Source organism: Arachis stenosperma, chromosome 6, assembly GCF_014773155.1.
Source record: "Arachis stenosperma cultivar V10309 chromosome 6, arast.V10309.gnm1.PFL2, whole genome shotgun sequence".
NCBI classification, from domain to species: domain Eukaryota; kingdom Viridiplantae; phylum Streptophyta; class Magnoliopsida; order Fabales; family Fabaceae; genus Arachis; species Arachis stenosperma.
The window spans coordinates 137161688-137233776 of NC_080382.1; the positions used below are offsets into that span (position 1 = coordinate 137161688).

The window sequence follows — 72089 nt, forward strand, 5'->3', positions numbered from 1 at the left end:
CAAATTAAGTATTTGAGTCGCTTTTAGATCGACTGTTTCACTCATCTTTTGGTCGATTTCGACAAGTAGTATCGAAACGAGTTTGTATCAAGATCTTAGGTATTGAGGAGCACATACGACTTCTATAAAAAAGAGTGACCTCTACCTGGGATTTATTTGATTATGATGTCAAAGTAATTTTATGTCGAAATTACTAGTGACAGAATTATGAAAAAACAACAAAGGAATAAATAATTAAATAAAGAAGACAATAAAAGCGTAAAATATCGATCAAAGCAAAATAATAACAAAATTCAAAGAAAATAAACGAAAATGAATCAAATAAACAAAAGAAAACAAGTTAAAAATTGACTTCTAACACTCACATGCACTTATACTCTACGTTCTTTCGTTGCGTCGTAGAAACTGAGAATTTTATGAGTTTATGTGATGATCTAGTGTTCTTGATTGAAGTCCCTGAACTCTTCTGAGTTTTTACTATTTGACTTTTCATGGAGCATGTTATCCACCACCTTACTTCCTCCTTTTTCTCAGTCATGACCTTGTCTTGACCATGAAGAATCTTGACACCCGAGTTTTGACACCCACGTCTTCCTTGATCTTCAAGTCCAACGTTTTCTTCAGCTTGCTCCTCAAATTTCGCACTCATGTTCTCCATTCAGTTTGAAGGTCAAACAGCAAGCCTTGATGCTCAAGAAAAGGCAATAATTATCTTTTGTCTTCGACGCTTTCTACATCATCTCTCTTCAACTTTAGCCTGCATTTTTCTGTTTCTGTAGTCGAAATACTGCTTCTGTAGTCGAAACGCCCTCTTGTCGAGCAAAAATCACTTGTGTACCTACAAATTGTCCCTTTAAAACTTGTTATTTTGTTCCAAAAATACAAGTTTTAATACTTCTCGTGCCGAACATAAGCAACCTTTTCAAATTCTCAAAATTTGAAAAGACAATTACACATCATTTAAGACAACATACGCTTTTCTGGGAATGCATAACGTCTTGGGTTTTAATGGGCCTTTTCTTAAATAGAGTACTCCATCATTACTCCTCAAATCAAATCATCCCCAATTTCCAAGAACCATGCTGCTTGAAAACCATAATCCTTTTCTTTCTGAGTAACACACTTTCCACAGTTACCCAATCAATTTTCCATTTAAACTCTATGCCAATCATTATCGTTGCGTTCTTTTCTTCAGTAACCATGTCCGCTGCTTCTCATTCTCGGGAAGAAGGTGATACAACCCTTCCTTTTCCTCCATTAATGGCTGCACTGGCACGGTTTTACAATGAAGATGAAGCTTTAAGATCCCCAAATCTAAATGCAGAAACTTCTAATCCCTGGTGCCGTCAGATATTCCTGCCATTCTCAGTTAATAGAGTATTGTATTCTTTCTTAAGTCTTTTGGCCACCCAAAAACAACTTGATTATGTTTCTTCTTTCTTTCCATCACCACCAGAGCATTTATAACACCCTGAAATTTTAAAAAAATTAAATAATGATATATTATTTTATTTAAAAAAATATTATTTTTCTAAAAGATTAAATTAAATTTTATGATAATTTGAGTTTAAAATCTATTAAAAGTTTTAAATTATTTTTATTATTATAATAAGATATTTCAAAAATATATATATAAAAGAAATATTATTATTATTATTATTATTATTATTATTATTATATTAATGACCGAAGCCATTAAGAAAGTAAAGTTAAGAAAAGCCAACACATGGCTTATGCATGCATGCATCTATATTATAAAACCAATGATATTCCTTTCATGACACATATTTGTTTATATATGTATAATCTAACGACACCTAAGCTTCCTAATTTTCATTAATCATCATCTTCAGCATCTCATTTCTCCCTTTTAGCGTTAAGAAAGAAAAGGAAAGAAAGCACCGAGAGAGAAAGAAAACCATGAGAGAGAACGAGAGGAACCATGGCACCGTAAAACTTTTGGTTTCGATTTCTTGCGATCCGTAACTCCAATAAAAAATCTAATCCGATAAAAGTGTTCGTATTCTCCTCTTCTACGTATTGGCGTTACTTTTGATCGGTGGAAGTCGACGGTGACGTAGCTCTCCTGCCCCTTGAGTTCGGTCAACTGGAGTTCTAGGAGGCACAGATGATTTCTGACGCTTTCCTCTTCAGCAGCTCGGTCAGAAAGTTTTCCGGAACTTTCGTTGATTTTGATTTCATTACGGAGGTAGGGGATTTTGTTTTGAAATTAATTGTTTTTAAACGATGAATGCCATGGAAGTTTAGTGGGTATTTGTAAATAATTTATGATTGTTTGAAATGACTGAATGATGAGTTTGAGTTGTATTTGTGACTGAATTTGATGAATATGTATTTGATTTCTCGATTGAAAAGAGGTTGAAAATGGTTCAGTTGGGACCCGAAAAAGGGTGGCTAACCCCGAGTTTTAGGAGAAGTGCGGCCGAAATTTTATAAAAATCTGAGGTTTTATCTAAAAAGTTATTTTAAAAGATTTGGTTTTAGAAAATTAAATTATTTGAGATTTATTTAGTTGAGAAAAGGTGTATTATATTTTTTAAACTAGATTTATTAAGAAAAACATAATGTTTTAAATCCAATTTTGTAAGGAGAGATTTTGTTCTAAGTGTTGTTTTGAGTTTGTTTTTTTAAGAAAAGGAATCTCTGCCACAGGAGAGCAGAGAACAAAGATTAAAGGAATATATTAATTAATGAAGCGTCTGCCACAGGAGAGCAGATGTGACATTGTTTGGGCCTTAGTGGCAAATGTAAAGTGGGGACGCCCACACACTGAGAACTGTTTTCCAGATGTACGCTTATTGATTTGGAAAGTCACACTGATGCGGCCTAGCCGTACGACTTATAAGCACACTGATGCATCTGGAAAGCCATATCTGGAACTTGTGCCCGGGTAATGTCGGGAGTGGGTAGGCAACCGACACATGAGCTCATGGCCTGCGTTAGGGATAGACATGCATCATGTTGTTTGCACATTTGCATTTGATTGCGCTTGCTTGTTTTATTACTTTGTGATTGTATTGTTTGTCTTGTTGTGACTTGCTTGTACATTGAATTGAATCTCTTGCTTGCACTATTTGTTTGTGAGTGTATTAAAGTGATTACGAGTTGACATTTGACTGAGGATTAACTATGTGGCTGAGAGACAGAAAATGTGACTAGTTTTATATTTAAAATTTATTTTGAGTTTAGAAATTTAAAGAAAAGTAATTATTTATCTAAAGTAGAAATAAAAGTATTTCCAAAGGGTTAACAAAATAGTTTTACTAAGTAAGTTAATTATTTGCATTAAATTCATTACTTTTACGACATTCTCATTCCCTACTGAGAACGTGTGGTTTGTTCTCACCCCAAAATCTTCCACCCTTTCAGTGACACAGGTTCGAAGATTCAGTTAGAAGATGCAGACGACTAGTAGATTTACTTGTGATTCCTGTTATTTTTATAGAGTTCCCTCGCCCTTGTTGCTTTAAGTTTTATATTATCCAGAGGGATAGGTATTGTATTTGAGTTTTATATTGAATTCATCTGTATAGCATTTATTATTATTAATAATTGTGTGATTTGAATTACTACAAATAATTTTCTGATATTTTCTTATAAACTGAAACGCGATATCGATCTAAAGGCTCAATATTAAATAGTAAATAAGGAGAACAGGTTAGTAACTCCTTACTTTTGGTACGATCATGACGTGCTAAAGGTTAGGGTGTTACATTATGGTATCAGAGCAGTTCGTTCCCGTTAGAGCCTTGGGAATGGACTGACTATGCTTTACTGCATACTCTGAGTGTCTGTCATGCAGTAGGACTTGTCCCACTGACAAGAGTTTGAGTTTCAAATGCATGATTGTCTATTGATTAATGCTGTTAGTCGACCGTTGCATCTCTCATGGTATTAGGTCTGGCCAACTTAATACTAATGATTCATGTATATGAAAACACTAATGGATTATCATAGACGAGATAGAAGTAATAGGTAACGTGAATCGTGGGTTTTTTGGGAACGTTAGGAGTTAATTTCTTGATGTTACTCGGTTACGTATCTGTTCTTTCATGGTTTGCCTTGAGGTTCTAGTTCGAGATTTCTTTCCTGAAGAGAGCTAACCGATTATTCTCCAACCCTGTTTCCTCGTTCATATGTTTTCTCATTCGATCCTGATTGCATATGTCTTCTTAAATTTCTTGAGTATCTGCCTTGTATTGTTTAAACTCCTCTTCTTGACTTATATATTCTTTGATGTAATTTGGATTTGTTTAATGCATCAAAGTAAATCCTTGAAATCTTTGTGAACCTTGTCCAAGTTGCTTGTCCTTTCTCTGAGACCCTGTATCTTTTTGAGTGACTTGAGATTAGATTAGTGTGTGGACGTTAAGCACGTCGTTTTAACCCCATGCATGTTTTATAACCTTTCGTTATCTTGCCTTACCATCACATGATTAAACCATGTTATCTTTTGCATCGAATCTCCCTCGTTACTTTCGCTTGCAACCACACTTTTACCTTTGTATCTTTATGTCATATGACTATCAAAGTATTTGAAAATTGTATATATGTATGTATGTTGAGATATTTTTGCTTCTTCTTTAAATGGGTTTAAAGAAAAAAAATGATGAAGTGATATGAAATATTTTTTGTTTTGTATCAATTTTCGAGGACGAAAATTTTTATAAGGTGGATGGGATATAACACCCCGAATTTTTAAAAAAATTAAATAATGATATATTACTTTATTTAAAAAAATATTATTTTTCTAAAAGATTAAATTAAATTTTATGATAATTTGAGTTTAAAATCTATTAAAAGTTTTAAATTATTTTTATTATTATAATAAGATATTTCAAAAATATATATATATATATATATATATATAAAAGAAATATTATTATTATTATTATTATTATTATTATTATTATTATATTAATGACCGAAGCCATTAAGAAAGTAAAGTTAAGAAAAGTCAACAGGTGGCTTATGCATGCATGCATCTATATTATAAAACCAATGATATTCCTTTCATGACACATATTTGTTTATATATGTATAATCTAACGACACCTAAGCTTCCTAATTTTCATTAATCATCATCTTCAGAATCTCATTTCTCCCTTTTAGCGTTAAGAAAGAAAAGGAAAGAAAGCACCGAGAGAGAAAGAAAACCATGAGAGAGAACGAGAGGAACCATGGCACCGTAAAACTTTTGGTTTCGATTTCTTGCGATCCGTAACTCCAATAAAAAATCTAATCCGATAAAAGTGTTCGTATTCTCCTCTTCTACGTATTGGCGTTACTTTTGATCGGTGGAAGTCGACGGTGACGTAGCTCTCCTGCCCCTTGAGTTCGGTCAACTGGAGTTCTAGGAGGCACAGATGATTTCTGACGCTTTCCTCTTCAGCAGCTCGGTCAGAAAGTTTTCCGGAACTTTCGTTGATTTTGATTTCATTACGGAGGTAGGGGATTTTGTTTTGAAATTAATTGTTTTTAAACGATGAATGCCATGGAAGTTTAGTGGGTATTTGTAAATAATTTATGATTGTTTGAAATGACTGAATGATGAGTTTGAGTTGTATTTGTGACTGAATTTGATGAATATGTATTTGATTTCTCGATTGAAAAGAGGTTGAAAATGGTTCAGTTGGGACCCGAAAAAGGGTGGCTAACCCCGAGTTTTAGGGGAAGTGCGGCCGAAATTTTATAAAAATCTGAGGTTTTATCTAAAAAGTTATTTTAAAAGATTTGGTTTTAGAAAATTAAATTATTTGAGATTTATTTAGTTGAGAAAAGGTGTATTATATTTTTTAAACTAGATTTATTAAGAAAAACATAATGTTTTAAATCCAATTTTGTAAGGAGAGATTTTGTTCTAAGTGTTGTTTTGAGTTTGTTTTTTTAAGAAAAGGAATCTCTGCCACAAGAGAGCAGAGAACAAATATTAAAGGAATATATTAATTAATGAAGCGTCTGCCACAGGAGAGCAGATGTGACATTGTTTGGGCCTTAGTGGCAAATGTAAAGTGGGGACGCCCACACACTGAGAACTGTTTTCCAGATGTACGCTTATTGATTTGGAAAGTCACACTGATGCGGCCTAGCCGTACGACTTATAAGCACACTGATGCATCTGGAAAGCCATATCTGGAACTTGTGCCCGGGTAATGTCGGGAGCGGGTAGGCAACCGACACATGAGCTCGTGGCCTGCGTTAGGGATAGACATGCATCATGTTGTTTGCACATTTGCATTTGATTGCGCTTGCTTGTTTTATTACTTTGTGATTGTATTGTTTGTCTTGTTGTGACTTGCTTGTACATTGAATTGAATCTCTTGCTTGCACTATTTGTTTGTGAGTGTATTAAAGTGATTACGAGTTGACATTTTACTGAGGATTAACTATGTGGCTGAGAGACAGAAAATGTGACTAGTTTTATATTTAAAATTTGTTTTGAGTTTAGAAATTTAAAGAAAAGTAATTATTTATCTAAAGTAGAAATAAAAGTATTTCCAAAGGGTTAACAAAATAGTTTTACTAAGTAAGTTAATTATTTGCATTAAATTCATTACTTTTACGACATTCTCATTCCCTTCTGAGAACGTGTGGTTTGTTCTCACCCCAAAATCTTCCACCCTTTCAGTAACACAGGTTCGAAGATTCAGTTAGAAGATGCAGACGACTAGTAGATTTACTTGTGATTCCTGTTATTTTTATAGAGTTCCCTCGCCCTTGTTGCTTTAAGTTTTATATTATCCAGAGGGATAGGTATTGTATTTGAGTTTTATATTGAATTCATCTGTATAGCATATATTATTATTAATAATTGTGTGATTTGAATTACTATAAATAATTTTCTGGTATTTTCTTATAAACTGAAACACGATATCGACCTAAAGGCTCAATATTAAATAGTAAATAAGGAGAACAGGTTAGTAACTCCTTACTTTTGGTACGATCATGACGTGCTAAAGGTTAGGGTGTTACAGCATTTACCATTAATTTTTTGCAAAAATGTCAAAGCTTTATACTTTGCTGGTCGAGTCTTTAGAACTGCTCCCCTTAGGGATTTAAGTCCCCTTTTTCTGAGCTGGATGTCTTGACTTTCACCTACATATAAACTAATTTGGGAATTTCTAAATGTTGTGCGTGCCTTAGAATTAGCTACCTTTAATCTCTCTTATATTACTCCTTTACTAGGAGCCAGTTTGTACTTTTGGTGTCCTGTCACCAATTACTTTCATTTTTCTTATGGAATGATGGGTCCGACTCTGATGGACATTTTGGCCCTGATCGCTTTACCCGTTGATGGTGAATTCATATCACAGTTGTTTGATTATTCTGAGGATGATTTTGACATCAACTTCGAATTGAATTCCATATCGAACTTTATCCAAATTGACATGGGTTCGAAGGGAGACCCTGTTTCTGACAGCGAAAATGTAGCTTTCCTCTTGCTTTGGCTTAATTCTTTTGTTTTCTGCTCAAAGTCAGTCCAAATTCAAAAGAATAATTACTTACCCCTAGCCATCATGCTTCATCATAAAAAACTCATTGACCTTCCTGCCTTGATTATGAGTTAACTTTATGAAACACTTTCCTTGATTGTTGGCGAAATTCGTCAAGAGGATCCTTCGATTAACCTTTTCGGTCCCCTTAAGGTTGTAGATTTGTGGTTTAAAGCTATTCTTAAGCCTTGACTTACAGCTTCTGAGTCGGAAGTAATTAACACTCCAATCGATGACATTCGTCTATCCCAGCTTTCTTGGACGAAACCAAACCCCATGTCTCTTATTGGTGTCTTTCGACACTTTATCAAGATTCTATTCGATATCAATTAAGACAATAATTTCATATTTTCCAAACCCATTGTCATTTCGTCCCAGTTCTATTTCATGCCTCAACTCTTTTACCAGCTCTCAATCAGAAAATCAAGCACTAGTCGATGATATGTAAGATCTTAACTCCTCAAATCCTTCCTATCGGCTTACCACATGAATCGACATGGATCTCAAAAAGAAGCTAGTCGTTTATTCGTCCCAGTATGTAGATCAACAATTTGGCTTAACCCAAGTCTTACCTTCTCCTTTGTCTCTCGATCCTATGGCTCAAAAGATTCACTATGAGGTGTCGGAGACAACAGAATTTGACAAGACGTTAGAGATGAACTACTAGAGGATGTCGACTTAATACCAACATCTGAATATTACTCGTTGTTTTCTTTTAACTCCTAACTTTCATGAGTGGTGGTCAAAATAACTTTTTGCTCATTGTACATCTGTCAATCAAGCCCTCTCGAGTCTGTTCTTTTATCCTGCGTCAAAGAAAACCAAAAATGAGTAAAATAAGTCTTTTTCCCAAGTATTTTCTTAGGCATAATTCTGATACTCAACTCACTTTATCTTTTAATTTTTCTAGTTACTCGACAGACACCCATCAATCAGGTTGTTGCCCGACAACCAGTTGAAACTAAGATATACAAGGCAGAGGTCAGAGCTGAGGAAGATCAAGTGGCCCAATCTTTACCTCAAAAAAACGTGCACCTATTGATGTTCTGGCGAAAGCTGAAACACCATAGCCTCAAACAATTTGACTCGCAACCTCAAAAGTATACTCTTAATTAAGGGTGGCAAAGCGGGCCGCCCCGCCTCAACCCGCCCCACCCCGCCAACTAAAATGGGTTTAAAATGCTAGCCCGCCCCGTTTTATGGCGGATTGGCAAGTCGGCGGGCTATCCCGCTTGATTCTTTTTTTAAAAAAAAAATAAAATTCATTAAAATTAATAAAAAAATAATAATTAAAAAATCAAATACAAATAAAAAATAGTCAAATTATAATATAATTTTTTTATTTTTTATTTTTAACTTCAATAAAATTGTTCAAAATAATATTTGTCAATAAAATCATCTTTATTTTAAAAAATAAGTCACATAATTTGAGCATATATACGAAATTGTAAAATAAAATAAATAAAACTAATAACTAAAAGAAAAATTAAAACAATAAATGAAAAAAAAAGTGTTTAAAAATTCTATAATTATTAATTTTATAATAGTGATCACTCTTTTATTTAATTAAAAAAAAGAAAAATAAAATTTTCTGCCCGATGGACTGGCCCGCCCCGCCCCGCCAAAACCCGCCAATTTGGCGGTGCGGGTTTGGTGGGTCTTTTTAATATGGCGGGCTCTAAATCCTAGCCCGGCCCACCTTTTTTAGCGGGTTTAGCGGATCGACCCAACGGGTTCGACCCGTTTTGCCACCCCTACTCTTAATGATGTTTGACAATCTTAGAAATTTTACTTTATACTTGCCATTTTCTAATAGTCGAAGCAATCTACAGAAAATGACTTTTTCTCAAGTTGCTAATATCGACAATCCTTCTAATCAAGAAGTGGATCAACCAACTTATGCTAAAACAGAATTCCTTCAGCCTATTTAGACTACTTTGACTATTGGTCTGGATGCCCCTGTTCCAACTCATATTCAGAATTCCTCATCGACAATAGCATCTCATATTTTAATCTCTCATCCACTGGTAATTCTTTTATTTAGATTTTTAGTGTTAAATTCCTTTTGACTGCCACCTGATCCTTATGTTTTCGTTGGATATTCGACACAGAAATTTGTCAACGAAGACACTACTCCCACATTGTCGATACAAAAATTCGTTGATCAAGATATGGAACCACTACTTCATGTTCCTTCTCAAAAAGCTGGAGATTTGTATTTTGATGACATCGACTTCGACCTGAAAAATCTCTTGTCCGAAATTCGACAGGTTTATTCCTCTAAAGGAACTATAGTGATGTCTTCTAATCTAGGGTTAAGCACTATTATCCCTCAAACTGAGAAGTCGACTCAGGTAGCATCATCCAAAGAAGAAGAGGTTATAAAAAAAATTACTTCCTCTGTGTCCATGATCCTAAATCCTCAAGTCGTTGATAAAATCAATATTATTCTTGATTGCCTGAACCATTCCATTGAGGACGTTAATAATAACATTTTAAAGGCTCAACTCATTTATGTGCTTGCCTTTCTCAATCAACATATTTCCTCCGACATGTGTTCTGTTGTTGACTCATTTATTGAGGACGTCTCAAGCTGAACAGGTCACTTGAGACTTTAGCCGATTATGACACTTAGGTAACAAAATATGACACGGCTAAGTCTCAAGTCGCTGGTGTTTTTTATAGAGGGTCGAGCAAACGAATGACAAATGGTATCAAAGATTGCAACCTTAGAGAAAGAATTGGCTTATCTAAAATCAGGAAGAATCAAAGTTGCATCCACTAATGCTGCTACTGCTCTCTCTCTCTCTCTCTCTCTCTCTCTCTCTCTCTCTCTCTCTCTCTCTTCGGAAGATCAAAGTTGCTCCACTAATGCTGCTACTGCTCTCTCTCTCTCTCTCTCGACGCCCAGAAAGCAGCACAAGAATCCTCAAACCTGGACCAACGTCAACAGAATCTAAAATTTATGTTAAGGAGTTTACTCTAGTTGCACTTATTTTGTTTAGCATTTTCGACTTTCTTTATTTCATTGACAATGATATTTGTTAAGATATTTCACTTTTACATGTGTGGTTCGACCGTTACTTGTATCTCTCATTTCATACGCATTGCCATCCTCCGATTTCGAAGGGCATTAAAAACTTCTTCGATTTCAAAAGGTCCCAATATTTTCCTTTAAAACATTGTGTCAAAATAATTTTACTACATCAGGTGCTCCTCACGTGCTTCTTTTAAATATTCAATTTTTGAAAAATGATTACAAGAAAATGAAACGGTTCGTGCGTTTCTGGGATACTAACGTTCCTAATGGGATTTAATGGGCTTTTCATTGATTTAAACTTTCTTATATTCCCAAGTCCTCATCATTATTCCTTGATTGAACACTTCCCAGAAGTTCATTCTTCTCAAAACTTTCTCACTTTCTTTCAACCCCTTTACCCTTTAAAAATCTCATTTCCATGGCTACTCAATACGGCCTTCATTCTAGTAGCACTCCAATCGTACATCTACCTCATCTTCATCAACTACTATAGCTGCGACTAGCATCACCAACATCCCTGTTACTACTTCTACAGCAGGAACAACCATGGCATCTGCCTCTATCTTTGCTCCCAGAGCTGCTACTACTACTCCAGGTGGAGCCTTATTTGCTACTCCTACTTCTTCGTCCCAAGAAGGTGATGACGACGTTCACATCGTAGATCCTCCACCTCTGGTAACCAGCGTGTCACAATTTTATAATGATGATGAGACTTTAAGAGCTCCCAATCCAGATGTCAAGACTACTGCCTTATGGCGTAGCCAGGTACTACTTCCATTTCAAGTCTCTAATGTCACATATTCCTTCTTAGGTCCAATCTCCTCCCTAGAACAAATCGAGTTGATTGCTTCTTTCTTTCCATCTCCCCCGAACACCTTCCTTTAATTTTTTGTAAGAATGTCAAAGCCACATACTTTGCTAGTCGAGTCTTTAAGACTGCACCCCCAAAAGAGTCGAGTTCATTATTTTTTACTTGGATGTCGAGGCTTTTTCCCACTTACAAGTCCCTCTGGAAGTCTCTAGACATAGTATCTGCTCTTCGACTATCCACCTACGATCTCTTATATGCTGCTCCTATGCTTGGAGCTAGTTTATACTTTCGATGTCCGGCCACAAATAATTTTTATTTTCCTTTTGGGATGATGGGTCCAACCCTACTTGAGATTACCACTTTAACTGGTGTATCTCCTAATGAAGATATATGCTGAACAACAGCATCTTCTAAAGACGTTTTTGACATCAATTTAGACTCGACTTCTGTTTCGGGTTTTATTTAGAACAAGATGGATTCCAAAGGGGACCTTGTTACCGACAGCGAACATGTCACTTTTTTACTTTTATGACTCAATGCTTTTGTTTTTTGTCCAAAGTCAATCTAGACCCAAAAAAGCAACTATCGTCCATTAGCCATCATGCTTCACCATAAGAAGTATATTAATCTTTCTTCTCTTATTTTAGGTCAGTTGTGTGAAACACTGTCTTTGATGGTTAGCGAGATTTGATGAGGAAAATTGTTGATAAACCCTTTTGGTCATCTTTGGGTTGTTAATTTATGGCTGAAATCTATACTTGAACCTCAACTCACTGCCCCTTCTGAATTTTCTAAGTCTCCACTCAATGGTATTTGACTGTCTACTCTCACATGGTTGAAACTAAAAGGCATGTCAACCGTTGATGCTTTTGCCATTTTATATTTTCCTTAATGTCAAAAGCAACAACGATTCGAGCTATCTTCCTAATCCTCTAGCTTGTCGAAAAAGCAACATAAGATACCTTTACTCTCTCACAAGTCTCAAATAAAAAAATCAAAAGGCTCTTGATGAAATGTGGGCATAAGACCTTACTCCACAAATTTTCCCCATAGGGCTCCCTCACGAGTCGATTATGGCTCTTAAAAAGAAACTTATTACTTATTCCCCACAATATGTGTCGAGGCAATTTACTCTTGCATGGCATTACCTTCTCCTATCTCTCTCAAAATTGGAGCCTAAATGATTCACTATCCAGTGTCGAATTTGGAAGAATTCAACAAAGTTTTATATTTGAACCATCAGAGAGTTACCCGATACCAACGATGTGACCTCAAATTTTGCTTCCTCTCAACCCTCGATTTCCACAAATGATGGTCGAAGTATTATGAATCACATTGCCCCTCAGTCAAATAAGCACTTTCTAACCTAATTCTTCTTCCTGCACAGACTGCTACTGTGTCGAAGAAAACCAAAGGAGAGCACATCAATGAAATCACTGCCTTTGAAAAGTATTATAAGGTAAAATGACACTTCATGAATGTAAGGTACGTTTTCATCAAGACTTTAGAGGTGTGGAAAAAGAAAAAAGAAGCACATTTTCATGGATGTCTCGATCGTTATTTTAAAGCTTTATCCCGAGATCGTTTTGTTCAGAAGAAACATTTATGAAAACATTTAAATTTTCTCCTTTTTCCAATGCCCTTTTGGTCTCGCTGATCGACTACCCGACCCTCCTAAAGGAGCCTTGGGAGTAGATTATCAACTCCGAAAGAAGGATCCTCGTACTTCAGGCATAAACACAATTGGTGTCATCTATTACCCCGACACCAGGGATAAAATTCATGGTCGAATGAGGATTGCTGGATATCCTCCAGGTAACGTGTTTTCCCAAATGTTTAATCTTTTTCTATCCTTATTTTCCTTATAATTTTTTTATGTTCTAGCTACTCGACCAACGACCCTATTGGGCGTTGCTCTTGACCCTAAACAGGTCAAGAAAAACTGGGAATCAGATAAGGAAGCCGTCCCCAAGAAAGCAAAGTCCAAAAGGAGTCGAGGCAGAGGATGATCAGGTGAGGCTACTTTGCCTTCGAAAAAAGGGAGAGCTGTCAATATTCTCATGGAGGACAAACCTAAGAAAGTACACAAATTTGATCCAGCTCCTCCTACCAGAGTACTTTCTTCACTCTTCACCTTTAATAGTCAACTTACATTGTGCATATTTAATGATCTATTTCTTCCTTTAGTCGAAACCTACCAGGCGTAGCTCAAAGTCTCAAGCTGACACAAAAAGCTATTCCGAAGCAGGCGTCAACCCATCAAGCGTCAAAACTGAAGTTACCCAACCTCCAAAGGTTACTGTCTCTCTACCTTTCTTAAGTCCCATTCAGTCTACACCATCGACTGCAGCTTCCCAAGCTTCTACTGACTCCCCAATGGTAACTCTACTCGCCTTTTGTCTCCATTATTACAATCACTTTATTTTTTTTCAATGTAACATGGATACCTATATATTTTTAAAGCAAGTTACATGCCTCTACCGACAGATGCAGAGACCCAATAGGAATATGGTCCTGTTTTAACATCATCTGCAGCTACCTCGACTATTCTTCCTACCCAAAATCCAATTAAGGTTGAACAAGATGAATCTCCTATCAATGTTCCTGCTCTAGAAGCGGAAGACTTAAAGTTTGATGATTTTGATTTTGACCTTGTCAACATCCTTTCGGAAGCTCGACATATATACTCTTCTGAGGGGACAAAAGTTGTATCTTTTACTAGTCAAGAGCCTGAAATTCCCCAAGTGCAAGATACAACAATAATTATTCCAACTCATAAAGAAGAATTCACCTCTTCTGAACCGCAACTTCCACTAGGTCCCGATCCTTTAGTTATCAAAAAGGTCAGCATTGTTCTCAAATGCCTCAATCATCCCTTGGAAGAAATCAACAATAATGCTGACCTGAAAGCTCGACTATTAGCCGCCCTTGACTTTCTGAACTAGAAAATTTTGATTGATGCCTTGTCAGCCTTGGAAACTTTCATAGAAGATATTTACAATCATACTGCCAAGGTCAACACCATCAAGAAAAAGTTCAACAAGGCTATTGAGACTTTGGCTTTCCATGATAAACAATTAAAGAAATGTGAAACAGCCAAATCTCAAGTTGAAGAATTCTTATCGAAAGGTCGGGTTAAAGAGAAGATTCTGGCCACTAAAGTCAAGATTCTCAAAAAAGAATTGATTGAGTTAAAGGCCAACAAGGAAAGGTCGAGGCTACCAATGCAGATTCGGATCAACAACTTCAGAAAATAAATCAAGTTTATGCCTCCAAAACTTCAAGTCATACTACCCTAATGGAAAATGTGTACCAAACAATCAAGGCCAAAGAAAACACTGTCAAAGAAGCTACTACTTTAAGTAAAAAATAGGAAGATCTTAAGCTCACATTCTGAAAATTGTTCTAAATTATTGTATTTGCTTTGAATATGAACTTTCTTTTTTATGTTCCTTTCATGCTATTATTTAATGACAATGATATAACTTTAAATATTTACCATTTATATGACCTATTTATTGAGCAGTTGTTATATATTTTAGCTCATAAGCATTGCCATCAAATATCTTTTCGATTCTAAAAGGTCCTTCCCATAAGGGATACCACTTTTTTTTAACTTGCTCAGTCGGGAGGACTAATTTTAACACCAAGTCACCAACCATAAATGTTTTCTTTTTTACTTTCTTGTTGTATAACTTAGCAATGTTATCTTGTTGCCTCATCATTCGATCAAAAGCCATTAGTTGAACTTGGTCTATTTAATCTAATTCATTAATCATACTCGACCAATATTGTTCGACAAGCATATCATTTTGTCTTGCCATTCTAACTGTTTGCAAATTTATTTCTAGTGCAATACTACTTTATGTCCATATACCAATTCATAGAGTGTCGACCTTGTGACTTCTCGAGGGGAACACCAATAAGTCTATAATACTTGACTCAATGTATTATGCTAATTTCGAGGTTGTCTCCCAATGTGCTTCTTAATCAAACTAATTAAAGTTTTATTAATAGCTTCGACTTGACCATTTTTTTGTGCATAATACGGGGTCGAATGTATCAATTTAATTCCTCTCGACTCTATATATGCCTTAATCAATCGACTGGTAAACATAGTTCCTAGAATCCACCATCGACAACAATATCTCATACTTTGACATCTTCTTCTCTGGTATTTTTTTTTTTAAATTTTTCAATGTTAAGTTCCTTTCAACTGTCACATGATCCTTATATCTTTGCAATTTTCAAGTTTGCTATATGGCTCTTCCTAGTCATGCTAAAACTCAACAATAATCTGGGCTTACATATGGATCAGGGTCAACTGTTGTAACTATCACTATTATTCCGAGACCGTCGACACAGAAATTCGTTGACGAAGACATAGAACTACCTTTTAATGTTCTTTCTCCAGAAGCTGGAGATTTGAATTTCGATGACATCGACTTCGACCTAGAAAATATCCTATCTGAAGCTCGACAGGTTTATTCCTCTAAAGGAACTATGGTGTTGTCTCTTGGTCCAGAGTTAAGCATTGTTATCCCTCAAGCTGAGAATTCAACTTAGGCAGCGTCGACTAGAGAAGGAGAGGTCATAGAAGAAGCTATTTTTCCTGTGCCTATGGGTCCAGATCCTTAAGTTGTCAACATTGTCCTTGATTGCTCAAATCACTCTATAGAGGATATCAACAATAATGCTGACATGAAGGCTCAACTTACCGATGTGCTTTATTTTCTCAATCAACGTATCTCCTCTGACATCCATTCATCTCTTAGCTCATTCATTAAAGATGTTTACATCCATCTTTCCAAAGTTCAAGATGTTGACCAAGAACTGAACAAATCAATTGAGGCTTTAATCGACTATGATACACAGCATAAAAAATTTCAAAGGACTAAGTTCAAGTAACCAAAGTTCTGTCAGAGGGTCAGGCAAAGGAAAAACAAATAGTGTAAAAAATTGCAGCCTTAGAGAGATAATTGACTGAACTAAAATTTGGAAAAAAACAAAATCGCATCGACTAATGCTATTCTCTCCCTTTGACTGTAAATGATTGAAAGGCTCATGCTTCAAAAACTTCAAGTCAAGATGTTTTAGTCGAAGCAGTCACTCGAGCCATCAATGCCAAAGATGAACCAACGCAAGAATCCTCAAGCTTGGGTCGACGTCAAAAGGATCTAAAGCTAATGTATGAGCTTATTCTAACTTTCTTGTGAACTTATTTTGTTTAGTATTTCTCGACTAACTTTGTTTTAATGACAATGGTATTTTTTGAGGTATTTACCATTTATATGCATGGTTCGAATATTATTTGCATCTCTTATTCCATACGCATTGCCATCGAAAACTCTTTCTATTTCAAAGGATTCTTCACATAAAGGAGACCATTTACCTTTAACTTGTTCAGTCAGAAGTACTAATTTTAGTACTAAGTCACCAACTGTAAACTTTTTACTTTTCATTTTTCGATTGTATGACTTAGATATCATTTCTTTTTATTTTATCATTCTGTCTAGCGCCTTGAGTCAAACTTGGTCTAACTCGACTAATTCATCAATCATACTCGACTAAAATTGTTCGACTAGCAGGTCATTTTGCCTTGCCCTCTTATGTTTTGCAAATTTATTTCAAGTGGAAAGACAGCCTTATGGCCATACACTAATTCATAAGGTGTCAATCTAATTGATTCTCTTGGAGAACATCTGTAAGCCCATAACACTAGCTTAGTGTAGTATGCCAGTTTCGAGGCTGCCTCCCTATATGCTTCTTTATCAAACTTATCAAAATTTTATTAATGGAATTGACTTGGCCATTAGCCTGTGTATAATAAGGAGTCGAGTGTACTATTTTAATGCTTTGTGACTCAGAAAATTCCTTTATTTGTTGACCAGTAAACATGATCTCTTGATCTGTAGTCAAAGTTTGGGGGATACCAAATCTATGAATGATCAATTTCTCAATAAAATCAATTATTTTGACTTGTGTATGTAACTTCTTTAATGGGCACAGCTTCCACCCACTTTGTAAAGTAATCCTCTGCTATCAAAATAAATTTGTGTCCCTTAGTCGAAGGAGGATGTATCATTCCTATTAGGTCAAGAGCCCAACCTCTAAATGGCCAGAACCTGATTATAGCAAATCAGAGGCAGGAACTCTCTGAATTGGTACATGTCTTTGGCATTGATCACAGTGTCGAGCAAACTTGGTACAATTCTTCATCATTGAAGGCCAATACAGTGCTTGTCAATGTAAAATCCAATGCATTTTTTTACTAAGCTAGATCGATGAGCTCCACAAATACCTTTATGCTCCTCTGCCATAGCTAAATATGCATCTTGCATACTTAAGCATTGGAGTAAAGAAATATCGACACTTTTCTTGAATAGATTTCCTCCAACCAATACAAAGCTCAATGCTAAATATTTATTTTTTATCTGTTGTTTGATTGAGGTTTTTTAGGAAGTCGATGATCTTATATCTCCAATTATTTGGGTTGAGAGCATTTGCACAACAAACCCCTCTTAATTCTATAGGAGTTAGGTTAGTTTCAAATTTCTCTAAACTCTTTCATCAACTTGGGAGATATTTTATAACCAGAAGCCATTTGAGCTAGCTCATTAGCTTCCTGATTCGACTCTCTAAATATATGTTTTATTAAAATCGAGTCGAATTCAGCTAACAGTCGAGCCGCTATCATGAAATATTTAGTCAAATTTTGACTTATAACTCTATAGTTTCTGGCTAACTGTTGAATTACTTGTGAATCTTCCATAATTTTGACTATTTGAACTCCTTTCTCAATTAATAGCTCTAGACTAATAATTAAAGCCTCATATTTTACTTCATTGTTTGATAAACCTAGCTCTAGTCAAAACATGAATTTTGTCGATATGTTTTTAGGAGTAATTTTACTATTCCAACTCTTACCCCATTTTGATGTTTTGACCCATCAAAAAATAACCTCCAAGGTTTGAGCTCTAAGTATCCAGCTATGGGTCGTTCATCAATATCGACGCAAAGGTGGTCTACTAAAAAGTCAGTAATCACTTGTTGACAGCCTTAGCAGGGACATAAAATAGAGAATATTCAATTAAAGCTAACATCCACTTGCCAATTCGTCCTTGACAGCTTTTTGGTTCCATCATTTCTTCATGAGTTCTCCAACTTTACATGCTTTTTCTTCATTCCCTTGATCCAATCTTTGCCTCCTAAATCTGAAATCACTTAACAAACATATCAAGGCATCTAATGGAATCAAGGTAAATTACATTTAGCTATTTTAAGACCTAAAAAGCATGTTTTCACTCTTAAGCACAATTAAAGGAGAATATACAAAACCATGCTATTTCAATGGATAAATGAGGGTAAAAGGTTATAAAATCCCCTAAAATCAATACAAGATAAACCGTCAAAATGGGGTTTGTCAGTCTTCTTTACATTGGATAAGAAAGAATGTATTAATAATATCAAATTTCGACACAACATAAAAATTCCTTCTAATTAGATAACTTTTAAGTTTAGTACAAAAGTAATATAAGGCTAAGCAAAGTTTTTAGACTGTGTACTATATCGAGTTTTTACAGCAATCAACATTCGACTTAGATAGTATACCACTCTTTCACTACCATCTTCATCCTTTTGGGTCAGCATGCCCCCTAAACTTGTTTTTGATGCAGCTATATATAACCTTAGTAGTCGACCTTGCTTATCAGGTACCAAGATTAGTGATGAAGTCAAATACTGCTTGATTTGGTCAAATACTTGTTGGTGTTCCTCTTCCCATTTGAATTCTTCTTCCTGCTTCATTTTCAACAAAGGAGTAAATGTCCTTGTTTTTTCTGATAGGTTCAAAATGAAACGTCAAAGAAAATTTACTTTACCTAAGAAAGATTGAAGTTCTTTCTTGGTTTTGGGGAGTGATGAGTCGAAGATAACTTTGCACTTGTCAATGTCGACAGCTACTCCTTTTTTCTGCACAATGAATCCCAAAAAATTTTCTGCAGATACACTAAAAGTATATTTTAATGGATTCATCTTAAGTCAATGATATCTCATTTGTTTAAAACCAATCTCTAAATAATTTAAATGAGATTATTTCGACTCTGACTTCACCATTACATCATCAATATAAACTTCCATAAACTTACCAATAAAATCATGGAAAATAGAATTCATTGCTCTTTGATAAGTTGCCCCAACATTCATTAGTTCAAATGGCATGACTAACTATGCATAGGTGTCAATGGCTCTAGGGCATCGAAAAACTATTTTGACACATCTTCTTGGGATATGAATATCTGATTATAACATGAGTATTCATTCATGAAGCTTAGAAGTTTGCTTCCTACTACAGAGTCGATCAGCGTATCTGCAATTGGCATGTGATACTCATCATTTGGGGTAGCTTTATTCAAATCTCTGAAATCAATACACACTCTTAGCTTTTTATTTTTCTTAATGAGAGGTACAATATTAAAAATCCATTTGACATGACTGACTGTTCGAATGAAACCAGCTCTCAACAAACATTCGATCTCTTATTTGATTTTAACCATGATTTTAGGTGCAAAACATCTAGGAGCTTGCTTTATAAGTCAAGCGTTATCAATAAGGGGAAGCTTATGTTTGACCAAAGATCTATCCAACCCAGGCATTTCTTCGTATTGCCAGGCAAAATAATCCTGATATCTCTTCAACACCTCTATTAGCTTCTCCTTAAAAACAAGATCCAAGCATTTGTTAACATATGTAGCTCGACCTTCTCCACCAATTTTAACTTCCTCAAGAAGGTCTTGTACTTCAACTTTTTTATTGTGCAAGTCTTTTGAAAATAAATCGGATTTCTCAAACCCTAAGAGGTCGAGATCATATATACAATCTAGTGCACATTTCCCTATGCACTCCTTCTTCTCAGGCATATAGGCTAAGAGTCTAGTCCAATAGCTCGATATACCCATCAAGTGAATTCTGTGGCCAAGATTTCCTTGGCTTTAGGGACCAAGTTCATACCATGAGCCCCGACATAGCAGCCTTTGATAAGAGCTGGGTCAAAGGTGCTCATATCAATATCCAGTGATCAAAGTCTTTTCTGTAAATAAATCTAATAAAGTTACTTTCATTTCTCCTTTGAAGAATTAATCATGAAAGCTCCTTTCTAATTGAGTCCAACTATGAATCGAGTTAGGTTGCAAATTTGAAAACAAAGTGAAGGCACTTTTTGTAAGTGAAGAAGGAAAATATCTCATTTTCAAATATTCATTATTAGCCAGGTCACCTATTTCGACTATATATCAAGCTATATACTCGACTGTCGATTTTCCACTTTCTCCTGCAAGCTTAGTGAAGGATTTGGGAGTTTTGACTCTCCTGGAGAGTTCAACCTGCAAAATATAATCTGAAAAAGGGGATATAAAATAGGGTTCATTTGTCACCCCTATATTTAATCCTACTTATTCAAAATCTGTTCGACAGCATGGGTTATATTCTGACCATAAGATTAGCAACATTGTTTGCTTTTTCCTCATTCAAAACTCTATTTGGAGCATCTCCTCTATTTAACATTAGAGGAGAATTATTAACCTGCGTTTCACCTATTGGTGACACAAACGATCGATTGACTGTTCCTGCAATATCATCAACACGTCGAGCTATCTGCTTTATCCTTGCAATATCATTTTTTATTATAGGATTTAAAATAGTCATCTGCTGTGTAAACATATTGACAAAATCATGATGGCTATCCTCATTTGTTGTCTAAACACAGCCAAATATTCAACTGTGTTAGGAGACGTTGTTCCAATAGGAACTTATCTTGATATCTCTGGAAATATGGAAGCACGTCCTCCACTAATTGGCAACCTTACTGGGGTTGCTCATGTGCCTTGTATCGAAATGACATTTGGCATTACTACATTAAGTTACAAGAACATAAGTACCAATCTTAAATATGGGAGATTGCTCATTAAATATTGATAAATATTATACTTTGCCATATTAGGGTTATAGTGAGTCGGTATACCCACTGGAGGGTAACTTGGAGGAGGTGTGGGGTTATACAAGGGGTTATTTTTCGTAGTGCCCATACCTCCTATAAATCCCATGTTAGGGTCTTTCATTGGTGGAGAGTAATTTGGAGGCAGTACATATGGAGGCCATATACTGAGTACAGTCAAAGAGACTCCTTCTGTGTTCACAAGATTCATCCTTCGACTTGATGGGTCAGCCTCTGCCTCTGAGCCTCTTTATTTTCACCAGCGTCATTATTCGACGTATTCGTCGAAATAAAGGCTCTATCAGATATTATTAATTTGTCATTGCGTAATCACATATAAAATTTGATACGTTACTTAACCCAGAGTTCCACCGCGCATGCCAATTTATTTCACTTGATTTTTTGTAACTTCAACAGGGTGTCGAATCAAAGCTTGTATCAAAATCTCAATTCGGGGAGCAAATACGACCTATCTGAAAAAGAGTGGGCTTAACTCGGAAATTACTTAGAGTTTTTGTCAAAACAAACCGCGTCGAACTACTAGCTGGCAAATTGTATTAAATAAAGAAAGCACGTAAAATAAATAAAAAGCTTTAAATAAATGAAAGAGTAAAATTGAAATGGAAAGAAAGCAAAATAACAATAAAATATTGAAAGCAAAGAAATGAATTAAAACGAAAAAAGAAAACAAAGAAAAATAAAAATGAACTCCTAACACTTACATGCACTTGCATTCCATGATCTTCAATGGCGCCGTTGGGACCGGAAGTTTTTGCAAAGTTTTGGTGTGATGGTGAAATGTTTTTTATGGAAGTCCGTAAACTCTTCTAAACTTTTCTTATTTATAGATCATGAGAATAGACTTGACCATGAAGAACCTTGACCACGATCTAGCTTCCTCCTTTTTCTCAAGTTATGACGCTGTCTTGACTATGAAAAATCTTGACTCTCAAATTTTGACATCCCACGTCTTCTCTTTCCTTGGTTTTCAAGTTCCATATTCTCTTCAATTTGCTTCTCAAATTTCGCACCCATGTTCTTAATTCAGCTTGAAGGTCGAGTGACAAGTCTTGATGTTCAAGAAAAAACAATAACTACTTTTTAATTTCGACGCTCTCACACCATCTTTCTTCGACTTCGACTTCGACTTCGACTTACTCGTCTTTGCTTCTGTTACGAGTTTTAACTAATTCTTTAAATCGACACAATCTATAGTCGAAATGCTTTCCTATTGAGAAAATCCACTTTCACTACCAACAAATAATAATAATAATAATAAGGATTTAGTTAGTTGCTATTGGTTAGTTCATCTCAGCAGCTAGATATTTATTCAAGTTTCTAAGAGAGAGTTAGAGTTAGAGATAGGCTTGTATATAAAGTTGCTTCACATGCAAGTAACTGCTTCTAGTTCATTTTCTCAATTCTCTCTGGTCTCTCTTGAACTCTCTATCTCTGAACCAAAGTGGTTCAAGTCAGCTCAATTTTCACATGGTGTGTTGAGCATGGACCCCATATTGCTTTTAACTGGATCGAGATTGGAGACCATTGATTCTCGGAGCTTCGGATCACAATTTTTTATTCCTGAAGCTATGAAGTGAACCTAAGGAGACAATGAACTCGGATCCAAATTCCAATGGTTCAGAATATATATGCAAGGTAACCATTAGCGAAAAATCAGAGTTTGAGAACAGCTAATCAACATAGATAAAGTGCAGTGTTATTTTGAACAAGAGAAAGTATAGAGAACCAACTAGAGTACCTAACGTACATAAATTTGAGGTGTAGTTAGAGAATTTCTCTATGAATGAACACATACAAATTAACCTAATATCAACCTAATATCAAATTAATTCAACATAAAATCATGATGAGATATACTTACTAGATATTGTATATTCTAGCAGTTAGTAAGATGGATACAAATCTAATTAGGACAACTACATACTATTAGCACAAACTATATATGTCTACATCTAATGATAGAAAACAACCATCAGATTTAGATGCTTTTGGTTTTATCATACAACTAGTCATGCTTGTAGAGTTGCAATAGAGGTCAAATAATTGCCTTCTTTGTAATAATCATGAGCCAAATACCAAGTCCTAGAGTACAAACACTCCTCTCACTTTTGTGACGAAAGCCTGATTGGAGAAAATAGTAATCTGGATTTTTGATAACAAAATGAAGCAATAATGAGCTTTATATGTCATTCATAATAACATCCTGTTTCGCTTAATCATAAATAATAACTTTGAAATTATGTCCTTTCATGACTACTTTGTTGTGTGAATTTGATGAAACTACGCCATGTCTTTTTGAGTATTTACTCAATTCGGTTTTTGTCCGTTTCTTCAAAGGACAAAAGGATTTTTTTGACAAAATAAAATAGGACAATTCAACCCCAAATCCTAAGAGACAATGTAACCCTCTATAAACTATTAACGTAACTTGCTTAGCTGACAAATAAGTGTAATGACACATGGCCGTTAAGTGCCACTGCACGTTGGAAGATAAAATTAGTGAAGGACGAATTTGCTCACTCTCACCAACCCCATTCTCAAATTCCAGCTCCATGCCATTCTCTCTCTCTCTCTCTCAATTGTTGTTGATGATTGAATTGGTTTATAGTTTGCAATGGTGGTTGTTGCGGGATTTGGGGGTAAGGAGATGATGGTCGAGTGGGATTTGGAAAAAGGGTCGGTGGCGGTGTGAGGGAAGTGTTGGTGGGTGGTAAACGTTGCTGTTAACCATGATAATGATGATGGAAGGATAGAGTATAGTGGCGGTGTGAGCGAGGGTAAGGATAAGATGGAGGTTGGGATTCGTGAAAATGGTACAAATCAATTTTCGACTAATTCTTAAATCTTAAAGAGTCATATAATGGAGGTCGATGTTGGTGAAGGTAGAATAAATCCGTCGTTAACAAAAAAAAAAAAAAATCCGTCGTTGACCGATTCCACGTCATCACATTAACATGCCGACTGGGTTCCATTAACGCTACACATAAATTTTACGAAAAGAATTGAGTTGTGTCACAACAATTAAGGTCTAGGCCAAATTGTTTCTTTCATTTTTTTTTTTTTGGTTCAGAATCGCGTTATCCTTAGTGCAAATAGACAGAGTGACAGACAAAATTGGGTATTTCTTCTATCTTAACATATATCTAGTTTATCCAACTGAATCACTCTTCCTTTATGCTCAAATCATGTTATTGTTCTAACAACCAAAAACAAAATTATAATAAAAGGGAAAAGTATTCGACAATGCGGCTTCTATAGGCTACATTGAAAGACGTTACGAAATAATTATGCTACAAAGCCAACAATTAGAAAGGCAATATTTCAATGCTGCCTACTAAAAAGCAAAGTGATATCCTCTTCAAATACAAACTCCCATACATCTTTCGCCCCAGGAACCTACCAATCTTGGCCATTAGTTTCTGAAACAACATAACCATTACAACTCTATAGTCGATTTGACGTAATAATGAAATGTAACACTCGTGTTCAAGATTTCAGTCACCGTTAGATTCAACAATCCTGAACAGCAGTGAGCAATTTAAAATGTGAAATGTCACAAAGCTTCAATCCAACCCAAAAGATGGTCTAGCCTTTTTTTTTTTCCATTTTCAAATGTTTCTTCTCTAAAATGAATGTACATATTCCAAATGTCTAAGTCCCAGACAAACAAACAAAAACATTATGTGACAAAAATGAAAAGATATATATTATAAAAACATAAAAGTAAATGAAAAATAAAAAGCAGTATAAGATAGGAGTTAGCTAATGGGTGAAAAAAGCAAACCCAGTCATAGTTTTTACATGCTACCAGCTCGACCTGGAGCAGGTTTCGGCTTCACCTTTGCCATGTCAACAAGGTCACCAAATAGCTTATCTTCTGGCTTGGAAGGCTTCCCAGATGGAGCATAAGATGTAGTAGAAGACTGGTAAGAGCTTCTTAAACCACCATCATCTCTAACAGATAAACCATACATTTGGTGCTCAATATATGGAACTCCTTGTTGCTGACCATAGCCGTATCCCATAAATTGATTTCCGTACATTTGTTGAGGATACATGGAAGCCACTGGACCAGCTTGCATTTGATTTGGCATCATACCACCCATGTAGGGCCCTGCCATGCCTTGAATATGTTGAGGATGCATGCCGAATTGATTGTGTTGACCAACATGGTTATTGATTGCTGGCGTATAACTGTTGGCAGTTGGCTGCATATATATTCCAGCAATCTGGCCATTGCCCATTGTTTGAGGGCCCTGAGAATTTGCGGCGCCATTTGTCATCATCACTTGACTAACTTGTGGTGGTTGCGGAAATGGAGTGCTTGCAGCTGGACTGCCATTATCTGCCGCTTGAGCTTCCCAGGGAGGTGGCGGCAGTGATCCAGTGTTTTGTGTGCCTGTCAAACGCACAAATATGAGACATGCAATAGAGTCTTTATACTAGTGCAGAAATGTTGTAGGCTTGCGTTCTCTTCATCTATCCAGTCACAAACTTGGCATATGACTGCCAGTTAGTTGGGAAAAAAAAACATTGAAAACAAAAAAAATTGAAGAGATATAATTGTGAAAAGTTTACATAAAAAATTATTGTTTGAATTGAACAAAGAAACATAAATGCACCATAAACAGGCGAAGATGGCTGTGGCTGCTGTGCAACCTGACCATTCCAGGCGGGACCTGAACTTTGTGTATAGAGTGACTGCTCATACTGAGGTGACCCTGCGTTTGGTGCACTTCCTTGGGGGTAAAATCCACCTTGAGATACAAAACTCTGCTGTTGTTGAAATTGGGTAGGAATCTGACTGGTTTGGCCAGCAAAATTAGGTGGCTGGTTTAGCTGAGTACTGACAGGTGTAGCCGCTGCATTATTACCATTAGAAAACACATCAAAAGGAACAAGAGCGTTCTGCTGATTCACAGGAGTAGCAGGCTGTTGTTCTCCAAGAGAAACAAGAGCAAGTGAAGTATCTGCTTTTGGTGAGGCATAGTCATCACCACTGAGCAGGTCGAATTTGGGATCAACCTTGGCAGGGATGGTTGAACCATTGGCGGTGGGGGGTGCAGGAAGCAATAACTGATTCAATGTTGAGGATCCTGCTTCAGCACTAGGAGGGGAGCTGCAGGTAAATACATTATAAAAATATTGAACAAGTATGACAATCCATCTATTTAGAAGGCACCAAATAGATAAGGTCAACTATATTTCATACCTAAATCTATTTCTACATGTTTATACCAAAAAATAAAATAAAACAAATAACAATAACAAAATTTAAATCTGCAGCCAGAATTACACCGATCTCCTAGCTCACTATCGGCAGGATATAATAAACTGATTATTAATGGGTTAACTACACACAATTGGAGATCTTTCATGATCTTAACATAGTCTTGACTCAAGTGATATATTGCCTAAATCTGAAAACTTATCCCACCTTCGTAAATCTTTATGATGACTACCACTAAACTATTCATTTCAAAATTAAAAGACTAGCACAGAGCCTCAGTTTTGTGAGCATTAACCCTATATTGTGTTCTACTACAAGAATATTGAGTCGGGCACAGTATTGAATTAATTGGATTATTTCTATAAGGTAAAACCAATAGTGGTTTTTATGAATGCAGATAATGCAACATAAGCAAAACAATATCAAGAAATAATAGAGTCAATTACCTTCTATCAATTTGTTTGCTAGAATTTCCAGTATCAACCAAAGGAGCATCAACATCTAGAAGTGCTCCAGCAGTTGCAGGCTTTGAATTCTCTGGGGGTTTTTGATTCTGAGTAGGAGTTCCTGACAAAATAGATTCATGCTTGGCAAGTACACGCTGCAGATCATCATTCAGAGCTAGTCCTTGGCAAAGCAGTGATTCATCACTAGGAAAACAGTCAAAAGCCACCACAATAATGACCTTGTTAAATTCTTCTTAGTAAGACCTATTAAATTCTTTGATCAAAGAATAAATCAACAATTTGACTAACATGAACCAAACATTTAAAGAACATCATGCATGACAGTCCTATCATAATTTTGCAGAAAGGGACATCAGGCCTTACGAAGTTGAGTTAACAAGGTGTACCACTCTCTGTTTGTATGTTCGGCACTGCTCCACCAAGTCAACAATAACCTCCTGCCTAAGACCCTGAAAACAGGTAAAATACATTAGGTCAAGCAGGAGCACATTCTTTATAACACGACAATCAATAGTCTTTTTGAACTGAAAGAAACCCATATTCATACATTAGCAGCATGTTCAGAAGGGAAAATCTAATTACTAAAAATTGAATACTCAACAGAAATCACGGCATGGTTATTTGGGACTTAGGAAGCCATTAAGACCGGATGATTTAAGATACCAACTTTATTGTGAAACTGAGGAAGTTCAGAACTTACTTCTTTATTACTAGGGTCTAATGCACTTAGCATTTCTGAGAGAACATCCATAATACCCCGTGCATTCTGAATTTCTGTCAGACTGCCAAAGAAAGATCAATTAAACAAAATAGTCCATAACTGCAAACAGCAATCTGTACCAAAGCATAATTTCCATCATCACAATAATATCAGCATCAGTACATACAATATGGAGCAGTTGGACGTTCCACTTAAAATAAATGTTTTAGTTTGGAACCATGGAAATTCAGAGTTTAACATCTTCTAAGTCAAAAATACCCCTTGACACTTAAAAAAACACTGATCAATGATCAATACCTGCAGTTTTTATATTTAATCATAATCATATAAAGTGAGAAATGAAAGGGAGCAATAAGAAATTACAGACAATAAAGGAAAAACAGAAATTGTTCATGCACGGATTCCTCCTTAAGCTATATTTTGCATATTTATCTACTTACCATTATTTCCTCAAAAACATTATAACTTTGTTTGATTTAATCAGGGATAATACAACAACTTTTTTTCTTTTCTTCTTTTTTTTTTAATTAAAAAAAAAGTAACAATCATAATACAATGCAGAGCAGATCAGAAAAAGGCATATGGCTTATCTGATATCTGAACAAAGAAATTCTTCAACAGGAATAGACATGTAGTGAATTTAATATTTATTATTACAATATTTAGTGTCACTAGAAGAATATTTACAAGTACCAAGTCAATCTTTTGATGACAAGAAAGATAATTAGAAACATACGTTAATGTTGGAAACTCAGACTCTGCAGAGGAACCAGCTGTGTCCTGCCGAGTATCAGAGTCACGTATGTTTGGAGGGTATGATGCTAATGGCTGTGTTTGTGGAGGTGTGAACACCGGTGCAGATTGCTCAGATCTCTGGGGAAATACTGCCCCAGCACGCTGAAATAAACAAATCCTTTATAAGTTAAAGGAAACACACTTAGATTTTAAAAGGTTATGTCAATATCCAAGTATAAAAGCTCATATTCTAGATCCATATATAAGGAATCAGATAAACATCCTATTGAAAGGAAAAAATGATACATCTTGCTCTTATAAACTGCTTTCCTTATTACTTAGTTAAAAAATAAAATAAAATAAAGCAAAAAATATAACTGAACAACATTGTGGTAAACATACCAGCAGTTCCTGGTATGCAGCATAATACTGCGGATATCTTGATCGGGGACCTCCAAAGGCTTCTTGCCATGTATCTACAAGAATCAGTATCTTCTCTTTGACATGAAAATCAGGCTACAATTGGCATGAGAAATAAAATCAAATATTGTACAAGAAGAGGCCACTAACATAAGAAAACAATGAAAACATTCAAAATTTATGATACCTTCTTCTTTGCTATTTTCACCATCTCATGAAGCACATCTTTCTCTGCAACATGCATGTGAACAATGTCTCCGCAGTTCTTTATGATTGTCTCCAGTAACTAAAATACAGCAGAATAGTACAAGACCAAATGAGTTGCCACAGATATAGAGTCAAACGTGTCAATTATATCCAGACTAGACATAGTACTTTCTAGCTGAAAAAAACACCATTAGAATAGGTATGTGGCTTCTACAATTCTACCCCATATCATCAATCAAAAAATTCAATTTGAAAATTAAAGACATAATGGTAAACTTCTGATGAATCCCATTGTAACAAACTATGACAAAGTAACATGATAACATCACAAAAAATTTCAATTCTCAGTTAATCAAATAGGAAGCAATGATTTTTATGATAATGAGAGTAAACAACATCATACTGGATCCTGTTATGTAATCAACTACTCCATTATAAGCATTTCATTTGAAAACAGTCTCCAAAGGCATAAATTAATCTTAGCAAAAAACCTAGCACAAAATGTGCAAGTTACAAGGAATCCATTGATGTAGAATATAAGGAGTAAATTCCATTTGTTGCTCCTACTGTACTATTGTAGAAGAGTAGTGCTCACATTAGCACATCAGTATTGTTCATCGAGAGGAAGAAAGGCACTGTAGCACTGCTTTCCGAATCATGTAACCAATCTCATCTGGTTGGAAAAGGACTGTTGACTTCTTATTATTATATTTCCTCTTGCATTGGATCCTTTTATATGGTTTATAAAATAAATTTTCATCAAATATGTTTTTGAGTTGAACTTTCCTTTACCTTCACTAAGTTTCTCATCATATTTTACCAAACAATTGAAGCACTTGTCAATGTAACTTTACTAATAAAAAAAGAAAGGTATCTTAAAGAAGTTCATAAAATTACAATGAAAATCAAGATTATTAACCGAATAAACATTCAAAGAAGTAAAATGAGTAGATGTTTATGAAGTCAAAATGGAATGTGAAAAAGTAATTGAAGAAAAGATGGCCCAGAAAAGGAAGAAGCAAAAAACAAACAAAAGAAAAAATCAGCTTGAACAATGTTAACATCTGAGTTTATTTTTTATTTTGTTTTAAAAAGGATGAATTAAAGTGCTTAAGTGCTTACAGTTAGAGCAAGTAGCTGGACTTTTGAGTTTTTACTTCCAATCCGCTTCTTTATACCTTTAACAATATCCTTTGCTTGCCTGACAAATCATAACCAACCCTTTTCAATATATGAAAGTTAAACAAAGGGCAAAGTTAAAAATTACACACCAAATATCCATATCAATCATACTCCACTTATATCACTAAAAAGAAAATCAAGTTCAAAAATAAAAACTGTAAGAACTCATTACCAATTAATATGGATACATTTGGTAATTGAGACAGGACAGAAATACAGAGATGTAGGGAGACCCAAATTTGTTTTGGAGGACAAAACTAGCCTAATTTTCTATCTTATCAGTCTCAGTCTTAGTGTCTATATTTCTGTCTTAAGACACTTATCAAGCACAGCCTAAGATAGAGACTCACATGCAATGTCTTCATACGAAGTTGATATTGAAAACCATTAGATAATAATTCAATCAAACATGTCAAATTATCTAACCGTTCTCACTATTAACTTCACATGAAGACAAACTACATGTGAGTTTTCACCAAAGCCTAATAAAGAAGATCAAGATAATCCGATAGCACATTTTCACCCATCAACAATGCACAAAAGAATCACTGGGACTAAACCTCAAACTGGTTTCAACACAAGGTCAAAGTTCTAAAGTCACAGCAAATCAGTCACAGACATAGCAAAAATGGATATTTATCACGAAGTCTTGTGGAAAACAACCAGCAAACTAGACATGACACATCAAATGCGCATCGCCAGAGAAACACACTAACATCCACAGCCCGCTGTAGTAGCCATCTACTATCACTAAAAATTGCCAGTCCAGTGTACAAAACTACCATCTAGTACAGTCTGAGAAGCGTAGTTTTATGCAGCCTTGAATTGGAGACCTAAGTCCATCTAGGTTAACCCTACTTCTGCACTACGGTTCAAAATCTTAGCCCATCCACCGTAACTGATTATTCAAATTCAAAATGTTCAGCCAAAAATCCCCTAACGAAAAACTAAGAGCACTCAACCCTCAAACTTTGAAGCACGCATTAGTTAGTTCATAAACCAAATCAATAGTTCAGAAACTTTGCAGTTCATTCCAATTAAACTGACAACTCGATCGGAATTCCGTCATAGCATCAAAACCAAAAGATCAAATTCAACTTTATGTTTTTCGTTAGCAATTCTTCCAAACAATTCTTCCAAAGAAAATTAATAAATAAATAAACAATCAATCAAACAAAGAGAAGTAACGAGAAGACTGGAAGCACAAAACGCTGCGTTTTGGATGGAATAGGAGAAAGGGAAGTAAGCGTACCCAGGGTCACGATTGAGCATGTCACAGATCTCGATGTTCATGGCCCAATCGGGTCCGATGAGCATGTCGCTCGTGGCGCGTTCCACCATAGAATTCACCATCTCCGGTTACCGACGAGTCTGAAGTAATAGAAAGAAGAAAACAAAAGGAAGATCGGCGATTCTCCGACGAAGCTTAAAAACGGAGCTTCCGGCGCGATCGGAGAAAGATTCCGGCTATATAAAGTATAAACGACTTGGTCTTATCTGCTTCTCGTTTCGTCTTAGTTAGTTCCGTGAATCTTTCTCACGAACGAAAGATTGCTAGATTAGCGTTGGCGAATCCGTTGAGGAAAGGTAAGAGGGGTAGAATTGGAATCATGAAGGGAAAAACAAAGTAGTGAGCTTATGAGAAGTTGCCACGTGTATTCTGTGGGTTTAATTCGCACCGTGATGCCGTTGCTGCTACCGACCACCCCTATTGATGTTGCATCACCCAAGCCAGCCAAGCAAACTCACCCTTTCGGCCGAGTTAGACCAAAATGATTCAACCAGTAGCGTTTGTTTTGGAATATTGTAATGGGACTAAAAAATTGAGATTTAGTATCATCTTTTTTTATTTAGAGATTAGTATTAAAATTTTAATTTTTATCTCTAAAATTTAGTATTTCAGTATCTTCAAAAAGTAAGAACATAAAAGATTAAAATTTATCAGGATGGAGACTAAAAATTAATAACATTTTATACTTAAAAAATATTCATTTCAATTAATTAATTCTAACTTTATTTTTTGTACAAATTAAATTAGAATTTTATTTTTATTTCAATCTCTTTCTTTCACTTTACACTAAATATAATTCTGAGACTTATTTTAGTCCGTCTCTTAGCCAAACACTACCTTAATAATTTTGAGTTGAATTTCAATTTAATTCTTAAAATGTGACCAATATTCAATTTAATCTCTACAATTTTATTAGTCCCCCTTAAAACTCCTAAATTAGCAATAGTGGATCTCAGTTATTCCTACAATAATCTTCGTGCGGAGATGAAATTTAAATATTCAATCTGGCCTTGTGATTAAAATAAAACCCTAAACAAAGCCCCAAATGTCCTAAATTAATAATTTATCATTGTCTTCGCAAAAATAATTAGGAGTAACAGTCAAAATTTTGGGAACTCTATTAGGTCATATATTTGCATAAATTTAACTGTTACTCTCAATCATTCCTATAAAGATGATGATTAATTATTAATTTGAGACATTTAGAACTTTGTCTAGAATTTTATTTCAATCATAGGAGACATATTGAGTTTCGAATTTCATCCCTACGTCATTTAATTGTTACTCAACACACTCAGCACTTTAGCGGCAACATAAAATTCACAGTATCAGATAAATATATTAGATAAGTAGATAAGCATTTCAGTGACGGAGATCATTATAAAAACAATTAAAATCTATTATTACTATAATTTAAGGTTCTAATTGAAACCAATAAAATCGTAGAAATTTAAATTGAATATCAAATTAAATTTTATGTGCCGAATTGAAATTTAACTCAATAATTTAATTTTAAGAAATCAACTTATCTGTTTAACTTATACATTCAAGATTTCAAACATTAATTATTCTTATAAATATATATTAAAAATAGAGTTTAATTTTGATATATTTATAAAATATTTTATATAATTATTTAATTATTTTTATTTTTTTAAGTGATTATTTACAGAATTAAAATAAAAAGTAATTATTTTTGGTGGACTGAACATTATATAATTAGATATATTCATAAAATTATTTTATATTGATAGTATATTAAAATTAAATTATTAAAAATGTCATATATATATATTATTCTTACTAAAAAGCTTAAATCCAAAAGGACACAACCCAACAATGAACCAAGTTCATTTCCACTCGACTTGGCCCAATAGATTGGGAGGTCACTCTCACTCAATTACATACTAACTTCGATCCTTTGACCCAACTTTAGAGGTAAGTTATCAATTTCCCACAACTCTAACACATTTTTTGGATCGGGGGAATTTGAAGAAAAAGAAAATAATAGAAAAGTATTTTTTTTTGTTCAAATAAAAAGAGAAAATAAAATGAAAAAAAAATAATGTGAGATTTCACTAAAATATTTTCATCTCAAAGAGGAGATAAAATTAGAAAAAAAAAGTGACAAATATTAATAAAATTATACATTTATTCTTCATCATTAATAAATTATAATTTATATATAATATAAATAAGAGTATTAATATAATTTTATACTATTATAATTTTTTTATTTCATATTTCTTTTCATTTAAACAAAAAAAAAAAAATTTTTTATTTTCTTTTCATCCAAACAACACACAAATAACTCCACTTTTTCTTCTATTTTCTCTCTTTTCATTTTTTTTTCTTTTTATTTTTTTTCCTTTCATTTTTTTTCTATATCCAAAAAAACCCTAAATTCCATACATGCAAGGAAGATACCTTCACAAAAGATGGGAGATATCAGATACCGACTATGATCTCCAGAAACATTTTTATTGTTGAACACACAACTATTCTATAACAGTTATGTTACATGTACACCAATTTCAACTACTATATATAGATATGTATACAAATACAAAAATTCAAAAATTAAAAACTAAATCCACTCTCACTCAACACCACCCTACTCTCCCCAATTTCGGTTACACGCGCCTCCTTCCCCCTCTCACGCACAATTCTCTCCTCTTTCCCCCTCTCTGTCACACGATTCTCTCCTCTTTCTCTTTGTCACAGGCGCGATTTCTTCCTCCAGGCGTGATTCTCAGCTGCGCTACAATTCCCAGACACGTTTGTCAAACAGAAAGCTCATCTCCAATCTGTTCAATTCAGATGTACTTACTCCTCCAACTCTTACATAGTATGCATTGTTGAAGAATCTGCAGAAACAGCAGAAAGTTTAATTAAAACACTACTTGGTGTCATCTTCAACCTACTAGATGAGTTATATTGAGTTATCAACAGTCAATAATATTCTCTCCATTTCCATTTATATGTTAATTATGTTACTTGGGACAATGTCAATTGATCAATGATATACCAAAAAGCAACCGTGACAACTAAAAAGAATCAGAGGGAATACATTTTTAGACAAAGTTTCAAAATTACTATTAGCATTCCTGCAATTTCAAACTAACTTACGCATCATCCATAAACTTCGGTACAACCATAATGCTTGTTATCAAAACCCGATGCACGTTTAGTGAAATCAATTTGACCTCTGTGTGCTGAAGAAATCTATCAACATATATGTGTGCAACAAATCAATAACCTCAACAAAACAACAAATTATTAGAACTTAGAACAAACGTTGGCTAAAGGATAAGTGGATAACAATATATATTGGGCTGAGTTTGTGAAATGTTAAAAATTGTTATGCTCGGCATCCGGTTTATAATATGGGCAAAGTGATGAAATTCAGAAATCCCAAGTTCTCTCAACATCTTCTCCATTCATGAACCCTAACCCTCAATTTCAAAATATGAAATAAATCATATTATAGCTATTAGCAACCTCCCATTCTGCCATTTTCAGTCACCATACTTCAAACTTCACATAGTCTCAATCATGCCATGAGAACTTTCATAGTTTGGTTAGATCTAAGCAAACCCCATTGATTGGAAATCTAGCATTAGCAACATAAGAGCATAGATGCCCCTAGATCTCCGGAATCTTGTTTCAATCTACAACCACAACTACAACTACAACAACAAAAAATCCAATCTAATTCAACGAATTTTCCTGTCTCCCTGGCTACACAATACAAGCTCTCCACAATAGTTAACAACAAAAGAGGATATAACTCTCAAAATTTGCTTAGCTGGGAAGGAACTAGCCTCAGATCTTACAAAGTTAACTTCTTTTACTTCCACCAAAGATATCCATCACAACCCTATAATAAAGATAGAAACTTTGAGCTATGTTCTTAATTCCCATCAAAATTCATTATAGGAATTGTCAACACTCAAAAAAACCCGGAAGAAATCAAGAAACTCACAAACTGGTAATAATAATCAAACTCACAAACTGGTAATAATAATCTTATTTCTCTAGTTCCCAAATAAGTTTCACTTTATTTTATTGTGTTAAAATCTTGCTTTCAAAAAAGAAATATATATTACATATTCTAATTTATTATTTATTATTATTAAGAATGAAATTCTTCAAAGAGAACTTTCAGAAAGATGAACACATGCCAATTGGGTCTGAAGTAGTTTTTCCTCTGCTGCAATCTCCAAGAGCAGGGACTCCAACCAAGCAAAGCTCAACCTCAAGGATCCAAACGCGCCACTCACAGCGATGAGAATTCGGTGCAAGTCGACTCGGCACCACGCACAGAGGAGCTCCAGCAGAGGGCATAGCAACAGCACAACAGGCGGTTGAGCTCCACGAACCAGTGACACGATAAGAGAGCTACACGTTCATAAAGCCGTAGGTGATGATACCTACGTTCACAAAGCTATGTGTCCACGTTCACAGAGAAGGATCCTAATTTTGCGGAACAAATCCTAATTATTCAAAATCCTATATTTAGAAAAGTTGTTCAAGTTAGCTGATAGTATAGTTGGCCCCTATACTTACCATCCATTCGTATTTTGTGGTCTAAGGAGAAAGAATGATCCAACGCAAAATATGTGGTGTGGCTTTAGAATTAGAGTATATGCTTGAGAAGTGGCAATATGTGCAATTTCCTCAATTTGATCATGCTTTGGCCTAATCATGATGTTTATCTTCTTTCACAATTTTATTATCTCTAACGCTAACAAAATTAAAGATATACATTGCATTAATACATTATTGATTATACAGACATAGCTTACATCGAGCCAACTAATTCCATGGTAACAGCAGGAAAGATTCTTTGTTTGGTGTAACTTAAACTCTTCAATGGTGTTGTCTTTTTCAGAACATTCACCACCTTTGTCCTCCATTCATGTCATTCATAATCACGATATCCATTTTTTCACTTATCACCAAGGAGGATTGAGTTCTAGCCTTGGAGGTATTCTTACCTTCAATTCAAGCTTCACAAGAGTTCTAGTTTCGAAAGCGAACACCACATCCATCATCTCGGAGGCCTCTCCAGTGCAGTCCAACCGAATTTACCTTTCCTAAAATCTGAAAGGACCCGAAATGCCGCTTGTTGAACATTTCCATTAAATACTTGGAGTGCAAGCTTCTCTACAAATCTGCAGTCTCATAAAAATGTTATAAATGAAACCAAAACTATATATATTCTGAAGAGACATGCCTGTTCAACACGTTTTACCGCATAAATGATAAATCGATGCAATAAAAACAGATTTAGAAAAATGAGGGACATACGTTTTGCCGCATTTACTATCTACATCAATCTTATATCGCTTGCGAAGAGCATCTCCACCTGCATTGAGCAAAGGGTAAGAATCATAAGTTTGAAGACGGGAAAAGGGGAATCAAGATGTTGTCACAAAGAAGCCCATCCATTTTCAAAGATCCAGAAATTGTTAAATAAATAACCAAACAATTAACTGGAACGGGGTCGTATGTACCTACTGCCGGAAGCTTTGTAAGCATCTGCACAAGAATTGCAGCAACATCAGTGACATCATAGGACCTCTCTCCAATGTCATCACATATGGCGAGTTTTATAGCAGCTGATTGGTCACTGATTCGCATTGGAAGTATCCCAGGAGAATCCAACAGTTCAAGATCTTTTCCGAAACAAACCCACCTTTTGCATTCAGAAAGAAATACGATAAGTTTATGAATAATTAACTTAATTGTCGTTGACATATCTACCATCGTTTCTTTTTTGAGCTAAAACTTCAAATTTAGACAGAACAAATTAGTTGTATTATACTATTATTGTGGCTAATCTTGTTTTTGAAACTATTAGGACTTGAACAGAACATACTGCTATTTTCCTCTAGGTGTGTTTTATTTTAGTCAGTGGAGGAGACTAGTTCTTATATTACTGGAAAGCTAGAATAATTAAGTCACAGTCGTGTTTTAAACTTTAAACCCTAAACCCTAAATCCCCCAGCTGTTGAACACTGATAAAAGTTCAAGACTTAAGTACTCAACATTAGAAGCCATTAGTTTCAACTTAAACAGAATACAAGTTCATGAACAATTAAGAAACTGTTCCAATTTTCAAAACACTTTCAACCTCTTGGTAACAAATAAAATGAATAAGTTACCTCAATTCTCTTGTAACTCCTGGTCTGGGGGCTGCAGGGCACATTCTTCGCTTTAGTAAACGATTTATCAACGATGACTTTCCAACATTAGGGTATCCAACTATTCCAGCTCGAACCTTTACACAGTGACATGAATAATTCACTTCAACTTAGTTATATTCATTTGAAACAAGTACTAAAGAGGGAGAACTAGTGTAAAACTTAAAAAGAAAAATACTTTTTTTTGTAAAATGAAAAACACAAGAAATAGCCTAAAGATTATACACAGCAATCAGATAGATTATTTTGGCTATGCAATTTACTGATCCAAATTTTCACTCAAACAATGTGTTTCACTATATTTATATCATTTAGGAGTTATAAGAATGCTGCAACAGAGAAAGAGGTACAAAATTACTATCCATATGGTTTAAATTATGTTTTTCTTGTATAGATATTAGATAATGAAAGGAATTCTTTTGAGCAATAAGAGAAACTCTTTTGCCAAATAATTATTAAAGGAATGACACAACTAAAATTGACACTTAATTGCTACATAACCCACCGGACGAGGAAGCAGTCCTTTGGCTCTGCGTTTAATATTTACATCGGCTGCTAATTCCTTTGCTAACCGACCTAGCTTCATTGTACCCTTTGCAATACATACAACACAGAATTAAGTATGTGGCATGTGAAACTTCCTAACAAGACATCAAGAGCTAAAAAGAAATTAATTTATATACCATTCCAAGTTGCCCGTTGGAGAAGACCACCTTTGTGCCTTGCTTAGCAAAATAAGCTGCCCAAGCATTACGATCGGCAGTTGATATCATGTCTTCTCTATTAAGAACCAAAATTCTCCTTCTATTACCAAGCCATAGATCCATCTATACAAGAAGAGCGATAGCGAGGTCAAGAGTTTACATGTGTTATCTTTATCACAGTGCCAAATGACTAGATTTTCCATTGGTTGTAGGAGTGTCACCAATATTCTATGCCCCCATTAAGAAGCACAAAGAATCCATGAAAAATGGCTGGCACCTTGTGATAAAACTACTTTCCAGATAAAGAGGCTACAATCAATAACAATAATAATTAAAAAAAAAAGAGCAGCCTGATGCTCAAGATTCCCACATTGTGCAGGGTATGGGCAAGGTCTACACCCAACCGGTGTTAATCTAGATGACTTAACATGATATATACATCCATGACTGATTTTGCAGTTTGGACCAGTACTAATCTAGACGGGCATAACATGATATATACAACAGTGACTTATTTCGTTCGAACAAATAGCCTTGAAGTTACGTGGAGATAACTCAAGCATTGCTCCAAAGCTGGTCTATTGATCAACAATATAGAATCCCCCAACCAAAACAAACAAACTAACTTGCCTGTGGATGAGTTGTGGACATTGGAATTCTGCCATCTCGCACCTCAATGACAACATCCATCAACCTAAGCTGCTCCTTGAGTTCTTTCTCTGCTTTTGCAATATGACCAGGAAACCACTGCCCAATTAACCCTCCACATACAATTAGCTACAGTAACTAAGCTTATACATAGGGCAACATGAATTCAAAATAATAATACCTGCACAGGGCGCAATGCCTTTGTCCAGTAATAAAGATCATTGTCAAGATCACTCCAATAATCATTATCTCCTTGGAAGCCACCAAATACGTTGCTATTCACATTGACATTGCCATATCCATCATGGCCTTTCACACCAACAATCTGCAAATTTTACATCACAATTAAAACTATTCAAGAACACGTTCTAGAATCTAGATAATTCCAAAAGAATACGGCAGTGTTTGTTTGGCGATAAATATTAGAACTTCAACGAAAAGGGTTGGTTTCTTACCTGAACGGTAGGAGAATGGGAAGAGAGGTTGGGTGTGGCAGAGAGAGCTGATGGGGAAGACCTCCCTCCTCCACCTCCGCCGCTGGGAAGAAAGAGAGAAGGTGTGACTGCCGGAAAGTTGTGAAGCCATAAACTTGAAAGCTGAACACTCATAACTATGCTGCTGCTCATTTCTCAGCTGGATCAGTAACAACCACAACGCAATTTTAGATAATTCTATAGGAAAATGGAAAATATCTCCTTTTAAAAATAAAGAAAAAAGAATACTGCAATTTTTTTCTCTAATATTTTTCATTTGTAATTTAATAAGAAAAATTACACTGCACATTAAAAAGGGGAAAATTCTCAAAACCGAAAAAAAAAATTAAAAATGTGGTAAAAACGTGTTGGACAAGTGTGTCTCTTCAGAATATACATAGTTTAGTTTTGGTTTCATTTAGAACATGCTTTTATGACACTGCAGAATTCTAGAGAAGCTTGCACTCCAAGTGTTTAATGGAAATGTTCAACAACATTCCAGGTCTTGGCAGATTTTAGGAAAGGTAAATTCGGTTGGACTGCACTGGAGACACCTTTGAGATGATGGAATGATGGATGTTGTGGTGAGGTGATAGATATGAGCTTAGATGCATGATTATATAGTGTAGTGAGGTGAATTTTTGTCTCTGTTGTTAACATGAGATTATACAATGCTCCCCCTGTGAATTTGTCTCCAAGAAAAATTATAATATTCATGAATTCAAAAATGTTTACTCTAGGGAACCAGAGAGCATACATACTGGACTAGGCAAGTAATGCTTAACTACATTGAATAAATTTGCATGGCCTTGACATGACTTTGACTAATAACACACATACAAATATGCATTGAAAAAGTACAAAATTTCAATAAACATTACTAAACAGAGGCAAGAAAGAACAATCATCATTCAGCAACAAACATTACAAACAGCAACAAGTAATCACACTATTACCAAATTCAAAAAGAATGAAAACCAGATAACCCCAATCATAAACACCATTACCAAATTAAATAAAAAATCAACCAAAAATCACCTTGCAAATCAAAAACTCAATCTCTTGAACTCAATAATTACATCAGTTATCCAACTAAATAATTGCATCACAGTTATCATAAACTGATTTCAAAGCCTAGAAGCAGAGTGAAATTGCATCACAGTTATCATAAACTGATTTCAAAGCCTAGAAGCAGAGTGAAATTAAAAACATGAAGCATATAATAAATCAAAAGATCACCAATTGCAAATTTTTTAATAAGAACAGAAGTTAAGAACAATGAAAAATGAAAAAAGATTAAACAGTTTTCAACCCAATTTTAATAAAGCTCATCACAATGATTAACAACAACAAAAAGTACTGAAGGAACGGTGAATCAGTAACAGGCAGTGCAAATTTAAAATTTAAAAGTTATCAATTTAAAATTTATCATCAAATACAATCAGTGAGCAAAGCCAATCAACCAAACACTGACTAAGTATTCTGTTCTGATTCTGTGACTGGGAAGCAACAAATTCAGCAACAAATTCAAGTTACAGCAACAAATTTAACAAATCCAAGTAAAGTCCCGGTTTACAGCAACATTTAGATTAGTAACAAGGCAAATTTGATTAGCAATTCAGCAACATGCAAAAATACAGGGAGAAGGAAAATCTGAAAAAGAGAGAACAGGGAAGGATGGTGCAGGGACTCACCAACGGTCGACGGCGAGTCGGCGACCACCCCACGGAAGGAGACAAAGCAAGAGACAACCCCACGAGTTGCTTCTGCCGCCGGCGACGAGACAGACGAACCACGAGATGCCAGTGACTGAGACGAGACTCGAGTGAGACTGGGAGACAGAATCGAGCAGAGACAACCACAGACGACGAGCAGCAACCAACACGCACAGCTCGAGCACTCACTGGCGGAGGGAGGTGCGAGCAGCCGAGCACAGAGGAGAACGGCGAGATGCGAGCACCCGACGTGGAGGATCCGGCGAGAGGCCCGAGAGCACGAAGACGGAAGTTCTTGAGTGCGATGGACGGCGGCAGCAGTCTCTCACTCCGACAGACGGCGACAACTATTGGTGGAGGCTAGAGTTTGCTTTCTTTGGTGGAGGCTAGGGCAGTTTGCTCTTTGCTGAAGGAAGGAGTTGGAGAAGGGGGGAATAGGGGATAACGCGTGCAAGTTTTCCCTTTCATGGGGGATAACGACGTCGTTTTCTGTAAACCGGCCGGGTTCCGAGCCGATCCGCTTGAAGGTAACCGGCCGATTCAGCGATTTTTAAACGGTTTTTTATTTTGCGGTTTTACACACTGGATTGGACTTTTTTGCCGGTTTTTGATTAAATCGATTCGACCGACCGGTCCGGTCCGGTTTTCAAAACATTTCATACAAGACATATCTTTTTTGTTCTTTTATAATTTACATTTTCCAAAGAGAAATATCCGAAGTTTTAAAACATTTTAGAACGCTAGAAGATCTATGATTCACATATAAGATGGTCTGTCTTATATTTACATTTGAAACGTTTATAATAGCAAATTCAACGAAATAGTCTTTCTTATATGATTCACACATCCCACGTGTACTTATCAATTATACTGAGCAACATAATGGCAATAAGTTTTCTCTGTTTTTAGACCTTCCAGCCTAATTTCGCATAATTGTTAGTAGTTGTTCATAATTATCTTAAGCTTTTCCTATTTTTCTTCTAAGTAGGAGTTTATGCGCCCTCAAAATTGTTGAAGCAAGCCGGATCACAATGTTTATCCAGAATCATCCCCAGCTTGTAAGTAATGATTATCTACTTAACCATTTTGGAATCACAGCTAAGCTGCTAATTTGGGATTTCAATTAAGAGTTAGCACCGCCAGAATATGCCCAAGCTCTTCCACTTATTTTGATTCAGGATAAGAAAAATTTAGGACACAGTAAAGAGTAAATAGATTTTTTTTTTCTTTTTTATAAATAACCATCTTGAAGCTCTCAAGGTCCTCATGCAAAACATATATTAGGCATTGATGTAACATCTGAAATAATATTATGGAAGAAGGACACCCTGCATACGCTGATACACAGAAGCATAAGAATAAAGCAGCTTATTTAATTATATATGCTGCTAACATTCCAAGATTTTAGATCTTACATTATCTATTTGTGACTCTTTGACACGAGAGAAGGTATACTCTGTTCATACGTGAAGAAATTAAGAGGATCAACCTTGAAATACTTCTCACCCCAAACGCTAGCTTACTTATAGCTTGAGTAGCCATTAATGTTATTGACCCCAAACTCTCCCTTTTTACTTGAATTCACCCTTTGCAATATGAGATTAATGGTTATGTCCTCATGAATTTTACTTGCCACAAGGTGCCACTTATAAATAAGCTTAGTTGCATTCTGTTCCAATGTTCTTTTTAACTCTGAATACTGTTACGGTTGATGGAACTGCAACTAGTTTGACCTTCCATGCTAGAATGACTCCAAAGCTTGCTCCACCACCACCTCTAATGGCCGAGAAAAGGCCCTCACTCATAGCTTTTCAGTCAAGAAGCCTTCCCTTCACATCAATCATGTGGGCATCAACTATGTTATCAGCAGCAAGGCCATCAAGAATCCATAGCCACCGCTACTGAAGTGTCCACCAACTCCTACAGAGGGGCATACAATATACCGAGTCCAAACCAGATAAAAACCGGGCCTTTAAAACTTTAGAATAATTTTATAAGAAAATTTATTTATAAAAATACTTATTTATAAAGAAGAAAATTGTTATCGAGAAGTTGATATTCCGATAAATCATTTGATGAATGTGCTAAGGGAGTGCTGAATGTGCTATCTTCCGCAGTCCAGTGATAGTTAGCGTTGCTAAATCGTTTGATGCTCCGATAAAAGTTAAAGTCTTATATAAGTGAATTGGGTTTATTTTCTCCTCCTTTATATGAAGTTAAATAATATATCTTATACAATATCTTCCTAATATTGATCATTCCAATTATTTTTCAGCTTTTGTTCCCCACAGCAGATTCTGCCCGGCCATTTTCAATGCTTGGCCTTGGTGACATTATCATCCCTGATAGGCTGACTTGTTTATTGATGTATTTTCTTGCAAATGTATCCGGCTTTTTGTAGCACTAAGATTAGTGTGTAGAACTTCTTAATTTATATCTGGTATTGGATTCTGATATGTTATAGAAAAAGAGTTGTTCATTAATGAGTGAGTAGGGAGATTGAAATTTTTAAGTGGCTCAACTTGAGGAATGTTAAAATGCAAGTTTTTGAAACAAAGGTAATGCATTTCACCACATTATCTGTCAATTTATAGGGACGCAAAAGTGAGTTTCATGTGGAATCAGGAGGAATGGTTCATGAATCCTCAAAAGCCATTGGTAGAGCAACAAACAGCAACAAAATAAAATACTAAATGTTCTCTCCCTAATTACACCTGATATAACAAAAAAGTTAAATGTAAATTTTTGTGGTAGTGTCATCCTCTACTAACCAGAACTTCTAAGATCTTCACCTAATTTAAGTCTGTAAAATTTTTCTTTGAGATTATTCTGATCTTCAATTTTGTTTCATCTATGGTTAACCACATATTTAGTCAATGACTATTTTATAGAGGCTGTACGGTTGTTTTAATCATTGTTCTCTATGTGACCATTTGAATAGGAACTTTTTCTATCTCATTTCTGTTATGAAACATGTTTCATATTTTCTTATATGCTTCACATTGTGGAATTAGTCATGAAAAGATTATATACTTTTTTTTCTATTGTATTTCCTGTACTGCAGAATTTTATGCAATTTTCATCTTTCATATTTTCATACTTATGTGCATTTTGGGGTAAAGAGTCAGTGACTTCTATGTCATAATTTTGTTATTTCGTTTTTTTGATAAAATACCCTCAGGTATCTTCATAGCATTGGCTTTGCGGTTTGATGTGTCTAGAGAAAAACAGGCTCAATATTTCAAAAGCTCATTTTTAGGATATACTATTGGCTTGGCGCTTTCAATTTTTGTGATGAATTGGTTTCAAGCTGCTCAGGTGACTGGATCTGAGTACTTATTTCTTCTTTTACTTCCCCCTTCTGTTCTTGGCTTTTGCTCATAATGTCATGGTAGTTTAAGATGGAAAGTATTTGAAGATCATATTGACTCATATGGCTGATCAAGCATTTGAAAATATCATGTTTCTTTGACAATTTTGTGAATAATCTGATGAAGTGTGTATCTGGCTGACAAAATTAAGGCCATGTAGTGTGCTGGGCCAGCCTGCAGTTTGAAAACAGCTACAAAATTAAGTACTAAAGTTGCAAAGTTCCTCCCTTTTTTATGTTTACTCAAATATCATTAAAATATTTATCTATTATAAATGAACTTTGAAGTCTTAGTACATTTTAGGAAATGCATTCTCTTTCAACATGGATTGATTGGATTCTCCCTTCACCCCTCTCCTTCTTTCTTTTTATCTTTGTTTCAGCCTGCTCTTTTATACATTGTACCTGTTGTGATTGGATCTTTGGCAACCATGATGACACTAGAAACACTTTCCAAAAACAGGTTAGACTTTTTTTCACAAGAATGTGAGACTCATGAATCAGAATTTATAGGATGTGCTTTATTTAGAGTTTTAAGTTATGGTAGAATTAAATACTTTCTGTTTTTAAAAATCAATTACGGAAGATTTTGATTCATTTTAATTTGTGTAAGTTTAATTTAAGATATGATATGATAAGATACTGTTTCAAAATAATTATCTAATATGATCTTAGTCTTTAATATCTCAATTGACAGGTTTAACTGGACACCGTACAAGTTTTCACTCGACTTCGTTTATGTTGTTTCCAAATTCGTTTTCGTTCAAGTTTAACTGGATAATGGATACACATAGTTTTAATTGAATGTTAGATATGATTTCAATTTTGATTTAAAACTAACTTTCTTCGGATTTTATTTTCTTTTTCTTTTTTTTCCTCTCTTGTCTTTTTGTTGTTTTCAAGTTCGTTTTCACTCATGTTTAACTGGATATTCGTAGTTTTGACTTTGACTTTTGACACGTTTACAAGACCAAGAGAATGCCTTGTCTGTTTTAATGGTTATTTTAGTAGTTTGAACTAAATCTTAAAATTTGAATTTATATTTTATATTTTATTTAAATTTAAATAAAGATAATTATGTATTTATATTTATGCTTTAAAATTAATAAATGATAAAATAAATAAAAATAGCAACTTAAAATTGAAAAGCAAAATGTAAATAAAATGTTAAATTACTCTAAAACTTTTGAGTTGATGAAAGGTAGATGCTAGGAGAACGAGATTAGCGTTTTTAACGGAAAAAATGAAAATTTGAGTAATGTAAACCAAATACAAGACAAAAAAAAATGATTATGTGACATTTAATTTTATAAAAAATTCAATGTTTATTGTATATGGTTGAAAGTTCTTAAAAAGAGGATTTGTGTACAATGTTTTTGAAACCTAAATTTGGACTGGCCTCTAGGTATTGCCATCAAGATTCTAAAATCAATGAAATAACCTAACAATATCTAAGGCGGTATATTTTTGCACAAAAAACGTAAATAATAGATCTTTTAATTTTTTTTAATAATATTACTCTAGTTAAATTTTTTTTAATATTTGTAATAGTTGCTGGTTGGATTTTGAAAGCAAAAAAGAGGGAGAGCGCTCTTTTCGCCATTTAGCCACCTTCACCACTCTAGTTAGCTTCATCCTTTCACCACCAAAGAAAGAAAGAAAGAAAATATGTAATTTTGGAGAACATTTTTCATAATAATAATAATAACAATAATAATAATAATAATAATAATAATAATAATAATAATGTTATACTTTTCATCGGTTTTCATGTTAGTTCGGGAGAGAGAATTTTCATGAAGCTGGAAGGGTCAAGATTCAATGATACGAGGGTTATGCTTATGACCAGAATTTTGTTACCAATAATTGTAGTTATATCATTTACGAATAACATTTTTTATACATTTTAAATATAATAGATTATCTTAAACCTATTTTGCAACTAAAATATCCAAATATAAATTAATTGTCATATAATTAATTATTTTAAGAATGCAATTATAGAAATAAGACCCCTAAATTTAAATAAGTCAAAGTATTCCCTTTAGATAACAAATGTCATAAGTCAAATTAGTTTTTTGAAATTCTTAGAGACTAACTTGACTCGTGCACATATACAGCAGATTCTTTTACAACAATACAACCTTTACAAAGCAATGAGAAATTAAGATACAAAGGTGAATAGGGGTTTCAAGATCTCCATTATTTGTCACATTCTGTTTCATGAAGCTGCACATAAGGAAAAAAAAAATGTACACAAGAAATACAATTATTAATATGCTACAGGTATACGAACTGGAGGGGGTGCTGACTCCATGTCTTCAACAATAAGATTGAAGAGAGCCTTCGTTATACGGCCTTCTTTCCCTGCAAGGAATACATAAACAAATTTTGGTTCAACAGGATTAGGGGAGAGTCCAGAAACCGATCGATTGGGGCGGAGATTCAAGTTAACAGATTAATGTGATAAGTGATAACAAAAAGGACTTAGATACTTCATCTTAATCTGAAACTTTAAAGAAGTGAGTTTATGGGTGTTTCCATGTGATCACAACTCACTTGAAATTCCAACAAATAAATAAATATATAGATCATTTCATGAAGATGAAAGTATGACATTCAATCTGCTAATTATTACAAGAAATGCACAATGGGAACTATCAATATATAAAGTGTAATTAAGCTACATCAAATCTGTTAAATTATTATTAGGATATGGCATTTTAAAAACTAACCAAACAATAAACCAAAATTGTCCTGCATAAAATGTTTAAGCTCCATATAACTGAGAATATACACTTCTTGCAGTTAGTTACAATGTACAGGAAAAAAATTATAAGAATGAGAAAAGAAAAAGGATTCTTTGGCATGATCAAGCTATTTACACCACCGAATATGAGGGCAAGAAAATTTGAGTTCTTTCTTTATCCTAGCAAGGAAGGAGCCCACATTTTCCTGAAACTATATCCTATACTTATTGTTTACATCAGTAGTTGTAGTTTCAACAAACCAGTAGTAACAAGAACAAGATACTACCATAGAAAGAATAGATGGCAATTTTCAAAGAAACACAATAACAAGCCATTGAAGGAACTCCCGCATAATCCACCTAAATTCTTATAACAAATTGTCTCTGTTAATATATATATATATATAGTGATTCACAAGAAATTCATATCATTTTTGGAGGAAGTAATGAAAGAACTCACCATCTCCAATAACTTGCTCGTCCCACTGCACTACAGGGCAAACAAGAACGCCACTGCCAATAAGCATCATTTCAGCGGCACTCTTTCCTTCCTCAACAGTCACATGTTTCATCCTTATCCCACGAAGCTTACCCTTGCTCAACAACTTCTCAGCAAGCGTCAAAACCCTCTTAGCTGTGCAGCCACTAAGAATTTTATCGAAGTGGGGCATTATAAGCTCCTTCTCTTTAGTCACAAAAGCCACATTCATATTAGGCCCTTCAGCAACAAATCCCTCGTGATCAAGCCAAATGCCGGCAAGGGCTCCAGCTTCTTCGGCTTCCATCTTCGACAGCACATTTGGGAGGTAATTTACGCTCTTAGTTGTTGCAAACTGTGGCGGTTTAATGGGTATTGATGAAGTAACAACTTTAACTCCCCTGGAACTAGTTGATGCCAATGACAGATCCTGTATTACAATTGCGTATAGAGAAGATTGGTGGCACCCTGCAGGGGATAGCTGAAAATCACCGGGTCCTGATGAGAGCCAGTATCTTAGTGATCCTTTTCGACATTTGGAAGCACTCACAGTTTGTATGAGGATTCTTCTTATGCTTTCGCGATCGAATGGAGGATCTATCTTAGACATGGATGCTGACCTCAAAAAGCGATCAAGGTGTTGATCTAGCTCATATAGGTACCTGTCATGCACAAAATACATCACTTGGAAAGTGGAAACATCTTTTTGTAACTATTAGATCCTTTTTTAGTTGATGGAGACATGCAAAAGCGAGGAAGTGAATATCTTTCATTAGCCAAGAATTGTACTCTGCTTGTCAACATACCACCCGGTAGCAATGTGACTCACAACCCATCCAATGGTGGTTAGGTAGTATGTCGGCTTGGAATACAATGAAAGCTACATTCAAGGAAGAGTATCTGAAGAGATTCATCATATAACATCCACATGTAAAATTGGAGAAACCCAGCCTCTATCCTCAAATTGTACAAATGCAAACTCCAAAATTAAAGAGCGGCATTCATGGGTTGGAAATTACTGACCCGTCCATTATTGCCGCAGTATCGAAGACACCATGGCCCCTGTGTACCATGTGGTCGTCCATAGGAATAACCATAACAGCAGGGTCTGTGGTTACCCCACCAAAAATGCTTGAATACATGGCAAGGTATTGTTGCTTGCCTTTTATTGTTTCTCTGAATGTTTTCAACCTTTCAATAGCCTTATACATGAAATAAATAAATAAATATTTTCAGTTAGTTTTTATCAGTAATAGGAAAACTGAATATATCGTTCAAAAGAGAGGACCATCTTTGTATGTGTTTTTCTTCTAATCTAATGTGTCCATCAAACATTGATGAATAATTAGAATCAGGTCACAATAAGAAACTTCCAACACCTCTTCTTCCAGTTCCCAAATCTATTGTTAAAGAGTTACAACAAATTTGCACTTGTTTCTTTTCCTTTAGGTGTTTTGATTTAAACTATTGCTAAAGTGAATAATCCAATAATTCACAAAGAAATGATTACAGGGAAAGAGTTGAAGTCAAAAGAAAAAATGTTAGACCTCATTGCAAGATAAAAGTGGAACATCAAATACTTGAGAAGTAGCACCTGCAAAGTCAAGGCACTCACTCCTTTAATCAAATCATCAATAACCATTAACCGTATATTTTCTTATTTGCAGAATCCAGAAGGCATCTGCAATTTAAACGAACAAATTGTGAGTAGTTAGTGACATACCAAACAAGCCTCCACCTCCGCCTCCGACTCCGACTCCGGAGTAGTTAGAATCCGTCAGAGAAGTTGTTATTGGGAAGAAACGGCGTTGGCGGTGTTCCACTTTCGAAAACGAGAGAGTTCGCGGAGCGTAATGAAGAGTGGAATTGGAGAATAACGGAACGGGATTTTCTGGAAGGAATTGGAGCCGGAGAGAAGTCATGGCTCAGCGGTTTTCGTTTCGCTTTTCTGCTTTGAACGTAACAAGCTGACTATGTCTCTGTATGATAGGTGTAGAGAATATAAATAATTTGTGAGTTCCATTAGAAAAAAGAAAAAGTATAATTATATGTTTGATTAGAGTGTGGATAATATAAGAAAGGTCAATGATGTCAAAAGGGCTCTTCCATTGGATGAATCCACGTAATGAAGTTTTTTATTTTTTTTGGTCTGAGCCAAAGGCCTTTAGAAAAAACGGTTTAGAGAGATCCGTCCCGGTTCCACAACAAAAGCTGAAGCCGTGCTCTAATTGAAGAGAGGAAACTGCTGAATTTTCAATGTGTCTCCATTGCATAGTATATGACGCCATTTTCATGCCCTGTGGGAGCTTTGGAATTTCAATTGCGATCGAGTACGCGCCGTGTAGCATCGCCTGTGTTTTTCCTTCGTCTTAGTTCGAAGTGGTTCTCTTGGGCTTCGTCACCTTGTATTGTGGAATTGCCTCTTAAATCCAAGATAAAGAGAGCAATCTCGAGAATAGACATATCTACTGCTCCAAATTCAAGAGCGAGCTGACCTGCACTTTGTCTCTGATTCCCTGCATTGCTCTACTGATCTTCTCTTGGAAGTTGAGTAATAAATTTGGACAATAAATAAAGAAAGATGACAAAATTTGAGTCCACATCGCACCCTCAATTCAGGTCGCCGCATGCCCTATGCCTCAAGTTTTAACTACTTCAACTCACATCAAAATGTCCACCATTATTATTACTATTTAGTTTTAAATTTTACTGTATATAATTACGATTCTTGTCAGATACACACTTATTTATATTTGTAGATTTAATAAGTTAATTTTAAAATAAATAATAATAAAAATTTTATGATAAAAAAATAAAATTCATCTTTATTATTTTTATTTTTCTAAAATAAAAAAGTTAAATACAAAACATAAAAAATGCATAATTTACATAGTAAAATATTAATAATATTTTTTAGGAATAATTTCTAATTATATTATCTTTGCTATTTTTGAGATCAAAGATACGAGTTTACAGAATGAAAGAATTATAATTGTATATTCAGAATGAGTAAGTGATATACTGAGATGTACACACACATATTTTATATATATATATATATATATATATTAAAAAGATCAAGAAGAGGTGATTAACAACCACAACTAACTCACACTAACAACTACTACATAACTAATTTTACTAAGTTAATTAACTCCCTAATACTTCCTCAGACTTGGATGAGTGATTACATATCTTAAGTTTGTGCCTAGACCTATCAAAGAGTCTATTAGATAATAGTTTTATATCTGTTATCTGATCTTATATAAGTATATGAGTAACATACAGATTTTTTTGATTCACTAATTCTCTTATAAAATGTAAGCCTAGTTCCATATATTTGCACCTACTATGAAAGACTGAGTTGACTTGGAGGCACTGTTGCCGTCGGAAATCAAAATCAAAGAGAGAGAGTTTATAAGGGAGAGAGGAGACATGAACCTTGTCGCCGTCGACGAGCTCGTGAAGAGAGAGAGAAAACGCACGGCCAGGGAGAGGAAGATAGGTGTCTCGTCGCTGTCGTGCTCCACTACTGCCGCCATTGCCACCACTGCAAACCAGTGCTACTGACCTCGCCGCCGCTTCGCGTCGTCGCTGCTACTTCTCGCTGCTAGTCCTCCTTAGGGTTTTGTTTCTGATTTGTTCTGCTTCTACTTCTGATTTTGATTCTGATTTTATTGTTCTTGTACCCTTGATTCTGATTTCATTATTCTTTTGCTTTTGATTCTGATTCTTTGATTTCATTGTTGTTGCGCTTCTGATTTTATTGTTTTTCTGATTTTTAGTGTTTTGATTCTTTGATATTTGAAATATAGATTTATTTTTTAGTTCTGTTTATATTTCTATTTTTTATTCTATTTTTTATGTATTACATTAATTTTGTTTTTGATTTTATTGTTGTTGTTGCTGGTGCTGTAATGAAAAAGAAAAAGAAAAAAAGAAAAAAAAAAGATGTTGCTATTATGAAAAAAAGAATAAAAGAATAAAAATTAGGTATTTTGATCTATATCTTAAAGACCAAAATCATATTTCATCTTAGTCTTGAGCAACACTTTTCCACTCAATACTGAAACTCTCCTCCAACTGGGATAGAATTTTTGTTATTTAATGATGTTTCTAGGATGGTTCATCCTCCTAATGTAGTTTATGTATAGATTAGACCTTTGACTCTTTGTTCACAAAAAAAAAAAAAAATCGTACTTAATATGAATATTCATTATATGAACATTCATTAGTTTATATGAACATTCATTATATTTTTATAATTTAATTAAGAATATAAAATCTATTTTATTTACTTAGATTATATCGAAAGATTACATGATGTGATAAAATTGAATTTAAATTTTTTAAATTTTAAATTTTTATTTTAAAAGATAAAGTGTGATTTCTAATTCTTAAATATTTTTTTATATTTTTCTTAATCCCACCTATAAAATAAATGATAAAAAATTACATTTTATTCTTTAAAATAAAATTCAAAATTTAGAAGATTCAAATCCGGTAAAATTATAAAAGAAGGTATGCGGCCGTTTGGTTAGGTTTTGTTTAGGGGTATTTGTGCTTTTGATTTTGTAGTTGATAATAACAAAAAAAAAAACTGAAAAAAGATGTATCATGTATGTTTTAATTTTTATTTTTATAAATTGTATATGAAAAGAGAGAATATATGCCGCCATTCTATAAATCGTTATTAACGATCTGTGCCATGTTTTTTGCTACTATTGATCTATAATGTATGGATATTGATATAGATATAGGACACGATACGATACGAGACACATATATATACGAATTTTAAAATTTTATAAGATATGGAAACACAATATATATAGAATATAAAGTCTTTTTTAGATTAATTACAATGAAATTTTTATATTTTATTGGTATTAAAATATAAAATAATTTTTTAACTGTTTTTAATGTCTTCTTTTAATTATATAAAAGTATCTAAAATATTTTTTGTTTTAATAAATAATAATATATATAATTTTTAAACTCATTTTAAGAATATATGTTAAAAATTAGGTTGAACATGTTGACATGTGGTGGTATTTAAGTGTGTCTGGAGAAATTTTTTTTATTTTTTATTAAAATACGGTTGGACACGCGTGTCGGACGAGTGTCGATGAATATTATGTCTAAAATATATCCGACACGCGGACATAACAACTCAACCAAGTATCCGTGCTTCATAAATCTTAAATCTAACGATGTTAGGATAATTTTTGTAACAATGAAATTGTTAATAATGATTTAATTTAAAGGGTTACTTACGATTTTATTAAATTCAAAATAACATCTTATAATTTGATATTATACACCAAATCATAATTTATCAATATTACACTACTTTTTTTTTAATATTAAAAAAAATTAATTGGTTCACATCACATTTTTTGGTATGTTAATTATTTGGTCAATATAAATATTAAACTATTTTTAATAAATAAAATTTATTAATTCATAGGTATAAATTTTAAAAAATATAAATATAAATTATATTAATTCATATGAATAAATTCTTAATAAATATAAATATAAGTGTAAATTATTATTGACCCAAAATAATAATATTTGTCTTTTCCTAGACATTCCTCATTCACTAAAGAATAGTAACCGGCTCATTGGCCATTGTCACAAAAAACAACTAATTAAGTGGCATACTTGTCAATTTGTGAAATCATCAACAAATGGCAACTACTTAAATGAAAATGATAAAAATATCTTCTCATGAAAATGCTTTATTTAAAAATGTGATTTATTTATTTAACCACATTTTAAACAAGACAATACTTATGTATACATCTAAACCTGAGTTACTTATTCAAAACAATATTCTCCAAAAGTCAAATACTCAGTGTTGATGAATCTCAAATCCCCCTCTTACTACATTACATAAACATTTCAGAATTCTATAGAGAATACTATTCAAAATCAAAAAGAAATGCATCTTTTATCCAAATTTTAGGTAAGGATAATTTTGATTTATCAATTTATATTGATTGGATCGTTACATCATATTAAAATCTAACTATACAATCATTATCCAAGGATAAAAAAAAAAAGATTTCACATGAAGATAATTATAAAGTCTTCATTGTAGTATCCACCTCAATAAATACCTGACAAGAATTTTTAGCTGCATTATCTAAGTTTTCCTTTATAAGGGAGAACAGAAACTCAGCCCAGGAGTGTTAAATAGAATCAACAGTTTAATTTATTTTAAATAAAATCAATACTTTAATTTATTTTAAATAGAAAACTGATTAAAATCCCATTAATTTGGATTTAATTGAATTTCATTTTAATAAATTACATGAATTAAATGGAGTTTTAAATCTACTTCTCAAAATATCAAAAAAATCTTCATTCTCTTCAGTCTTCACTGATTTGCTTCAACACCGTATGATGTATGTACGATGTATGTACCGATTTCATTTTTTCAAACGAAGGACAAAGGAGTGGTACATGCATTTCTAGAGCTGCTACATTCAAACTCTGCACCAGAGTTTTCAATGTAACTGCTACACACATTTCCTCTGCTTTAGAGGAGAGTGGAAATTCAATTCAATGCATAAATCTTTCTGTCATTTTAGCTTGTTTGCCGCATTGGTGAACTAAAAAGAATCACAGGCAAAAAATGGCAACAGTTTTATTTCAATTACTAATGAAGTCTTATCAATGTATAAACGCCAATGCCAAAAAATACAAATATTATATATAGAGATATGTATATGTATTTTTATAAATATTCAGAGCATTTGCAACCGGTGACCTTTAAGCCATTGGCGATGAATCTTATCTACAACCCTTCAACAAATATGAAGAAGGGCTTGAGAAGTTCACAGGTGAGGATTTGCTGTTATCACCTTTGCTTGGTGTTGTTTCACATTCACTAAAGTCAAGTATGCGTCGTTCCATCTGAAGAACCAACAAAATTCAATTCGGCCATCATAAGCTAAAGGTAAATCAAGAAAATGCAAGAATTGGCCAAGTTAAGAAAAAGAATTTGGCTTAAGAGACACACAAGCATATCTAAATTTGATTTGAACCACACATCTTCATTGCAATTCAGGGCAATGTGTAGTTGTGTACCATAAAATGTGGATTGCAATGAGAAGTGGGGAAGGAAAAAACAGTTTTGCCAATGCATTTGAAGCTACCTGAGAATGCTTAGCAGGCTGCTTCTGCAGATCATTATCTTCCTGACCACCTTCTTTGTCATTTAAAGATGCATTTTTAGGCAAAGCTTTAGGAGTTTTATTTTCCAAAACTTCTTGAGCATTAGCATATGTAGCAGCAGTTTTTTCACTGATCTGTTTCATCAAACCGATGGCGTCATAGCTTCTATTGCCTGAGCTCATTAAGTACCCATAATCCTGTAGATGTTTTTCAATTGTTTTTCGCAAGGCACAAGGTTTCAGTAGTTAATCTAGTTCAAGATCACAGAGCAGTTAATCGAACATATCCTACATTACCTCAATTGCAATTTCAGTAGCAATCCTGGGGCTGCACAGAAATGTTGCGTTGATGAACCATGGAGATTTCCATGCAGAAGGTGATTTAATGCTTTTCATAAAAGGAGTGTCACCAAATCTTGCATCAAAAAGCAGGCAATCAGAAAAGGGGACAAACTGAGAAATGAGAATCCAAGTGCAATATTTGTTCATTGTTAATATCATAATAACGGAGTTTTAGAAAGAAATTCAACAGAGAGAAGCATTCTCCAAGGACAAAGAATAAACCAATTAGCCGTTATTTACTGTCGTTGAAGGTTATCAAAATATAATTCAGCACTAACCATAAAATTGCTGAAAAACTAAAAGAAGTGAACATGTAAAAATAGCAAAAGACAAATTGACAAGTAATTTAAAGATTACATGCTACTTGTTTCAAAACCACCATCATTTTTGGCTTGTTTCCCTGAAGTCGCCCCTACACAAGTGACATCAACTGAAAGCTTTTCATGCTCCTTTGCCCGGACACACTTGACCCTTGAGCATGGACTGCGCTGATTCGGAACTGCTTCCAACCTCCTATTGCTCAAGTTCTTGGGAGTTCGAGCACTTGAACCTAGAACTGTGTCTAATCCAGGAGAATTTGGTGCTATGTCATTCATATTACGTTCAATCAAAATCCCAGAAGGCTGTTCAACCTAATAGGCAGAATAAAGGAGTAATTTATCAACTGAAAGAGAGAAGCACAGTTCAGATATAAACACATTTTGCTTTCAGGAATAGAACATACTACTTAGTACTTACATTATCATTATCGTTATCATCATCATTATCAGTGTCAATATCAATCTTCTTCATCTTTGAATCAACTTGATGCTTAAGGCTATCCTGAGAGCTATTTTTTACAGTCCCATTTTCTCTGTTATTTTCGTCCAAATTGGCAGAATTATTTTTCTCTTCTACTTGTTTATCTTTAACAGTTTGACCACAATTTTCTTTATCATCATCAACAGACACAGCAATGCTCCATTTTTGTAATGAAGTTGGAGAAATCATATCTGCCTCCCGATTCTCATTGTCATCAAACATAAAGTCCAAGCTGGAAAAGCTTTTTATCAAGCTGGATGGCATGTCTGTCACAAGTTTCTTGTCAGTTCTTTTATCTGAAAGTGGTGATAACAAATCTCGGTGTCGTTTACTTAATATGGATGGTGTACCAGTAAAAGTTTTGGCTGCACTTTTAAACAAGGCATCTAGATTATCACCACCAGAGGGTGAGTCCCACAACCTGAAAGGAGTTAGACAGCTCACAGGAGACATCAGAAGCTGGCGGATACCAAGGGGACTAAATTCTTGCTGCATATCAGGCTCAGATTGTGCAAGATCACAGCTTAGGAAAGGAATATCCAAGCTTGGAAAACAGGGCGGTTGGTAGCATAAAGTTCCTGTATCTTCCTTTTTTGAATGCTCATTCAACTTCTCATATTTTGCATAACAAGTTACCTTAGAGTTTGATCCATAACCAAAACTATTTACAGGGACCAATTTTGAAGAATCCTTTGGAGTTTCTGGTGGCTCTTGCTTTACTTCACTATCTATATTGTCAACACAAGGAGAACTGGATGTGCCATTAGAAGAAATGACATTATCAGGTCCACCAGAGACAATTTGATGATCCTCTTTCCCTAATAACTTGTTGTCTTCAGCAGCATAAACGAATCTAGAAACACTAGCAGAAAATACTGGTGGGAAAGATTGAGAAGATGAACTTCCTTTAAAGTTGTTAGAACACTTTGGACAAGTAAGCTGTGAAGTCGAAGATGATTCACGAGGAGAAGGTATCTGGATATGACATGATTGACATAAAAACATATTGCATCCAGAAAAATCAACCATGTCCACATCTTTAATATAAACTCTGGGAGAAAAGCATCCATCACTAACTGCCTCCGAAAATAGGAATCTGCAACATTCATCCTCAGATATTGACATGTTATTTGGCTTAGCAGGATCCATAGATGCAGGTCTCATCAAAGTTGAAATACCTAACCCCTCAGTCTGAAAGGGAACATTTACCATGTTACACATTTCACTATTATCCACACAATTAAACTGGTAATCCCCAGTTAGGGCATTTCCAGATTGGTGCGAGCATATCTGCTCAGCAAATTGAGAAGAGCAAGCATCTTGGCAAGCAACTTCTGGGATGCAGATATCCACATCATCAAGAGATATGTAGTAATGCTGTGGACAGGATGCTTGACTCAGATTATGATCCTTTCCTAGAATAGATTCTTCCTCTGGCTTATACACCTCTCGAGTTTGTAGATCAAGATTACTAGTCAATCCAGCAGAATCAGCTGATTCTTGGCTACACTCTGAAACATCCTTTCTATCAGTCCTCTTAGGACCATTACCATCTCCAACGGAGTGCATCTCTGAAGTTAAAACCATCTGTTGATCAGGATTTCCAGCAAGTGGTGCAGATTGAAACTGAGCAAGCAACCCTGATGCCAAGTAAGAATCCAATTTCTTTTTGACAGAACTGTGCCAATGGTTCTTAATAGAATTATCTGTCCTGTTTCCACAGAAGCAAAAGTATAACACAAAAATAAGAAGATTAAGAATCAACTAACTATTGCTCATTAAAAAACCATAATTTATTCCCTAATAATTGCTGCAGCGATCCTGTAAGAGAAAAAGTTTGACTTATTGTAAAGTTTACTTTATTTTTATGTCTCTTCCTCATACCAGAACCTACAAGTACTACTTTGGGTATCCAAATCCCTCACTCAGTTTCAACCTGCTTAATAACAATAGGGAGGAAAATAGATGTTTACCTCCCAGGCAAGAACTTCGTTAATTCAGCCCATTTGTTTCCATAAATTTGATGAGCACGGATTAAGGTCAACTCCTCTTCCTGTGTCCATGCTTCCTTGTTTATACCAGGATTAAGATGATTATGCCACCTAATAAATTTTTAGCGGTTCAATATAATCATACATGAGGCTATATCCACTAAATAATCTGAATAGAAAACTTACTTTTTTTTGCCCATGAACAGTAGAAAGATAGTATAATGATATTAGAAGAACAAGTAGATTCCAACAGCCATACCTTTCTCGACATTGCTTACCAATGCGTCCTGGTAAATGATGAGCAATAGTAGACCATTTTTTAGGTCCATATTTATTCACCAATTCAATAATTACTTCATCTTCCTGTTTGCATTTGAATTAATCAGGTATTTTCATATTTGAAATTAGTAAGAATTAAGACCAACACAAACAAGAAATTAGAACTCGAGATCACCTCCTTAGACCATGGGCCCTTGACAAGATCAGGATTTAAGACTTTCTGCCACCTATGTAGGCATTGTACATCAGTTCTATCCTTGAAACACTCCGCTAGAAACAGACATACATGGCAATTAGACAAGTGAGAGAACAATCTAAGAAGGTTATGAATAATTTCATAAAGTATAAGAACAAATTGACAACGTTACAATACCTATTTTTTTCCAATTCTTTCCTTTGAAATGCTGAACAGCCTTCCGCAAGATCTCATCCTGATGACGAGGGGAATAAATGTTAATAAACAAGACAGAACTTCATAACATGGAAGTTGTAACACTTTTTTACTCATAATTGCAACCAAACTTAAAGACTTTATAATCTATTCAAGTAAAATTTGTTAAATCCAAAATTCTGAAGCCTAAATATACTTCATGATACTAACATATCGGATGAAAATGGGTCACGGTAGAATATATTTTTTATGATAAAAACTCATAGAAGGGTAAAAAATAAAAAAGCAAATATAATGTGTTAAAGTTGCATGATTTAGAGTGCAAACATAACATTCCCAATCACTACATAGAAAAAAATAAGTCATACCATGCATTAGCACTGACAAAAACAAAGTTACCAAATTTAAGAAAGGGTAAACATGTTCAAGTATGCAAAGTTTCACCTGTTCAGGTGTCCAATTCCCTTTTGTAGAACGCCTTGTTGGACCAGTAGTCCTCCTGTAATTCGAATAAATGGTGGATAAGTTCCATATCCAGAGTGATGCTGAAGGCACAGTCAAATAAAAAAAAGGAAAAAGAATCAAAGTTTTTGAATTACCCATGCAATGCTCTATTCTTCTGAGCACCATCAATGTGTTCCTCCGATGGAGCAACAGGGATTTTCTCGTCACCATTCATTGTTTCATGGCACAAAGAATGCGGCGATTCCTGCTCGATCACAAATCATTCTACTCCCCCCTTAAAGGAGCAGCAGCACTCAACTCCTTTACAAACACAAACATAGAAACAGGTAGAAAACAAAAAATCAATGAAATCGTCATCGACAAACAATTCAACCAAAGAAAATGAATATGCGAATCCCCAATCATCCGAATCACAACACAAAAACTTCAACACTTACCTTCACAGTTCTTTCACTATTGATGTAAATCCAATTGCTCTAAAATTACGAATCCACAGTGCAACGGGTACTTCACTTTGATGATTTAATCTAAACATAAAGATATCAAATCAAAACCAAAAATATGAAAACAAAAAGAACACGAACGAAATCAAGTTCGAATTGAAGATACCAGAAGACAAAGGGATCCAATTGCAGAGCCAGATGAGAAACGCAGAAACGAGAAGTACGAAAATTGAAGTGAAAGTGCAAGGATCGCAACACGAAAGGAAACGGTTCAGATTAGAGAGAGAAAAATAGAACGTTGGAAAATGCTTTGTATTCAAACAAGGAAATCAAACTGAAGGGGCGGACTCGAGTGAATGAGTTTCGAACCGTATATGCGTTTTAAATCAGTAACGTGCTTGTGGCTTTGGACGGTCGTGATTTTGACACGTCGGAAAAATGTTATGCTTATGTGTGCTTTTTCAAATATTTAACGGCCAATTTTATTTCATATATTGACTATTGAGATGTCATTTTATAAATTAATTTTTTTATTTTTTTCATTCATTTAAACATTAAAAAATTTATTTTTTATTATATTTTTTTTGTAATACTCCTATTAAGTGTTCAAGGTTTTTTTAAATTAAAAAAGGAAGATTTTAATGTCTATACTAATATATAAAAGTTTCATACAACAATCCAATCACATATCAACATATAAACTAAACAATACTTTTCAGTCAATATTTGAAAAATTATATAGGTAACTGAATTTCGTTAGACAATAATATTAAAAAAATATATATATTATTGTTGTATTAAAATTAAACTCATTTACTTATATGTTACTATCATGGGATTTGACGTTGTTTTAAATGCAGGTAGAAGCACTTTAACATCATTTGAAATATTAGCCAGTTTGGTTTATATGCTTTTGGTTTCTATTTGTGAAAATAATAATTTTTTTTACAAAATTCTTAAAATAAAAATCTTAAAAATTATATAACCTAAAATTATTAACAAGAAAGTTAGATAGTTATTTTCAAACTAAGTTTAACATTTTTTAACAATATTATTGTCGTCTTTTTTTTTTCATCTTTAATATTATCGTTTTCTATCTCTTTGTTTAATTTATTTTTTTTATTATTTTTTATTATTATCATCGTTGTTATTATTGTCTTCTTCTTCTCTTATATATGTTAAGATCAGAGAACTATAACATAAAAAATTTGATTTAAAACATAAATTTTTAAAAAATTACATATCCAAAATATTAACACCCAATCCAACAAAATATGTATAACACAAAATCTTGATACATATAAAAATTTTGGTTTAGAGCATAAAAATTTTGGTATATAACACATAAATCTTTTAAAGATTTTATGTCTAAAATATTGATAATTAATCAACCAAATACATATAATATAAAAATTTTAGTGTACAACACAAATATTTTTTATGCCCAACATAAAATTTTTTTATGCACAATGCATAAATTTTTAAAAGACCATAATTAATTCACTAAACTAACAAAATATGTTCAGAGCAAAATTTTGTGCTATAGACAAATTTTTATATTATATCCATAAATTTATGATATGTGTATTAATTTGTGTATTATATATAAAAATTTTTATGTATTTCAATAAATTTTTATACTCTAACAAAAATTTTTATATTAAAAAAATATAAAAAAATGATAATACATACGTATATTTTTTTTATTAAACTTATGCCAACTTCATTAAATTTTATTAAAAAAATACTTGTACCTACCAGGCTATCACATCACTAAACTATTAATTTTCCATATATTTGAATGCACACCTTACTCTCTTATCAAGCAAAATCCGCGTAACTATGCTTTAGAAGAGTCTAATTGCTTATGACATTAGTGGGTATTTATTTATGGAAAAATATATGAACCAACTAATAATCAGCTAAGAATGGAACAATATAAATAATTATAATTAATTTTATTTTATTAATTTATGATTTAATTTATTTTTTAAATTATTATTGATAATATTCAAAAATTGAGGGAAGATACAATAGTCATAAGAGAGAATCACGGAAACAGATGCGCTGTACATTCAGTTTCACTATCCTGGGTTATCCTTTCCAATTAGCGCCGTCATTCTTTTTCTCACCCCAAAAAGCATAGCCGCCTACCTCCTCCACCGTCTTCATCCAATCACTCAAGCTATGTCGCCGTCGCCACTCCTCAACCGTGGGGGCCGCTTTTCATTCACTAAGAAGCCGCCGTTGGTGCAACACGTCCCCAGATGCCTTGCATGCATGTCACGTTGATCATCATCACGTGCTTGAGACCGTCCACATCAAATGATATAAACCGTGCCTCCGTCCTTGCTTTTTCTCGGTTCGTGCCGCTTTTACTGTAAAAAGAAGAAGTGGCCGTGGCGGCACAAATATTCGGGAAAAAATTCTCCATGGAACGCTCAAATCCGGAAGGGAAACCGAATAGCACAGTGATCAATGCTAGTGAAGGCAATGATGAATTGAATGACGATGGCGTTGTTAGTCAAGAGGGTTCCTTGGTACGTTGTATGTTGTATATATTAGTCGTGAATTGCATGATGTTATATGAGAACCTGAAGTGTGAATGTTTCTTTTTCATATTTTTTAGATGTTTCTTAAATTTATTTCTTTGAAAAAAATGTGGCACACCGACGTTGCTAGTGGACATGTTAATAAAGTATGATTGCAATTGAATACATTGGGTTGTGGAGAAGGCTATGCTTAACTAATGTCATTGATACTAAAAATTCCAATAGAGATAGACATGGATAGTGAATATGGAAATTAATTGGGTTGTGTGAAAGACATGTAAGATCTATGTTGGAAAAGACAAAATTATTGGTAGTTTATATTGTTCTTAAATGTGCGAGTAGTCTAAGATCCATTTCAATTTCACTGTGTTGTCCGTCTATGTCATAATGCATGCAATCAATTACATGTTGTTAATGATTCATTGATTCATAATAGAATTTTTTATTAAAATGTGTGTTGTGAAGGCTTTTATTCATGGTAATTAGATGACTAGTTTTTGGAAAAATCTGGAGAAATAATTTGTTTAGCTGAGATAGTAATAAAGTCTGATTGAGTGCTATATGTGTTTCCATTTATTTGTTGATATGTTTTATTGGATTGCTTCATTATATAGTAATGGTCATAAGTGGATTAAAGTTTTGTCCCAATTGTCTTTAATTGAAGGTCGACGAAATCACCGACGTCATGGTGACGAGAAATGATGAGTTGGATTTAAGACACGAGGTTTGAAGTATTTTTTATTGTGTGTTAGCACGTTATAGTTACCACTTTGATACTATCTTTAATTTGTACTTGGTTCTGTGAATTGGCTTTACAGTTGCCGGATCATAGTGGGCTCAGTGAAAAGGAAATCCCAGTCATAGAAATGAGATTTGATTCGCTGCATTTAGCACAGGAGTTTTATGCAAGTTATGCAAAGAAATTGGGGTTTGTAACTAAAGTCAGGAACACGAACTTCGAAAATATGCGGAAGGACGCAAAGATACCCATTAATCACTCTCTTCACTGCACTCGAGAGGGTTATCGAGAATCTCGTGTTAAGGCAGTAACTAGGTCAAACAGAATAATAGCCACGAAATGCAAAGCAAGAATGTATGTCATGCTAGACAGGGAGAAGGAATGTTGGGTTGCGTCCAGGGTAGAATTGAGGCATTCTCACCCCTGTTCGGCTAAGAAAGCTGTCCACTATCATGAGTACCGAGAGCTGACCATGCATGCCAAGTGCATCATTACGGATAACGATGAAGCTGGCATAAGACCCAACAAGACGTATCTAGCACTGGCAAACAAAGTTGGTGGGTCTTCAAACCTGAGTTTCTCAGAAAAGAATGTCAGAAATTACATTACAAACAATCTCCGATGCTCCGATGACAATGCGGACTTCAATGGGATGATGAATTATTTTGTTCGAATGAAGGAAATCAATCCCAACTTCTTTTATGCCATAGATGTTGACGATGCTAATAAATTTAGGAGCGCACTCTGGGTAGATGTAATGTGCAGGACTTCGTATGAATATTACGGAGATGTGGTATCGTTCGACACCACGTACAGGAGAAACAGGTCTGTATAATTATTGGTGAATTGCAGGAGCAGTTATCTGTTAAATTCGTCATGTTACCTTACATTTGCTTTTGATGTATTCTCAGGCATGGTCTACCGTTTGCATCCTTTGTCGATGTAAACCACCATGGGAAGTCTACTCTTCTTGGCTGTGCTTTACTTGGCAATGAGGAGATCCCTAATTTCGAGTGGGTGTTCACGCAGTGGGTGAGATGCATTGGGACTGCGCCAAAAGGGATCATCACTAACCAGTGCAAGGCGATGGCTGGTGCTATAAGGAAGGTCCTACCTGATACTGTCCACAGATGGTGCATTTGGCACATAATGAAGAAAACACAATTCAAGTTTGGTGGCTACGCTAGGTACGGAGAGTTGAGTGCAATGATGAATCACATTGTGTATAACTTTCCTTCGAGTGAATCGTTTGAAGTTGATTGGGCTGCTTTCATCAAAGAATTTACGTTAGGCCAGAACAGATGGTTAGCATGTCTGTGATTGTTAAATTAAATCCCGTTTATTGGTTTCATGTTGCCTATTTATTCATTTAATTTTATTACTGCCGGGTGTTTCTGTTCTTGTGTTTTTTTTAAGAAACGTAACTGAATTTTCTACCTTGTTATGTCAGTGGATGTTCTTTTCAATACACATACTGATGTTTCTTTTCATAGTGTGTCTGGATGTTTTTTTATTTGTTTTATTGATGCTTTGTAAGCTGTCATCCTATTGGATATAAGTGACACTCTTATGCTATTTTTTTCCTTGTGCAGATCTTTATGCGAATCGACGTAAGTGGGTGCCAATATTCTTCAAGAGTGAATTTTGGACCGGCATGAGGAGTACACAGCGGAATGAAAGTATGCACGCATTCTACGGTGGATACCTGCATTGCAAGAGTGTGTTGGTTCAGTTCGTCCATGAATACGATAACGTGCTTGGAAACAAGGAGCAAAAGGAGCTTGAAGATGATGATGCGGACTCGAAAGGAGTCATCCCATGTATAGGAAGCACAGGCATTGAGCGACAGTTTCAGCAGGAATACACCAGTAATATGTTCCGGACCCTTCAGTTAGAGGTAAGAAAAAAACTGATTGTGTGGTTCGATCAACTGAACAAAAGGGAGATACAATTTCTATTAAAGTGGACGAGCAGAAGGTATTTTGGGGGAAGCCTGTCTACCATACTTTCATAGTACAGTTTGACCTTTTGAGTCGAAAGAGTCGGTGCGAGTGCAACAAATTTGAATCCGTTGGTATATTGTGTTGCCACATCCTTGCGGTCTGGTCATACTATAGAGTTGACACAGTACCGAGCTGCTATGTTCTTCCTCGATGGAGTAAGAATGTCATCCGCAAGCACACTTACATTAAGAGTAGCCATGACGTGACTAAGAGTAATGAAAGCCACAATTTGTTCAGGCATCTGTGTTCGGAGTTCTATAACGTTGCTCAGGAGTTTGTTGCTTGTGAAGAGGAAGCAGCCATCTTGCGAGCTGCCCTTTCGGATGCAAAGTCCAAGCTGACTGATCACCGTGCCAGCATGCATTCCACTACTCTTGATGGGACTCAGAATACGATGCCCACACGGAGCACATGCGATGTTATTTTACATGACATACAGGGACCCTCAAGGGTGAAAACCAAAGGACGGCCGAAGGGTAAGAGACTTGGAGCAGAGTTGGACAAGTCAATTAAGAAGTCAATGGAAAAAAGGAAGAGGAAATCACAACCGGTATGTGTCAGAAGTGATGTCTATGTTAAATTTTTTATATGGAATGGTGTTCCTGATTCATATATGTTGTTCTCTTTGTGTTGTGGATCTTGTAGGATGTTGTTGACCTTCAGACAGATAATGATCGCCAAGGTTCTGTAGACAACAGATTTGAGGATTCTACTATATGGAATTCATCAGATGGTGGCGGATTCATGGACCTGTTGAACTCTTTTAGGCATTTATAGTCAGGTTTCTTGGCATGAGTAATTAGTCATTCTTAGCTAGATTTCTTAGTCCTTTAGACATAACTGAATAAACTCTTCATTTTTCTATTTTGTCACTTTCATTTATCCTGTTATGAAGTATTCATTAAAAGAATCAAAAGTACAAATGTTGTTATTGTTCCCCAATATTTGGTTAGTATGGTTTCAAAGAAATGAGGTATCACTTATTTGTTTGCAAAAAAATAAATGTAATAAATCTGGCCCGAAAACTGCCAGTTAGAAAAAAATAAAAGCCATTCATATGTCAATAAAATGCACGCTGTCATTAATGCGTAACACATGAAACATAGAAATCATATTCAAAACCATCCATTTTACAAGAAAAAGAAACATCCGTGTGCCTATCAGTAGCAACATCCAATTAAAATCCTGGTTAAAGTCATCGGTGCTACCAGAAATGAACTGGCCGTGTAGACTGATTACGACCGAAGGCCGTGCAAAAGCTTATACTTCCAGTAACGTCACAATTTCAGCAACAGAAAATAATGATAAAAAAATAATTAACGCCTCCACCTAGTTAACACCACGCTAGTAAATGGAAAGAACTATCACTTAAGCATAGTCATGAACAAAAGGGTTATATACACCGACCAAAGTTGACGAAATAGTATAATTATGCAATGCATTCATTAATGAACTCGTGACATCCACAAATTTCAAACTAACTGTTTGAAGATCCTGAAATACCTTACATATGAAACCTGCTGAGGAGTATATAACAAAACACGAGGCACACACTTCTGAATGAGGTACTCACAAGTTCAAATGACTAAGATATTATAGTTAAGAAAACAGATTCAGAACCATCCAACTTACAAAGAAAAGTAACATCTGTGCGCCTATCAGTAGCAACATCCAATTAAAATCCTGGTTAAAGTCACCGGTGCCACCATAAACGAACCGGCCGTGTAGATTGATTACGACCGAAGGTCGTGCAAAGCTTAAACTGCCATCAACGTCACAATTTCAGCAATAGAAAACAGTGATAAAAAAATAAATAATGCCTCCTTTTAGTTAACACCACGCTTAGTGAATGGAAAGAACTGCAAATTAAGCATAGGCATGAACAAATGTGTACTGTACACCGATCAGGGTTGATGAAATAGTATAAATATGCAGTGCATTTCTTATTGAACTATTGATATCCATAGATTGAAAACTAATTGCTTGAGAATCCTGAAATACCTAACATACGAAACCTGCTGAAGAGTATCTAACAAAACATGAGCAATTCACTTCTCAATTAAGTATATACAAGTTCAAATGCCTAAAATATGATAGATAAAAAAATAAATTCAGAACCATCCAATTTACAAAGAAAAGAAACATCCTAATGCCTAGCATGAGCACCATCCATGCAGAGGATTTGTCTTGATTGTCACAATCAACTTGACAAAATCGCAACATGAATTCATGAACCTGCAGTGAAACAGGCTTTATTAGGCTCACACGAAACGAATCTAAGTCGGCAAATGGGTATATGATCGCCTATAACTCTATCATGAGGCCATGGATAGACTAAGGCATGTATATAGATTTTTTCTTACCTATGCATCTGTCTTCTTCTGTTGTCTCCCCCCTTGGCTGGCTTTCTAGTGGGTAACCCCGCACGCTGCAGCATGCTCCTCGTGCTTGGTGCTGTGAAGGGTGATTTCACAGCCTTAGTCTTTTTCCTTGGTTGGTTGCGGCGCACAGGAGCGCTGTCCAATGCCTGCAGCACCATCCCAATTTGTGAATTATGAGGACCCAAGACTATGTCTAGTATGATCTCATTCCTAAACTCCTGTATAATGTCCTGCATGACAATTTTGTGTGGAAGGGTAATTTTAAATCCGAGAAAGAAACTAATTAGAAAGAGGTTCAAATTAATTGTTATAATATATCTAACTTTACCTTATCCCAATGCTGCAAGGGTTTATCTAAACCCCAAAACTGCATGAACTTGATGACGAATACACCACAATCCCAGCTATATGTACAAAGAGAGAATATTATTTCCAATCATGTTATCAATATCAAGTGAAGTGATGTTAAGAGTATTGTTAGGTGGCTTTTTAACTGACCCGTTATCTTGTCTTGGTACGCTAGGATAGAAATGAGGTAGACCGTCCTTCGTGGGCTCATATGCGGGAATCGTAACTTTCACCATGTCTTCAATGAGTCTCCCCTGGAAAGCAGCAACACGTTAGCAATGATACATTTTGAGTTACCTAGGCTAAAGGTGAACTAATTGATGGAGGTATACTTACCGCATAAGCATGTATTTTTAATCTTTCATTATTAGGTTCTCCTATATACATACTATCCAGTACCCACAGCCTTTTCTGATATATCTCAAAGGCATACAACCACCAATGACGATCGATACAGACTGGGGCAAACCACTGTGATGGAAAAAGAGATATCGAAGCAGTTACATGAGCAATGGAGTCACCAAATTCAGATATAAGCAAAATTTCTAAAACATTTAGCATGTTGAGGAACATATAATGAAACAAAAGCCAATCACATCTCAATTAAGTACATGCAGATTCAATTGGCTAAGACATGAGAACTAAAAACCAATAACAGAACCATCCATTTGGCAATTAAGGGGAACATCCTGTTGCCTATCACAAGCAACATCCAAGTAATAAACACGATATTGTAAGCACTTAAACAAAAAAAATCAACCTTCAACTAGAGCATTAACTTACCCATTTTTGCATGGAAGCTGCTATCTTGTCAAAAAATATAGAATCATCACCGAAGTGAGGACCCAGCCCTACATAACTAACAGTAGGAACCTCCCTGAAGGAATAATCCAAGTTCCTCTTGTGCAACACAATTTCCTGTACGAAAAGCACAATTTAGGATCATACCTCAAAGATTGATCGATAAGAAGACACAAATTCGTGCATACCAAAATTCTCGGAGGAATACAGTAAAAGTCATTCTTAAACCGCAATGATTTTGAGTCATTAAAGGTTGAACACATCCAATGAATGATCTATATAAAAAATTTACATTGCGTTAGGGTCATCTGTTTGTGCCATGATATATACTAAGAAACATATTCATTCTATTAATGTGTTTGAGTGATCTACTTACGTTGCTGGTGACCCAGTGCCGGGGTAGTAATAAGCAGATGTCCTCTCCGACCAATAATAGATGTTACTTTGCTTCATATGCCACCATAACTTGATTCTGCTCTGACGAACGATTGGCAGCCCATCGCCGCAATCGCTCCTCATCATCCTCGTCCGGCTTTCACCCTTTTAGCAGTGGATGCACCTTTATAGGAGTACATTGGGTAAACATCTGTTCCGTCTGAGTCATGCCCGGTGAAATCTTCTTGCATGGTAGGCTAGGAGTCTTACAAAATGGAGAGACTGGCATCACGGTTTGCAGTGGCCTCGTGTTCTGCAGTTGCTCAAAGTATTTCCATATTTTTTCACTCTCGGGATCTCGGTTCGAAAGGAAATTGGGATTACTGCAAATAACTCAACCTATGTTAGAGAAAAGGTAGTTGTATACGGATGCAATCCCTAATTCATTAAAAAGCAAAATAGACCACAGAATGAAATATTTTTGCTTGGGAGACTTGCCCGTCGAACTCCCATTCTTCATGTTGCACCAACGCAACGGAGAGTGTTCCTGCATCGGGCAAGCTAGAGACAGGTGTTGCTTGGGGAGCGTTATCCTTATTGAGGTTCCCTTCGGGTGGATCAGCACTTGGTTTTTGTTGGTCAACCCTCTGGTTATACATTCGGCACATCCTCTTGGCAAGAGGCTCATTTTTCTCGTCATCATCTGTGCTAATTGGGAGATCCTTTTCCTCAGATTGCTTTGGGCTGGACGTACGTGATCGGTCCTTCTTAGCCCCTCTATTTTTTTGCGCACCTCTCCTGCTAGGCTGTTTTATGTATAACGATTATATTAGGTAAAGAAACATCCAATTACATTGAAAAGAACCTAATAAACTTATGCAATGCTATTCAATATGCTCACTCTCGGGCTAGTTTTTGATCCGTCAGTGCAGCATGAATTTCTTCTAGTTGGAGGTGGAGCTGTTGTGCGTCCGCTTGGTCGTCTTTCCGTTGATACCTGCCTACTCTCTCCACAGACTGAGCTCCCCTGTTTGAAGTGATAGCATGAACCAAATTAACCATAGCGAAGTAAATTTGTTAACATGATAAAGTATCGTGTTTACCCTCGGTGGCACCGAATCCTTTCACCCATGCTTCTGTGGTGCTTTTTTTCCAGTTTTCCTCCTTGCAACTTGCGGTGAACGACACTTTATGTCCTCAACTTCACCATGTCTAGTCAAAAGACGTCCTTGATTTAAAAAACAAAGAGAATTAATGATCTTAATCGAATCCCAAGGCACCACCAAAAGAGAAACTAGAAACAGAATGATAAAACATCAAGAAACATACTTAGAGTCAACAAAAAAAGGAAAAAATAAAAAAAACATATTGACTCATCTGATAGGCATTTTCGACCTTCATAGTGGCATAACTTAACCTTTTACAGGAGTGAAATGAGTACCTCGGATATAATATATTGCGCCTTCTTTTCTAGCCTCTCCAAGCTCCACGCATCGAGCCATGGCTCAGGCTCAAGACAGTTATCGAGCAGACCGTATTGCAACCGCTGAAAATAGAGGATCTATACAGAGGACGGGCACACGTCATTTTACACATGAAGGAAAACCATGTTGAATATACTATTAAGTTGAACAGTTAGCATGAGATATGGTACAAGATTCTATAAGGCTGGCAGTCAATTGGAATATAGCAGGCGACACAGAACTAGTGACAGGAAATATTCAGATGAAATCATACACCGAAGCATCCAAAATTAGTAGACAAAGATTCAAGTAAATAATCAACATATCAGTAAATATCATACAAATAACAGTACTAGAGACTGAACTCTCCAAACTAATGTAAAGCAAATTACTATTATACAATTTATTTTGTTCACAAAACAACGGCATACTGAATTTGGTAATGGTCATTGCGTCATACCAGCATGATGAACATGCAGCCTTCACACGTTTTGTTCACTTTCAGCTTATACTTTTTCACTACCTGGTCAAACCACTTCATAGTTTTCAACGGCCAGTTGAATCTCCACGGATCAAAAATATCTAACACGGCGTAGATGTGCCATGGAGAGAGAACCTGTTGAGTGGTGGGGCACAGGAACATTTTAATCACCACCAGTAGAAAGTATCTCCTGAACTCCATCCTATCTGATTCCGTGGCCATTGGATAGCTGTAAACTAAATCCCGTAGCTCGGTTATTATCCGTCTATGGAACCTTTTTTAAGTGGCCACATGGGACGGATTACTCTCATCGAGAGCTGGAAATGGATCCCCTACAACATGTTCATGTGTTATTGCATGGTAATATTTCCATGCCCAAATATATTTATGCCAGCAAACCTATGCAAGACTAGGTAATTAAGATATCGGAACTTACCTTGAGACGGAAGGCCGAAGACCTTCCCGATTAACTCGGCATTGAGGCGGATGTTAATTATGTCAAGTACAAAAGTTCTCTGCTTTACTTGATACGACTCAGCCAGGTGAACCATGATGGCTTGCTTTACAGACCAATTTGGAACACGCCTCAAGAATCTGAATCCGATCTCATCAATCTCCGCAAGCTTCTCAATAGAGTTATTTTTAGATAGTGTTCTCATCATGTTATGTATGTAGCTGGGCGAGCATCGGGACTCTAACAATTTCTGTTAATTGTTACACAAATGGTAAGTCACACATACGATAATATGAATGGTAATCTGCGAATGGTAAACATCATATTACCTTTTTCCCCATGTTGGTTGGTTTTGCTGCAAATCAATCCTGCTACGGTCTCACAGAAAACAGCCCCTAAACCTTAAACGGAAACTGTTGTACAAACATCATAGGCAACATCAGAAGAGTTCTCACTTAAACATGCTTGGTGATGCAACAAGAAACCCACATCAATTAATACCATATCAAACCAACATTCGAAGAAGTAATTCTAACTACAGAAACATCCATTCTCTAGGTATAGCAATTCAACAACATCCAACAAAGTGGTTCCTGAAGCTAATCATAGATTACAAAACA

General features: G+C 35.0%; 5 protein-coding genes across 6 annotated transcripts; 1 reads left to right on the forward strand and 4 right to left on the reverse strand.

Moving 5' to 3' along the window:
• Nucleotides 1-24939: 24939 nt before the first annotated feature.
• On the reverse strand, nt 24940-31935 carry LOC130935093 (TOM1-like protein 9). The gene is made up of 10 exons (XM_057864662.1): nt 31592-31935; nt 30280-30358; nt 29138-29236; nt 28933-29046; nt 28532-28692; nt 27775-27856; nt 27438-27523; nt 27054-27257; nt 26000-26496; nt 24940-25776 (listed from the first exon to the last, which is right to left on the reverse strand). The coding sequence occupies exons 1-10, from the start codon at nt 31690-31692 to the stop codon at nt 25175-25177; spliced, it is 2025 nt and encodes a 674-aa protein (XP_057720645.1). The 5' UTR covers nt 31693-31935; the 3' UTR covers nt 24940-25174.
• Nucleotides 31936-36234: 4299 nt separating this feature from the next.
• LOC130936004 (DAR GTPase 3, chloroplastic-like) lies at nt 36235-41796 on the reverse strand. Its single transcript, XM_057865965.1, has 10 exons — nt 41359-41796; nt 39647-39824; nt 39373-39516; nt 39174-39290; nt 38523-38666; nt 38345-38431; nt 37801-37916; nt 37150-37331; nt 36944-37001; nt 36235-36807 (listed from the first exon to the last, which is right to left on the reverse strand). Exons 2-10 carry the CDS (start codon nt 39815-39817, stop codon nt 36684-36686), a joined length of 1143 nt encoding a protein of 380 aa, XP_057721948.1. The 5' UTR covers nt 39818-39824; nt 41359-41796; the 3' UTR covers nt 36235-36683.
• A 5014-nt stretch (nt 41797-46810) lies between these two features.
• Nucleotides 46811-49998, reverse strand: LOC130936605 (D-amino-acid transaminase, chloroplastic). Of its 2 annotated transcripts, XM_057866697.1 has the most exons (5): nt 49700-49998; nt 49524-49570; nt 49000-49178; nt 47959-48638; nt 46811-47116 (listed from the first exon to the last, which is right to left on the reverse strand). In XM_057866697.1, the coding sequence occupies exons 1-5, from the start codon at nt 49896-49898 to the stop codon at nt 47022-47024; spliced, it is 1200 nt and encodes a 399-aa protein (XP_057722680.1). In that variant the 5' UTR covers nt 49899-49998; the 3' UTR covers nt 46811-47021. The 2 variants fall into 2 exon arrangements, with proteins under 2 accessions (XP_057722680.1, XP_057722681.1); XM_057866698.1 differs by lacking the exon at nt 49524-49570 and having other exon boundaries at nt 49700-49929.
• A 4631-nt stretch (nt 49999-54629) lies between these two features.
• LOC130932932 (transcription factor MYB3R-1-like) lies at nt 54630-60212 on the reverse strand. The gene is made up of 13 exons (XM_057862398.1): nt 60039-60212; nt 59867-59956; nt 59564-59729; nt 59409-59463; nt 58947-59004; nt 58749-58843; nt 58554-58657; nt 58277-58405; nt 56241-58014; nt 55860-56134; nt 55458-55575; nt 55143-55358; nt 54630-54900 (listed from the first exon to the last, which is right to left on the reverse strand). The coding sequence occupies exons 3-13, from the start codon at nt 59641-59643 to the stop codon at nt 54778-54780; spliced, it is 3027 nt and encodes a 1008-aa protein (XP_057718381.1). The 5' UTR covers nt 59644-59729; nt 59867-59956; nt 60039-60212; the 3' UTR covers nt 54630-54777.
• A 2092-nt stretch (nt 60213-62304) lies between these two features.
• LOC130934753 (protein FAR1-RELATED SEQUENCE 5-like) lies at nt 62305-65943 on the forward strand. Its single transcript, XM_057864291.1, has 7 exons — nt 62305-62412; nt 63089-63148; nt 63243-63988; nt 64075-64475; nt 64756-65060; nt 65183-65716; nt 65812-65943. Exons 1-7 carry the CDS (start codon nt 62305-62307, stop codon nt 65941-65943), a joined length of 2286 nt encoding a protein of 761 aa, XP_057720274.1.
• The last annotated feature ends 6146 nt before the right edge of the window (nt 65944-72089 follow it).

Coding starts and splice junctions, on each gene's coding strand:
- LOC130935093 (XM_057864662.1), bottom strand. CDS start 31,692: ATGGTGAATTCTATGGTGGAACGCGCCACGAGCGACATGCTCATCGGA. Junction 30,359..31,591: donor ATGCTCAATCGTGACCCTGG/GTACGCTTACTT, acceptor ATGATTTGTCAG/GCAAGCAAAGGATATTGTTA. Junction 29,237..30,279: donor TCCAGCTACTTGCTCTAACT/GTAAGCACTTAA, acceptor GCTGTATTTTAG/TTACTGGAGACAATCATAAA.
- LOC130936004 (XM_057865965.1), bottom strand. CDS start 39,817: ATGAGCAGCAGCATAGTTATGAGTGTTCAGCTTTCAAGTTTATGGCTT. Junction 39,517..39,646: donor CCCATTCTCCTACCGTTCAG/GTAAGAAACCAA, acceptor TAAAATTTGCAG/ATTGTTGGTGTGAAAGGCCA. Junction 37,002..37,149: donor TACAAAGCTTCCGGCAGTAG/GTACATACGACC, acceptor TGCTCAATGCAG/GTGGAGATGCTCTTCGCAAG.
- LOC130936605 (XM_057866697.1), bottom strand. CDS start 49,898: ATGACTTCTCTCCGGCTCCAATTCCTTCCAGAAAATCCCGTTCCGTTA. Junction 48,639..48,999: donor ACTGCGGCAATAATGGACGG/GTCAGTAATTTC, acceptor TGTGCATGACAG/GTACCTATATGAGCTAGATC. Junction 47,117..47,958: donor CGAGCAAGTTATTGGAGATG/GTGAGTTCTTTC, acceptor TATTCCTTGCAG/GGAAAGAAGGCCGTATAACG.
- LOC130932932 (XM_057862398.1), bottom strand. CDS start 59,643: ATGAATGGTGACGAGAAAATCCCTGTTGCTCCATCGGAGGAACACATT. Junction 58,844..58,946: donor AAAGAATTGGAAAAAAATAG/GTATTGTAACGT, acceptor GTCTGTTTCTAG/CGGAGTGTTTCAAGGATAGA. Junction 55,576..55,859: donor GGTTTTGAAACAAGTAGCAT/GTAATCTTTAAA, acceptor TTTTGATGCAAG/ATTTGGTGACACTCCTTTTA.
- LOC130934753 (XM_057864291.1), top strand. CDS start 62,305: ATGGAACGCTCAAATCCGGAAGGGAAACCGAATAGCACAGTGATCAAT. Junction 65,061..65,182: donor TCCGGACCCTTCAGTTAGAG/GTAAGAAAAAAA, acceptor TTCATAGTACAG/TTTGACCTTTTGAGTCGAAA. Junction 65,717..65,811: donor GGAAGAGGAAATCACAACCG/GTATGTGTCAGA, acceptor TGGATCTTGTAG/GATGTTGTTGACCTTCAGAC.